Below are 71,805 nucleotides of genomic sequence, written 5' to 3'. Positions count from 1 at the left end.
GCTGGTGGGATCAGCGATTTGGCCAGGTGCCAATTGAGCTAGTGGGCATGGAGGATTGAGTGCGAATTTCTTCATATACTTAGGAGTGACATATCTGTACTCCCTCCATTCTCTTGCCCATCTCATCTCTATCTTCTGAATGCGCACTTTGCGCTCATTCTTGGTTTCCTCAGTAGGTGTGCAGTACCCAGCATATATGTCATCAGGGATCTCAAACGCTGTATTTTCCTCAGGCCTCTTTCCTCCCTTCTGTGGCTTCTTACCGTCAGCCATTTTCTTCAGTTGAGGAATTTGAACAATTGAATTCTCTGAAGAAGTATGCAACTTTTCTTCGAGGAACGCTGCAAATGAGTTAAGTTGATGAGAACCTAGTGATTCAGCAGCTGACATGTGCACCTGTGAACAAAGTATAGTTGCGAGGAATTTGGAGAGGTCATATGCATTCTCAGAAGGCTTTGAAAAAAGAACAAGTTTGAGGAATTTGACCAGATGAGTCTTGAAGAATTTCACTAAGCGTTCTTTGTCTTAGGTTCCAGAGATGTGTAGATTAAAAATCCACACATTTGAGGAATCTTGAAGAAAAAACATGGCTTAGAGAAACAAGTCAAGAACAGATGACTTGTGAGGTGTTTAGTGTGTGAATCTATGAAGAAAAACACCTTTGAAGATTTTGAAGATAATCATTCGAATCAACGAGGGTAGTAAAAGTAACTTTTAATTACCCTAGACGAAGAACACGATGAACTGGAGTGAGGAGATGTGAAGTTTGTCTATGCAGATCTTCCACGCCCTAACTTGGCGGAGGAAGACATCTACGGCGACGGCGGAGTGAAGATTTCCGCGGTTGGTGCGAGTACGTCGGCAACGAGGTCGAGGCAGTGAAGCTCTTCCTCACCGGCGGCGATGAAGTAGCAGCGGCGCTAGGGTTTGAGAAGCTCGAGCTAGAGAGAGAGGTCGAGCGGAGTAAAAGAAGTGAGGAAGGGAAGGAGGGGTATTTATAGCCACGGTGAAAAACTGTTCGCCCGAAGAAATTGGACGAACGTGCCCCTGACCCTTCTCATTCGCATGACATGTGTCACCCACGTAGTGAGAGGTGGAGATCGTGTTAGATCGTGGGTGAGTGGATAAGTGTATCGTGGGAAGCGGAACGGTTTGAGCGGCAAAGCCGAAAATTTCGATAAGATAGGTTTTAAAGTTCCGTTCGCAATTTCTTCAGCTGACAAGGACACAGTGAAGATTTTGAACGAGTTTCAAATAGAACGCACATGAAGAATTTGTGAACAGATTGAGTTGAGTATAGCATAGAGGGGAAGGGTCCGATCACATTCACTTAGCAGAGAACCAACTTGAAGAAATAGCAATAAGTGAATGCTGTAGAGGACATAAACTCATATATATATATATATATAGCCAATGAAGAATAACGATGGAACCAGTGAAGACTATGCAAAGTTGAAGAATATGAATAATTTGAGGAATTTCAACTTTTGGTGGTGGCGTGACCCACCGTATAAGAATGATGATTTCAGACACCGCGTACAATTATCTTAGGGTTCTGAAAATCAAAATCTTCATTAATTTCTTCACACTAAGAGTGTTATTCTTTATTGATTGAAGAAAAACATTTCTTCATGTGTTGCACATCTAAGTCATCAATTTTGCATAAGTGTTAGGATGAGTGTCCTTTTCAAAGAACATTCGAAGATTCTAGGATATTTAGCTCACACCGCAACTTGCTAAATCTCTTCTCATCCAAGGGCTTTGTGAAGATATCGGCTAACTGTCTTCAGTCTTCACATGCTCAATAGAAATGCCGCCCTTCAACACATGATCACGAAGAAAATGATGACGAATCTGAATGTGCTTTGTCTTCGAGTGCTGAACTGGGTTGTGAGCAATCTTGATGGCACTCTCATTGTCACAGAAGAGAGGCACATTCTTCATGTTGACGCCGTAGTCCTTGAGAGTTTGCTTCATCCATAGCAATTGGGCACAGCAAGAACCAGCGGCAATGTACTCAGCTTCAGTAGTAGATAGTGATACGCAGTTCTGTTTCTTCGAGGACCAACAGACCAAAGATCGTCCGAGGAAATGACATGTACCAGATGTTGGCTTGCGGTTCACACGATCACCAGCATAGTCAGAGTCAGAATATCCAATGAGATCAAAAGCCGAGTCCTTGGGGTACCATAATCCAAGTGTTGGTGTGTGAGCTAGATATCGAAGAATATGCTTTACAACCTTATGGTGTGATTCCTTCGGTGTAGCTTGAAATCGGGCACACATGCAAACACTAAGCATTATATCTGGCCTAGATGCACATAAGTACAATAAGGAACCTATCATGGAGCGGTATACCTTATGATCAAAGTCAATACCATCTTCATCAGTGCACAGATGAACATTTGTGGGCATAGGAATTTTGACGCCTTTGCAATCTTGTATGCCGAATTTCCTCAGTACATCCTTGAGGTATTTCTCCTGAGATATGAGTATGCCATTGCGTTGTTGACGAATTTGAAGACCATTTTCTTCAGCATTTTCCTCAGGTGCATCAGCTCGACGTTCTTCACGTTCTGGAATGAATTCTTCAGCAGATTCTTCAGTAGAAATTACATCCTCGGTAGCCTTGAACTTGGTAGTTCCTTAGATGTTGGTTCATCTATCATAGTAGGTAGGTGCTCTCTTTGCGAGCCATTAGTTTCATCGAACCGCACATCTACAGTTTCAACAACCTTGTGAAGAACGTTGTTGAAGACTCTGTAGGTGTGCGAGTCCTTTCCGTAACCAAGCATAAAACTTTCATGTGCTTTCGGTGCAAATTTTGAGTTGTGATGAGGATCTCTAATCCAACATTTAGCACCGAAGACTTTGAAACAACTTACATTGGGTTTCTTATCAGTGAGGAGTTCATAGGCAGTCTTCTTGAAGAATTTGTGAAGATATTGTATCAATTTCATCAGACAATAGAACAGATAAAGCAGTATGAGGACGTGAGAAATGAAAATTCATTTCTTCATGAATAGCTTGCGTCCTTTATTCAGGTCTCCAGCAATTTCATCAGACGTTTAAGTTCGTCTGGAGACCTGATCCTGCATAAGAGATTAGTTCTTTTTCTTCACCACCCACATCTGAAGGGGTGGCAAAGAGTTCATCATTCTACGAGCTCCATACGAGAAGGATGGCATAGAAGCCAGTCCATTTCGTTTCACATAAGAGGGGTTAGAGTAAGCATAAGAGTAAGCAGAGAAATTCTTCGAGAACTTATGGACATAATGATTTGAAGAATAATGCACATATCCATAATCCTTAGATCTTCCCTGCGAAACAGACGGGTTAGCACGATGATGTTCATATGAGGATTTTGATCCTTTTGAGGAATATGATCCATGTGAGGAGTTTGGTCCATATGAGGACTTGGATCCATATGAAGAATTTGATCTGGGGTTCCTATTCTTCATAGGTGGTGTCATGATGACATTCACCTGAAGATTTTCAAGGCATCTTTTGGGAACCCAGATTTTCTTCATAGGAGGACCGTTCCTGCAGTTAGTGCCAACATATCTAGCAAATACTTCACCATTCTGATTTTTGAACAGTTTATAGTTGGAGTCAAATGACTCGTCATCAGAACAAGGAGATTCACATGCAAATCCAGATAAGTTAGATGGATCAACTGGAGGTCCCTTTGCAGCAACCCATGTAGTTTTGGGGTACTGCTCAGGCTTCCAATATGTACCATCTGCATTGAGTTTCCTCTCAAAGGCAATACCCTCTTTCCTAGGGTTCCTGTTGAGGATCTGCTTTTTAAGCATGTCACAAAGAGCCTGATGGCCTTTGAGGCTTTTGTACATGCCTGTCATATACAATTCCTTCAGCCCTGCATCATCAGTAATACTGGCAATGTCCTCAGATGAGGAATTAGTGATAGCAGAGGCAGTTGAAGAATTTGCAGCAATGGAAGTATTTGAACATTCAGGTGAAGAATTAGCAGTTTCACGTTCAATGCACTTCAAACATGGAGGAACAAATTCTTCCTGAGAAGCGCTGATTTGTTGAGAAAGTAATGAATCGCGCTCCTTCTGAAGATCTTCATAACTCACTCTTAGCTTCTCAACGTCTTGCTTTCTTTGAAGAAATTCATAAGAAAGCTTCTCATGATCGGATAAGAGAGTGTTATGATCATCTTGAAGGGTGTCATACTTAGTATGAAGTCTCTGAAGACTTTCAGCCAAAGCTTTTGACTGATCCATTTCTTCACCCAACATATCATTGCTCTTATTTAGCATGTAGTAAACCTTTTCCAAAGCTCTTTGTTGTTTAGTGGCAAGGGAAGCAAGTTTGACATAGCTGGTCCAAATTCATCACCAGATTCATCATCACTAGACTCGGATAGGTAGCATTCAGTTACCTCGGCATCTTTTGCCATAAGGCATGATGCAGAAGAGGATGATTCTGGTTCGAATGTCATCGCTTTGAGAGATTCCTTGAAGTCCTCAAACCAAGGATCACGACAGGTTCGATGACCTTCATAGACCTCAGAGAGACGGTCCCAGACGAGCTTCGCATGATCGAGATGCATGATATTCCTGAACTGATTTTGTGATAGACTGGAGCAGATGACATCCTTCGCCGTGAAGTTGAGAAGAGTGTACTTGCGAATGTCATCAGCTTCTGCCATCTTGCATAGATCGGTCAGACCAATCTCAGTGATGGTCCACAGCTCGCTGTTCATCGCCATGAGGCGTTTCTTCATCATGGCCTTCCACTTGGGATACTCGTGACCGTCAAAGATGGGGCATGTCACTTTCGTCATACCCGCGGTCGACATAACTAAAACTCCAGGTGGTTAAACCAAAATCACACAGAACAAGGGAGTACCTTGCTCTGATACCAATTGAAAGTGCGTTATATCGACTAGAGGGGGGGTGAATAGGCGATTTTTATGAAATTCTTAGCTGAGGAATTTGTCGGTGAGGAAATTCCATAGCGAAGAACTACTAGCAACGGAATAAGTACTCAAAAGTAAACATAACAGAATACAAGCATAGTCATCATGATGAAATGAAGACAGGCACAGAGTACAGGAAGCGTAATCACAGGATAACACAGGATGAAGACAAATAGACTGAAGAAGTTGAACTAAGAAAATTGAGAAAGTCTTCAGTCAAAGTCTTCAAACACAGATATGAATAAACACACAATACCGTTATGAGGAAATGAAAGAGTTAATGTAATAGAACCAGTAAGCTTGGTGAAGACAATGATTTGGTAGACCAGTTCCAACTGTTGTCTTAGTTGTACGTCTGGTTGGAGCGGCTGAGTATTTAAACTCGAGGACACACAGTCCCGGACACCCAGTCCTGAACACGCAGCTCAGGACACCCAGTCCTCACCGTATTCTCCTAGAACTAAGGTCACAGAGACCTCGTCCAATCACTCGTGGTAAGTCTTCAGGTGACTTCCAAACCTTCACAAACTTGGTCACTCGGCGATCCACAATTCCTCTTGGATGCTCTAGACCATGACGCCTAACCGTCTGGAAGAAGCACAGTCTTCAAAGGTAACAAGCGTCGGATCCACGCAGGATCAATCTCTTCAGTGATGCTCAATCACTTGGGGTTTGTAGGTGTTTGGGTTTGGGGTTTTTGGTTTTTCCTCACTTGATGATTTCGCTCAAAGTCCTCAGAGGATGGGTTGCTCTCAAATGACAAGTGTCAGTTTCTCTCGGAGCAGCCAACCAGCTAGTGGTTGTAGGGGGCGGCTATTTATAGCCTAGGGAGCAGCCCGACATGATAAGACATAAATGCCCTTCAATGATATGACCGTTAGGTGGATAGATATTTTGGGACAGCTGGCGCATAGCACAGCAACGGTTGAAATTTTGAGTAGCAAAATCCTCAGGGCTATCATGTTCCTCACTGTGTAGGCAATCCGCACTGGCGAATTCCTAACTCCTCAGTCAGGACAAATTCCTCAGAGACCAGAAGAACTTCGTCTCTTTCACTGAAGAAATTGATTGAACTGTATGAGATTTCCAATGGCTTCACTCGAAGGGATTGGTAGGTGTAGGATTTTGAGTTGAGCATCACATGGAATTTTTTTTCTTAGTATTTCCTCGACCCCTTTTAACAGTACGGTGTTTCCTATAACTCAAGAAAGAAAAAACACAAAACTATGAAAACGAAAGTCTTCAAGCTTCATATTCCTCGCATGAATATCAAATCTTCACGGACACACCAATTTCTTCACTTTCAAAGTCTTCATGAAAGTCTTAAGAAATATCAAAATCTTTAGTCGAAGATATTTATTTTTAGGGGTCGACTTTTCCTGTAAATATCAAACTCCTCATAGACTTAGAGACCTATGTACACTCACAAACGCATTAGTCCCTTAACCTATAAGTCTTCAATACACCAAAATCACTAAGGGGCACTAGATGCACTTACAAAAGCGTTTTTCTTGTACTGGTCCTTCTTGACTCGCCTGGCCTTCTCAAACTTCCATTTTTCTTCGCCAATGAAGGGTGCATATGACTCTGTCCAGGAGTCAAGTTCAGGTCAGGGAGTGGGGTATTTGGATCCTTATGCCAAATATCAATGAAGTCGAGGATCTTCTTTGGATCCAACATAAGAGGCACAAAGCTTCCTTTGGCTCTTGCAACCCTTTCTTGTCTATCTCTGATGATTTCAGCAAGTTCATCATCATCAGATGGAACCTGGAAAGCCACTTGTTTCTTGTGAGGACTTGGCCTCTTTCCACATCCAGCAGTGGACTTAACCTTCAGCAGAGTTGGACCACTTGAGGATTGTGGTTGAGCTGAGGAAGTTGTAGAAGCTCCTGATGCAATTGAAAAACCAGCAGTCCACTGACATGTTTCAAGATGCATAGGTGTTGAGGACTCTGTGGCAGCAACTGAGGATTTTGCGGCAATAGAAGATGTTCCTGCTGCCTTTGAGGAGGTTGCCCGTGGTATTTGCTGTGAGGCTTTCCTGTTGAGGAACTTGGCCGTGAGGGCATTGAGCTTGAAGACTTTTTCTTCACAGCTGACTTCTTCAGAATGGCCTTCTTTGGCTCAGCTCTACTGGCAGAGGCCTCACTGGCAGCAACTTGAGAATCCTCATTGAATTTCCTCACTACTTCAACTGCAGTTTTCTGAAGCTTTACTTGGGGCTTGGCCCATTCTTTTGGAAATTCCTCACCACGCTTGATACTAGTAGGATCAGCTCGTTGGCCAGCAGCTAGTGGTGGTCTTGAGCATCGAGGGCTTACGGCAATTTCTTTATGTACTTGAGAGTAACATAGCGATATTCCCTCCATTCCTTTGCCCATCTTCTCTCAATTCTCTGAATGTGCACTTTTCGCTAGTTCTTGTTTTCTTTCTCATAACATTCTTCATCTCGTGTGCAATATTCATCATAGATATCCTTAGGGATTTCAAATGTTGTGTTTGTCTCTGGCCTCTTTCCTCCTTTCTGAGGTCTTTTCCCATTTGTCATTTTCCTCACTTGAGGATTTTGAACTTTTGATGATTCTGAGGACCTATGCAATTTTTGTTCAAGGAAAGATGCAAATGAGTTAAGTTGATGAAAACCTAGAGATTCATCAGCAAACATTTTGTACCCGTGAATAGAGTATAGGTGCGAAGAATTTGGAGAGGTCATATGCGTTCTCAGAAATTTTTCAAAAAGATTATCAATTTGAGGAATTTGACCATAGATGTCTTGAGGAATTTCACTAAGTGTTCTTGACTCAAGTTCCAGAGTTGTACAGATTAGAAAATCCACACAATTGAGAAATCTTGAGGAAAATCATAGCTTAGAGAAATAAATCAAGGAAATGAAGCATTATGGTGTTTAAGGAGTGGATTGTTGAAGAATAAACACCTTTTGAGGATCTTGTCAAAATCATAAGAATCAAACTAGGGCACTAAAATCATATTTTAATTACCCTTGATGAAGAACACGATGAACTAGGAGTGGAGATGGAGAAGTTCGTCGGTCTAGATCTCCCATGCCCTAACTCAGCGGCGGGAGACAACTACGGCGGCGGCGGAGTGAAGATTTCCATGGGCGGCGTGAGTACGACGGCGACGAGGTTCCTAACGACATGTGTCACCCACATACTGAGAGGTGGAGATCGTGGGGGATCGTGGGTGAGTAAAATAATCCATCGTGGCAAGTGGAACGGTTTGAGCGGCAACTGCCAAAAATTAAGATATGAAAATTTTAATGCTTTGTTCGCAAATTCTTTAGCTGTCAAGGACACAGTGAAGACTTTGAACGGGTTTCAAATAGAACACACATGAAGAATTTGTGAACAGACTGGGTTGAGTTTAGCATAGAGGGGGAAGGGGTCCGATCACATTCACTTAGAGAAAAATCAACTTGAAGAAATAGCAATAAGTGAATGCTATCAAGGACATTGAAAACTCTACGCATTTCTAAACCGTTTATCACACTATTCTGATCATGGGATCAGAATATTATCCTGATCACAACCTGAACTTTCTGAGTTACACAACCTGAACTTCCCTCTGTAGGAACCCGACCTTCCGGCTACCTTTAAAATCGTGTCTCCCCGCGCAAATTTTTCTGGTCAATCATGTTGTATGTGATGTAAGTGTAATATGCAAACGGTTTTTAGCAACTAAATGCCTGTTTTAACTAGGAATCTCGCTCATTAGCGGATTTTCTCTCGGGTCGTGATGAAACATGCCTTTGTTGCAATTTTACTACCCGAGTTGTTCGACCTGAACTTTCCCCAGTGCTAGGTTGAACTTCCGCAAACATTGCCCAAATGGGGCTTGCGATATAACGTCGGAAAGCTATGGACACGAGTATCATGAACCAAGTTAAATATTTGGCAAAATGTAAGCGGTTTAAGAGCAGTTTTCAAAACCATTTTTTCTTCATAAAAAAACATGAATCGTATTTTCGATCGCATTTCTAAACCGTTTATCGGAATGAGGCAAATAATATGGCATTGGAAAGCTGCTACAAAACTGCTCCTTCCACATGTTGAAAGTTTTCTCTAATTCCCTATTTAAAGAGTAATTTAGAAAATCATAAAATTTCACAAACCGAACAGCCGAGTTCGTATTTTTGATGCCACTTGTAAATGGCTAATCCAATTGAGGCAAATGATATGGCGTTGGAAATCTTATGAAAATGCGCTACTTTTCCATGTTGAAAGTTTTTTTCTAATTTTGAATGGTTTAAAAGTAATTTAGAAAACGGTACAAGTCCCACTGAGTTTGTATTTTCTAGCTAATTTTTTAACCGTACGACCGAATGCAGCAAATGATATGGTGTTGGAAAGCTTCAGGGAATGCGGAACTTTGTGGTATATATTGTTTCTCCAATTACTTACGGTTTTAAGTCAATTTTGAAAATGGATAAAAAAGTTTTTTGGCCGCAATTTCTACAAACTTTATCGAAATGGGGCAAATAATATACCGTTGAAAAGCTACGAAAATTGCGAAACTTTTTCATGTATATGGTTTTCTCTGATTCCTAGCTGTTTTCAAGTAATTTTGAAAACATCAAGACCATGCGTTCTGCCTTTATCGCGAAATAGATTCTCCGAAAACTCTCCGCGTGAAGAACTTGAACTTCTCGGCATGTCTACTTGAACTTCACTCTGTTTGTCACGTGCTTTTTTTTGCTCGTAGCTCTCCATCCACTCACCGGAATTGAGCAAGTGATATATTGATGGAAAACTGTTGTAAACACGCAACTTTCGCTTGTTGATCATTCTGTCATACTCACAGCGGTATTTTTCATCTGAAATTCATTCAGTGTAGTAGTTGAACTTCCTGTTGTTTTCACGTTGAACTTCTGTGACGTTTTTTCTTTGTAATTTTCTCATCCATTCGTCAGTGTTACACAAATGATATTCCTCGTTTCCAAGCTCCCTCACAATAGTTTTTTAACTTTCTCCGACTAAAGACTTGAACTTATAACAACAAAATTGGACGTTGCCTTTTAATTCATTTTTCTCATATTAAACACACACCATGTAGTACATGAACTTTTTCCATTTTTATAATTTGAAATTCTTATTTTGTTTTCGAAATCAAATTGCTCCCAAATAATAACTGAACTTCTTTGTGGATTGAGAGAATTACTTTAGAATGCAAAAAACAATTTCTTTTTGTGTTTTTGAACATGGAAATACAAGGTAACCTCTCTCGCAAGAATTTTGAACTCCCCCTGATAGAGCACTTGAACTTATTTCAACAAACCTTTTAAGCTTTTATTTTTCTATACTTTTATTCTCACCTGAAATGCATTCCTTGCAGTACTTGAACTTCTCGTTGTTTTCACAACAAATTACATGCAATTGAAGGTCGGACATCATTTTTTGCCATTTTAAAACATGTAATTGGAGGTGGATGTCCCGCAATATAAATTTGAGCTTCTCCACTTTTTTAGTAAAATGTAGAAACACCATTTTTTATAAACTTTTCGAACTGCAACATTTTTTATTTTTAAACTTCTTGGTTTATTCTATGGTAACGGGGAAATCACAGGTTTGTAATAAAGATTGAACCACCCTATTATTTAAATTTGAACTTCAAGGCATTTTTTTAGAAATGGTTAAACTTACAAAACAAAATTATGTTTTTTTCACTTTCTACGAACTAACTATGTTACATAATTTGAATTTTAGTTTTTTTGTCTTGCGACATTTTTAGGCTTTTTTGCCATTAGTGAAATGGCCTAGGTGGTCCATTTTTGTTCATAGATAAATTTCTTCAGTATGTGGTACATGTGGAGTTCAGAATTTCTGAAACATGAATTTCGCATGCTATTGAAATTCAATTAAATTACACACAACAATACACATACTCTTCGTGTGCTACATGCAGAGCCAATATATCATCAAGTGTAGCACACAAACACATCATCAAGCTTGGTACCAACATACATAAGTACCGTCACACTAACATTATATTGTTTTTGTTCCAATCATTTAGAATGCTGAAGCTTCCAAGAGGATGGAAAATGATATATCTACACGAAGACCATATGTAGTGTATAATATACCGTTGGAAAGCTTATGAATATGATCAGCTTTTTCGTGTAGACGGTTGTGATGAATTCGTTGCCGTTTGAGAGAAATTTTCAAAATGGCGAAAACAATGTCGTTTTTGCCTTTTTTGAACATGTAATTGAACGACAGACATCTTGTACTAGAAATTTTTTATTGTGCGGGAGGAGCACGGGAACTTCTAGGAACAAACCTTTTAGGCTTTTAGTTTTTTATTCGTTTTATTCTCATCTGAAATGCATTTCGTGTAGTAGTTGAACTTCCTATTGTTTTCACTTTGAACTTCTGCCACGTATTTTTCTTCGTAATTTCTCACCCGTTCATCGGAGTTGCGCAAATGATATACCATGCTGATTACCTCTCTCATAAGAAGTTTTGAACTTTCCCGTGGCGAGCACCTGAACTTCTTGCAACTAAAATTTTATACTTTAACTTTTTATTCTTTTTTCTCATTCGAAAACACACACCAGGCAGTAGATGAACTTCTGGCAGTTATTAATTTGAACTTCTCTCTGTTTCGCTTTTAGTAATAAAAAAAACCTGAGTTTTTTATAGACATCGATCTACTCTAACTTTTTTATTTGAACTTCTTTGTGTTTTTTTAGAAATGTGAAAATTGGAGTTTTTTTAGAAACACTGAACTTCTTCGTTATTTAAAATTGAACTTGTTGGTTTTATTCTTTAGTAACTAGAAAAAACTGATTTTACAAATAAATATCAAACTGCTCCACTTTTTTCAATTGAACTTCTTGGTTTTATTCTCTAGTAACGTGAATACTCGGGTTATTTTATATACATTGAACTACTCTTTTTTTTAAATTGAACTTCTTGTATTCCTATGAAAAGAAAAAAATGATTGTTAAGTAAATATCGAACGACTTTTTTTTGAAATTGAATTTCATACTTTTATTTTGCCTAGAAACAAGAAGAATTTGAGTTTTTGTATACATCGAACTACTTCAATTTTTCTTAATTTGCTTGATTATTTTAAATCGAATTGCTTTGTTTTGAAAATTTGAACTTCCTGTTTTTTTAAGAAACTTGATAAATCCATTTTTTTTCTAATGTTCGAACTAATATCGTTTAAAATTTTGAACTTCTTGGCTTTCACTTTTTAGGCATAGGATAATTCTATTTTTTAATATAAACTTTGAATGCTAATTTAATTTGAACTTCTTTGTTTTTGCACTACCAAGCACAAAACAGAAAATAGCGAACACAAATAGCAACATGAAAATAAATGAGAAATATATATATATTTGTAACAAATATTGAACACCTCTGCTATTTTCGTTTCATCATTTTAGTTATCTTTTTCCTATTACAAGAAAATCCTTGTGAGTTTTTTATTTGTAAACCCATTACTTTTTCTTTGAACTCTGAAATTTATTAAATTTGAACTTCGAGAATTAACATTTTTTTTCTAGGTGCCATTTACTTAACATTTATTTACAATTGCTACCACTGTTATACATGCATGTTAAAAAGCCAAGTGAGATAGTACGTAGTACAGTTCAATAGTTCAAGACTGAAATTACGAGTGGACTAAACAATATATAGAACAGAATAAATGCCTCGGGCAACTCTTTTCTACAATGGTAGTGACCTTATAATGCATTAACCATCCATGTAGAACGCATAGATCGATGGAAACTCACTTCAGGTAAAAGAACACAGACGAAGAAACAAAGGATCATTAACTTCTTTAGCCTAGACTCCTTTTTCACTTCTAATATCTCACACTGCTGGCCTGGCGTGAAGTCACACAAACTGGAATTACTAGCTACGTACTAAGTAGATATTCCAGATGCAAGATCCAAGTAGTAATTCATTCGTGAAGTGCTTCTGTGAATGGCAGTTTTCCTTGCTATCATTTCTTCTTTGTAGAAATTTACCACCAGTACTTATCAACTGGACGAAACATAATAATGTATTGTACTACCCACGGGAGAACAGAGCAATGGAAATTTAGATATGTCAGAAGATTTAGTTCAACATCTTTAGTTCAGGAAAAGCATCGTTCTTGGCGCTGTTCTGGGCGTGCAGACCCTGCAGGCTTCAGTCGCTGGGATTGCAAGGAGCACTGACCGCATCGGTGCTATGAGGCCTAAAAAAGCACCAACGGGAAGGTTGCTGACAGAAGCTGATGCGGGGGTTGCAGGGTGGCGACGGTGAGAGACCTCCACGGAGAAGCCCGAGCGGCTGCAGGGAAAGGGAGTCACCGGCGGCTGTGTGGCCGGAGGCCGGAGGCGGTATTGGCTGGCGGCAACGCCGTTGTTGAGGTGCAGGAGAGCACGGCGCCGTGGAGGAGAGGACGGGGCCATGGCACGCCAGGAGGATGCCAACAGGGGCAGGAAGTGGCAGCGGCCGGCGAGTTGGTCTGTGGGTGAGGGGGATTGGGCTGCATCGGGTGGGCAGCGCGGTGACCAGGAGGCACATAATGGGCGGGGCCTGGGAGGCGCGCTCCATCGGCGGTTGAGGCAGCGGGGTGGCTCGGCGGTCCCGGGCAATGGAATCGGGAGGTGGAATACGGGTTGTTGGGCCCGTTCTTGCTTGGGTTTCGGGGAGTTCAGAAGGATCCGGCTTGCCTGCTCCCTTTTGGTGCTCTCATCCGTGCTCCCACCTCATCCAACGATTGTTTTTTTTTCTTTTTTATTTCTAATCTAATTATCTCTTTCCTGATTTTAAGGGGTGGGGCCGGACCTTATTTTGTTCCAATTAAATCAAGCCATGTATGCGGGAGCACGAATGGGCACACGGGAGGGGAGCAGGCAAGTCTCGTCCAGTTCAGAAAGTTCGTGAGGGAGCAGTCTGACCCTTATAGGGTTGGATGTGATCTAAATAGTTATTCTAATACCATGATCATAACAGTGATGTCCTATATATATAATCAATGAAGAACTAGTCGAAAAGTTTGAAAAAATTGCGAACTTGAGGAATTTGAAAATTTTAAGAATTTACAAAATGATGAAAAACTCAAATTTGAAGATTTTTAACTTTGGTTGGTGACGTGACCCACCGTATAAGAATGATGATTTCAGACACCGCATACAATTGTCATAGGGCTCTGAGAATCAAATTCTTCATTAATTTTTTGACATTTAGAGGGTTAGTCTTCATTGATTAAAGAAAAATGTTATTTCATGTGTTGCACATCTAAGCACTGACACAGAGATGTGCTATACAAACGGTTTTTACCCCCTTTCCATGACGGAGTTTTAAACCGTCACCTAGTGAGTGTGTGCAATAGGGGGTCCTTCCCACGCGATCCAGAAACTGTCGGGGATAGGCCCTCTACCCACACCGACGGGGGCAAAATGAGCTCGTGTGCGATTGGGCGAGGCATGGAAGCCCAATAGTTTCCGTTTGTATGTACATCCCACACAGTGAATCCCAAAAAAAACGTTTTCGTTTGTATGTATATCACACATAGTTCTTTGTGTGGAAACATTTGTGCAAGGAGGCCTAACGCAAATAGTTCTCTGTCGGAAGCCATGTCCGATTGTTAGTTGATCCAACACGCATACTTTCTAGAAACCGTGTGGTTTCTTTGACTTCATCGCCCACGGTGTTGTCTAAATAACCTTCTGTAATAGAAAACCCCAATAAGCAGGGTAATTAGCCAATTATTTGAAATCCATCTAGTAATCAAATTGACATTTCTTATAAAACACATCATATATTTCATATCCGTATAACGGCAACCAGGATTTAATCGAGTTACATCAGATAGCTTCAGCACTCAATTACACCAAAGAGGGGGTATAGCTAGCTACGCCATTACACAACAGCATCAAGTTTCACATGCAACATCGAAAACCTTTGAAAAAGTAGCATCATACATGGTAAATAGACAAATGAATCTCATTTGGGAAACTGCAGAAGCGGAAGGTGAATATTGAGCCTTAAGTGATGTTGAATGTCCTTTTACAGAAAATTTTATTAACCAATCCTGAACATGGATTTACCAGAACACCCGTTAATCTGTTTGTGCATGCGATCCAGTAGAAATCTGAAAGAATTTGTCATGGCATGGATAATTTCAGTGGCCTTCCAACGTAAGTGTCATTTAAGACATCACTATACACACAATACAATAGATGAACCAAGAAGAACACAAGTGCTTCCTTAGTAAAAATTTCCAAACAGATTTAACAGTGTACATGAACTGGCGACTAGGAAAGGAGACCACCACCAAGTCAGGCACACGCAGAAGGGATGGAGTCGATGGGCTACGTTGTTGTGACTTTTCATTGCCCTGGATACATATGAGAAGCACGATGAAGGAATGAGGATGAGGGGGCTAGGTAACTTGGCAACAATCCACTGCTTCTAGACAACATGGTGGGTGGCAACCATAAGAACCTGAACGTCGATGTTTGTAGTAAATGCTACTTTAGGCCAACACATCACATGCTCCCCACCTTAGCCAGAGAGCGGGCCATTGTCATCGATTGTGATCTGAGCCTCGACATAGGAGGTTGTTAGGGAAAGGATCTTCGGGAGAGGGCCACTACCACAACTCGAAGCTACCCATATGCCATAGTTTTGCTCTAGGCAGTCTCCTATCGGCCGCCACACACGAGGAATACGAGCCAGGGACGGAGGCAGTGGAGCTCGGGTCATTGTTGTTTCTCCTTTTGTCGGCTTGCACAACAAAGAGGGTTGGGGTGGAGGAGGTGCTCGGCACGAGCACGATGATGGAAGAGGGAAAGGGAATGGACGATCTCTTAGGCTGCACATGAGGGAGGAGGTAGTGCTACCTCGGAGGCACTGAGGAAGTAGTAGATCCTCTTCACGCACCTACCTCCTATGGGAGAGGAAAGAGGCAAGGGCGTCCGGGGGAGGACAAAGGCGACCAGAGATCAAGGAAAGAGGGAGGCAAGGGTGGAGAGGAGAGGATCGCGCATGAGAGGAAGAGGGTGGCAGTGTTGAAAGGATCAAGATGGACCTAGAGGGGTTGCATACGTACAATTACAAATTTTAGTTACTTACTAGCAATTTAGGCAAATGTGGAATACAAATGTGATCCTACAATTGCTAAGGTGAGTCAAGTTTCTAGCAAGGATGATAACAACAATTTGTTGAAACTAAATAACACAATATGATACATCAATTGCAAGAACAATGAAATGAACTAACCACAACTAAGGACTTAGGGTTAGGGATAACTGAAACTCAAGAGACACAGATGTATCATGATGTTCACTTCCTTGGAGGGAAGCTAGTCACTATTGGAGGGATTGGTCTTACCACAAAGGTACACCAACACCACGAAGGCTCACCATATTCTCGTTGAGATATCACAATGAATTTGATTCTCAACCACTAGCGATAGACCTTGAGGCGGCCTACAATCCTTCACTAACTTTTTTGGTGGGTAATCACAACAATTGATTCCTCTTTGAAGAACTCCTACCGCCTAGGAGTCTTCAACCTCCAAGAGTAACAAGATCAAGGGGAAATGCTCAAAACTAGCTCAAATCACGAATTGCTTGGGTTAAAACAGGGAGAAAGAGTGGATCTATCACTTGGAGAAATCTCTCTCAAGAACTCCCACAAATATCTCTGAAATCTTGGATTTGGTGTAGGAGAAAGTGAAAGGGAGCACTTGGGTGTTCTAGGGTTTTTCTTAATGTAGTTGTCAACCCACTACCGGAGTTGTGGAGGGGGTATATATGGCATGCATGGAACTAGAAGTTATTAGGCTAATAACTTATGTTTGGACGGTCTGAGCGAAAAGTGCCCGACAGTCTCGACGAAAAGTGAGCGGACTGTCCGGCCGCTTGAAACTTCAAACCAATAGCTGAGAGAATGAGTGAAGAGTACAAGGGCTAGATAGTCTGACCAGAATTGCCTGTATAGTTCGGCCAGGATTTTGAGCTCTCAGGTGTCACACCCCTCCAGCCTAGACAAATGCCCAGACATTGGTCAGACAGTATGGACACACCCGGACAGTTGCCCCGACAATCTGGCAATTGTCCGGACAATATTTCTGAGCTTTGGTTGCCAAAACCATTCTACCTGGACAGTCTGGGCATAAAGTGCATGAACGACCGCCGCGGGTGCAAAGTGAACCTTTTGGCAGGACAGAAGTTTGGATTTTGAGAGGTTTTTTGGCACTGGATTTTTCTATGGTGGGTTAAGTAAGATCTGACCTCGGCAAGACCTTTTGCACTTCCACGGTGAAACCGTTTTAATATTGCAGGATACCTAAACCTAAAATAGAATAGAAAATACTTCTTTTCTTTAGCTTGGCATATGTCTTGAGTTGTCATTAATTTTAGATGGTCCATGATCCACACAAAAGACATCCATGGGGACAAAACTTGTAGATATTCTTTTTTGCGGGAAACCTGTAGATATTCTTAACAACCATATTAGTCCTCTATAACTATGTTGTCAGCAATATCAAAATATGATTAAGGGCGTGATTGCAATTCCAGGCATGGAATTTTTGACCCAGCTGAAGCAGCATGGGGGAGACGAGGCACGTGATTGGTGATGGTCGAAGGAAGCCAAGGAGAAGAATTTACTCAAAACGGATGGCCAGGAAGCGCCCAATCCGAAGGAGGGTTGTGAGCCTGACTTGACAACCATCTTTAAGGTTAAAATTGGGAAAAGTTGAGACAAGAGCACGATTCACATGTGAGGGACAAAGGCAAATCCAAGATGCCGGTGGAGAATTTGATGACCGAGAATGAGCTCAAGATGCAGAAATCAACGCACATCAGTTCTTAGGGTTAGATCTTGTGTGCCAAATATACTAAAATAGGTTGTAGATAGAAGCAAACTTGTCGATTCTATCGTCGCTATCAAAACGATGATGCCAATGTTCCTGACTGCTAGTCTGCTACCGCTAGAGTTGCATGTTTAGGCTTTCATGTTCTGCTAGCAGCGTTTTTTGAAGATTTTTTTGTTGACGTAGCATTATAAGTGTAAAGGCATGTAAAATATAAGAGTTACTGGTGCTAACCATGGGAGGTTTGAGAGAGATATCAAAGTTATTTGGCATGAATTCTTGGTTGTTTTTACTGTATACTCTTATACGTACTTCACCTTGACAAAGTGAATGGACTATGCTTTTTGGTGATGATATCCAGAAGTTGTAGACTGCAAAAGATTAATAAAGAATACAAAAATCAGTTTGCATGGATAAAAACTGCATGGCATGTCATTCTTTCCATCCGCCATTACCTGCTAAGATTATTAAGAATCAGAACACTGCTTATTGCAAGGTCAATGCTCAAGATACTTCAGAAGATAAACTTACCACCAAGATAAAGAAGCCCAAGGTTGGCCCCAAGTCAAAGGAAGGTGCCAGAAAGACCAAGGAAGGGGCCACTGGTGGGAAGAATGTCAAGTAGCAAGCCCTTTTCTTCTATCTTCTGTTATAGTACCTGATCTTTTGGTCTCATGAGACTACTTGGTTATGTGGTGTATGACTGGGTCCTTTCCCTTATGAATTCTGTGGGAAAAACTTGTTATTCCATATATCAGTGTGTCATTTTCTCTGGGTTGATGTATGTTGTGTTATTCTGCTTGTTCTGGTTGCTCTAATCTGTATGTGTTGTAATGGGCTCTCCAAGTACCAGTCTCTCCCCTCCTCCCTCTAGTTTACTGCAATCCTCATGAAGAGAAGCTGGAATATTCTGAACTGGAACATTAGGGGCATCAATGACCCTAAGAAATGGAATGCTCTATCTAATAAAATTGCTGAATCTGCTTACTCCATCATCTGCCTCCAAGAAACTAAGAGAGAGCATTTTGAATCTGCTTATATTAGGAAATTATGTCCTAATAACATCACAAAATTTGAATTTCTTCCATCCAATGGTGCTTCTGGAGGGTTGATGATTGCCTGGAATGAAAAATTGTTCTCTGGGTTGTTGATACACCAAAATGATTTCTCCTTGACCATCAATTTTACTTGTAAACTCTCTGGGACTACTTGGAAGCTCACCAACATCTATGGACCTTGTCAACAAGATGCAAGAATTTTTTTTCTTGATTGGTTCAAGAATTATCAAGTGGGGGATGATGAAAATTGGCTTGTCCTGGTGACTTTAATTACATAAGATATCCTTACAACAGGAACAGAGATGGTGGTAGTCTAAATGACATGTTCTTGTTTAATGAAGCAATCAATGATCAAGCACTTGTTGAAATTCCTCTGAAAGGCAGAAAGTTCACCTGGAGCAATATGCAAGATGCCCCTCTTCTGGAAAAGTTGGACTGGTGTTTTACTTCTGAAGCTTGGACTCTCATGTTTCCTTCCACTCAAGCCATTCCTCTTACCAAAACCACTTCGGACCACATCCCTATTGTTATCAAAGTGGGCACCTGCATTCCTAGATCCCATATTTTCAGATTTGAAAATTTCTGGCTCAAGCACCCCCAATTCAAGGATGTAGTTAGAAATAACTGGGAGCAAGAAGTACATGAAGCAGATAGTGCTAAATGCATTGCTGCTAAATTCAAGAGGCTTAGGACGGGCTTAAAGATCTGGGCCAAATCTATTTCAAATCTCAAAGATACTATTCAGAACATCAACTTCATGATTCTATTCCATGATGTCATTGAGGAACATAGGGACTTGTCTGTGGAGGAATCTAATGGCAGAAGGATTCTTATTGATCATTTGAGTCTTATTAATGAACAACAGATGATTTATTGGAAACAAAGAGCTACCATCAGAAACATCAAGATAGGGGAAGCAAATACCAAGTACTTTTAGGCCAAAGCCACCATAAAACATAGATTTAACCACATTGCTTGTTGGAAGATGAAGATGATCATGATCATGCTGACCATCATGCTAAAGTTGTTATCCTTTTCAGAGAATTCAAGAAGAGATTGGGAAAAGTTTCCAAAACTGAAAACCCACTTATGCTTCAGTCTCCACTTGTGCAACATGATGATTTGTCTGACCTAGAGCTACCATTTACTAAGCAAGAAATTGATGGGGTTATTAGGAAGATGCCTGCTGATAAAGCACCTGGACCAGATGGATTTAATGCAACATTTCTCAAAACCTATTGGGACATTGTGGCTCCTGAGTTCTACAAACTTATTGAAGATTTTTATTTGGGCATAGTAAATCTGTAGAGTATTAATTATTCTTTCATTACTCTGATCCCCAAGAAATATGATGTTGCACAACCAAATGACTTCAGACCAATCTCCCTACTAAACTGTACTCTGAAGATCTTAACCAAGCTGCTGGCCAATAGATTGCAAAAAAAGGTTCTCAAGCTCACCCCAACCAATATGGATGTTTATCCAACAGATGCATTCAAGGTTGTTTAGCCTGGTCTTATGAATACATTCATCAATGTTACCAGTCAAATCAAGATGTGATTCTCCTGAAATTGGATTTTGAGAAGGCCTTTGATATGCTCAACCATGATACTATTATTGAGATCTTACAAGCCAAAGGTTTTGGATCCAAGTGGATTAATTGGATTAAAATGATTTATGGCACTGGATTTTCTTCCGTGCTGCTCAATGGGGTACCTGGAAAACAGTTCTTATGCAAATGTGGGGTAAGGCAGGGTGACCCTCTATCACCTCTCATCTTTGTGCTTGCAGTAGATCTGCTACAATATATGATGAATGAAGCAATGCATAATTCTCTGATTCAAGCACCATTGGTACATCAATCAAGCCCTGACTTTCCTGTCATCTAATATGCTGATGATACCATCCTCATTGTAAAAGCTAAGGCCTCCCAACTGATGCATATCAAGAACCTACTCCTTCACTTTGCTGCCTTCACTGGTGTGAAAGTTAACTACAGCAAGTCAATCATGATACCCATCAACACTTCTGATGAGCAGATGCAGTATTTGTCTTCAATCTTTGGCTGTCAGATTGGAAAACTACCTCATACTTATTTGGGATTACCTTTCAGCCTGCATAAACCTAGAGCGGAAGACTACTTGCCTCTACTAAAGAGAGTAGAAAATAGATTGCTTGGATGTTCAACTCTGCTTTCCACTGGAGACAAATTAACTCTCATTAAATCAGTGTTCTCCAGCTTGCCAATTTTCTTCATGTGCTCCCTCAAGCTGCCGAAAACAGTGGTCAAACAACTAAACATTTACCTAAAGAATAGTTTTTGGAGGAAATTTGGATCAACTGAGAGAGGTGCAGCACTCATAGCATGGGACACATCATGTCAACCTAAATCCAATGGTGGACTAGGGATATTGGATATTGAGACCCACAACAAGGCTCTTCTTCTGAAATAACTGCATATTATTTAATAAGGTTGATATTCCATGGATCAATATCATTTGGGAATCATACTACTCCAATTCTCTCCCTGGTGAGAGACTGGTGGGATCATTCTGGTGGAAAGCAATACTCAAGTTACTGCCAATCTATAAAAAATTTGCAATCTGCAAGGCACACTCAGGAGACTCTACACATCTGTGGTCTGATAACTAGTGGGATCAACCACTTGAAACCAAATTCCCTGAGCTTCACTCTTTTGCAAGAAATGATATTGAAACCTTGAAGTCTGCTATTCGTGGCCATGACTTACCAGAACTTTTCCACACTCCAACGTCACAACAAGCCTTCCATCAATATAACCAACTTCTTCAGCAGCTGCAACACAAACCAATTTCCAGTAACTCAGATGAATGGTGCATTCTGGGGTCTACTAAAGGCTACTCGTCCATCAAAATGTGTCACCACATGAGAGGACCCAGTCTAGTTCACCCGATCTTCCAACAGATTTGGAAAACATCTTGTAGGTTGAGACATAAGATATTAACTGGTTGCTCCTCCATGACAGGATCAACACAAAAAACCTTCTCAACAGAAAGAGTATGCATCTTGATGATTATAATTGTGCACTCTGCTCAGATAACACTGAGGAAACCCTGTTGTAACGCCCCAAGACCGGAGATTCAGATGCCATCCATGGATTCTGGGTTTCATCATGTGTTTTGTTTTGCTTGTTGCTTTCCCCTTTGCATCATGTGCCTTGCATCATGTCATCATGCAACCCGTTTTAAAACCCACTAAATAATTTGTGTGGATCTTCGATCCATTTAAATCGAGGGAAGAGTGACTTCTCTTTATAACATTATCCTCCTAATATTTATGGAGCTATTATAAATATTCCATTTATTTGGAATTCACCTTAACACACTTGCATATTAAATCCCTTGGCCTTTTTCTTCTTCAAGTGTTGACTCTCTAACCTTGCCTTATATTTCTTTCATCATTTTCCGGAGCTCCACCAAAAATCCGAACATTTTTGGACACCTCTAATTCCTAGTCCTTGTTCAAACCATTTGAATTAAATTCAAATGACTTTGAATTAAATTCTTGCAATCATGCCTCTCCTATTTTTCATGGACCGTGCACATCTATACGAGTCCGTAAAAATTATCCCTCGTGCGTAATTATTTCCCTAACCCCCCTCTTCTTTTCTCTTCTCTCTATGCTTTTTCTGTTAAAGGAAATAGTTTAATAGAGAGAGAGTGAGAGGCAGCCTGCACTAACTGGCCTCTTAGAATCTCCACCAAAAGGCCCAAGGCCCTGGCCTTTTACCTCCCCACTGCGCTGGCCCACCTAGGCCCAGCCACAGCCCACACCCCTCCTAACCCTAGCAAGCCTTTGCTCGATCTCCTTCCTCTCTGCCCGACCCCCATCTCCCTCGAGCGCCGCCACCAGTCTTCCCGAACCCCCCTCGCTCCCTTCCTCCTTTCACCAGCACCTCCTCACCATCTCCTCGATCTCCCCTCGAACCCCTTCTCTCGATCCACCTCCCTCTCCCCTCGTTCATCTCCTTCCTCATTGCGCCGTCAGGAGGAGAGGCGGCGAGGAGCGTCGCCCCGCGCCCGTTTCTCCTCTATCCCACCGGCGAGCCTCTGCTTTGCCTCGCCTCCCGCTTCCCCCATGTTGCTTCCTCGCTCGCCGTGGCCGCCCCAAGCTCCTCGACTCCAGCCACCCTGCCGGAGACCAGCACCGCCGTGGCCTTCCTTCTCGTCAGCAGCTTCTCTCCACGCGCGCCTGCAGCCCTACATCGCTCCTGGAGGCACGCAGCCGCCCCGAGCTGCCTTGCCTCGTTGTCTGCTCGCCATGCCAAACTTTGCCTCGGCCTCAACCGAGAAGGACGAGCAGTGCTGCTGCCTGCCAGATCCGCCCGCACGTACGTCCCTCCGTTGACCGTGACCACCACCACCATGCTTCGGTCACATACCTCCAAGATCACCACCGCTCGTGCACGCCTCTGGATTCGTCCAAGCCCGACGACACTTTTTCACAACTACGCTACGGCGACCAAGACCGGCAAGTTCACACGGGAGCCCGAACGACTACTTCCACGATGATGAGGAGACAAGTACCCTCGACGTGTTTTTCGCCAAGTACCACGACGACAAGTACCCTTTGGAATGCCAAGGTGGACCTCTTACCGTTGACGATGTTCCGATAAGACCATCGAGTGAACAACTACCTCCATGACAATACGAGAACAACAACCGTTGACATGCGTTTTGCCAAGTACCACTACCGTCGCCCCGAAAACGTTGGATTCGTCAAGTACCTCTCCGGAAACGAACGTGTACCACTGACCGTCGCGAGTACTCTACCGTCGTCATTATGACTACTTCCACTACCGCCGTCGCGAGAACACCTAGTTCCCGCTATGAACTTGATCCGTTCCGAAAAGTCCAGCCTCGAAGGTATAACCCCGAGACGACGCCCGTGAACGAATGAATGCATGTTGGATGAGATGCCCCCTTTGTCTGCACCATGTCATATTGTCACTCGTTTCCATGCCACTAAACCGTGGGAACCCGGTATCCGGGAGCGCCCCACCATCTTTTGCACGCATCCGCACATTTCCCCTTTGCATCAGTATCTCAATCAAGTACCGGAACCCGAACGTTTCGTGGCACCGTTACCGTTATCGTTGTCCGTGGCACCCCTTTTCGTTTCCGCCACGATGACAAAATGCTTCATAATGCTCTTTTCAACTTTTAATAAAAATTGCATAAACTTTTTCATGTCATCCGCATCATGATAACAACAATTAAAATGTTTAAATTGTTGTTGCAATAAATTACTAATGCATATGGGGATTTACCGGATTCGTTGTTTGTTATATCCGGCCCCATTTAAACTGTTTAAATGATATAGTTTTGTTATGCTTCACCTCTTGCCATGTTAACCAACATTTAATATTGTTGAGTACCTAACCGAGAGTGAACTAAATAAGTCATGTGGTGTTGTCAATATGCAACACGTTGCATATTGAGCTCCACTTAATTTGTAGTGTTGTTTGTTGCATATTGACCAGGTCATGCATATTTAAACCGAACATGCATCATACTTGGTTGTGCATCATGCCATATTTATGTGGTGGTTGTTTACTATGTTGTTTGTTTGCTTTCTTTCCGGTGTTGCTTCTTCGGGTTAGTTCCGATAACGTTGCGTTTGTGAGGACCCGTTGGCTACATCCGTTTGTCTTCTTCATGGACTCGTTCTTCTTCCTTGCGGGATCTCAGGCAAGATGACCATACCCTCGAAATCACTTCTATCTTTGCTTGCTAGATGCTCGCTCTTTTGCTATGCCTTTACTGCGATACCTACCACTTGCTTTATCATGCCTCCCATATTGCCATGTCAAACCTCTAACCCACCTTGTCCTAGAAAACCGTTGTTTGGCTATGTTACCGCTTTGCTCAGCCCCTCTTATAGTGTTGTTAGTTGCAGGTGAAGATTGGAGCTTGTTCCATGTTTGGAACATGGATATTTGTCGGGATATCACAATATCTCTTATTTAATTAATGCATCTATATACTTAGTCAAGGGTGGAAGGCTCGGCCTTATGCCTGGTGTTTTGTTCCACTCATGCCGCCCTAGTTTCCGTCATATCGGTGTTATGTTCCCGGATTTTGCGTTCCTTACACGGTTGGGTTATAATGGGAACCCCTTGACAGTTCGCCTTGAATAAAACTCCTCCAGCAATGCCCAACATTGGTTTTACCATTATCCACCTAGCCTCTTTTTCCTTGGGTTCCACGGACTCAAGAGTCATCTTTATTAAACCCCCCGGGCCAGTGCTCCTCTGAGTGTTGGTCCAAACTAGAGCCCCTTGCAGTGCCACCTTGGGGAAACTCGAGGGCTGGTTTAGTTGTACGGATTGCTTATCCGTTGTGCCCTGAGAACGAGATATGTGCAGCTCCTATCGGGATTTGTCGGCACATTCGGGTGGTGTTGCTGGACTTGTTTTACCATTGTCGAGGATGTCTTGTAACCGGGATTCCGAGTTTGATCGGATTCTCTTGGGAGAAGGAATATCCTTCGTTGACCGTGAGAGCTTGTGATGGGCTAAGTTGGGACACCTCTGCAGGGATTTGAACTTTCGAAAGTCATGCCCGCGGTTATGGGCAGATGGGAATTTGTCAATGTCCAATTGTAGAAAACCTGAAGTTGATCTTAATTAAAATACATCAACCGCGTGTGTTACCGTGATGGTCTCTTTCCGGCGGTGTCCGGAAAGTGAACACGGTGTTGGAGTTATGCTTGACGTAGGTTGTACTAGGATCACTTCTTGATCATAGTTTCTCGACCGTGCTTTGCCTTCTCTTCTCGCTCTCTTTTGCGTATGTTAGCCACCATATATGCTAGTCGCTTGCTGCAGCTCCACCTCATACCTTTTACCCTTCCTATAAGCTTAAATAGTCTTGATCGCGAGGGTGTGAGATTGCTGAGTCCCCATGACTCACGGTTACTTCCAAAACCATTTTGCAGGTGCCGATGATACCGTGCACGTGATGCAACCGAGCTCAAGGAGGAGCTCGATGAAGATCGTGTTTGTTATGTTGTTCCGTTTCCAGTTGATCAGTAGTGGAGCCCAGTTGGGACGATCAGGGATCTGTGTAGCATTTGGGGTAGTCTTCTTTTATTTTGGTTCCGTAGTCGGACCTTGTTTGTATCTGGATGATGTAATGCTTTATTCATGTATTGTGTGAAGTGGCGATTGTAAGCCAACTATGTATCTCTTTCCCTTATGTATTACATGGTTGTGTGAAGATTACCTCACTTGCGACATTGCTTTCAATGCGGTTATGCCTCTAAGTCGTGCTTCGACACGTGGGAGATATAGCCGCATCGAGGGCGTTACAAGTTGGTAATCAGAACCTTCCCCGACCTTAGGAGCCCCCTACTTGATCGAATCGTTGGCGTTGTTGAGTCTAGAAAAAATGTTTTGAGTCATTTAGGAATTATATATATCGGAGAGTAGGACTTCTTTTTACTCCTCAGTCCCTTCATCGCTCTGGTGAGGCATCCTGACGTAGAGTTTTGACTCTTCTCTTCTCAAATTTCACTAAAAAAATTCAGGATCACGCGGGTATCTTGGAATCGTTCCGATGGTTTTGTGACGAGAACATTGTTCTTGGTGCCTCCTGACATTTAGGGGTTGTGGCAGTGTCCCGGGGAGTTGAGCTCCGAGGTGTTGTCGTCACAATTTTATCATTGCAGTTCTGGAATACCTGAGTTTCGCTGACATCAAAAATCTCTTTTATGCAGTTGTTGGTGAGATAACCTCGACGCCACCCAGTACTGGGGTGGGAGTTCGGGAGTATTGCCATAACTCGTATAACGGATGCTTTTCGAAGGTTGAGGTAAATGATTTCCGAAGGTTTCTTGGTTATGTGTTGAAGGATGGATACAGCTGGATGTAGGATTTGTTAGTTTTGGGTGAGATATTATGCTTCCCCTGTATCCCCAACACCTGATTGCATAACCGGAAAGTTTCGGGAGTTTATAAGTGGGAATTCAAGTAGCTCTTAGGATATCTTTCCGACAGATGTATGATATGAAATTGGGGTTCGACGTTTAGTGGTCCGCCTATCCACGGTTGGTTTTTACAGTGGTCTCGTTGTGTCTTAAAGAGTCTTTGGCTATGCTGACTCGGGGACGCTTCATATGTCATGTGCACTGCCTTGTACATGATGGTGTCGTACGATCGAGCCCGTGTAGGCCCCACCACGAAAACTTCGGACGAAATCTCTATCATATGTTTGTCCCGGCTTATTCTGCAAGCCAATCCTTTGTTTTGTTTTTGAGTTGTGGTATTCGAGTTGCTTCGAAGTCAAATGTTGATTTCATACCTTGCCTAAGCGATGTTCTCATATTTCTATGTGAATACTAATCCTTCTTGATCATCGAGTTTGTCATTTCAACTTCTTTTCAACCGGTGTGCTTCTCTTCAAGTGGATCCGATCTTTTTCAACAAACGCAAGATCAACTCAAGTCTTCTCAACGTTGTTTGTTTCATCCATCCCAAGTTTTCCTTTATTTTTCCCCCCCCCCCCCCCTTTTTTTTCAAGGACTTAGATTTCTTAATCATGTATCCTTTTATTGATGGGAAGTCTCTCCATTCCTTTCCGTAAATGTTCTTATCTGGTGATTCTCATGAAGATGCTCTACAAGTTCATCATTCTTCGTTCCTTTTCTTCTCCGGTGGATTCAATTCAAGCTTTGTCGATCATATTTTTTCCTCATTTCAATGCTTTTCTTATGCCGGTGCACCTCATAATAATTCACTTCTCGCTATTCATTTGTTCGGGAGTGCTGAAGATATCTCAAAGATTCGTGTTTCCACTCTGCTTTCGTTCAAACTCTTTCGAGGATGTTATCTCATTCAAGCCTTTTAATTCAACCGGTGCAATCTCTCTTTTCAAGCAATCGTTCTATGGTGTATCTTTTGAGTGGGCCCTAACCCACAGGTCTTTTCCCAGGATCTTACCTGACTCTTCTAATTTTCTTCCGGAGTTATTTCTCAAATTCTTTTCCAAGTTTGACGTAAGAATGAGTTATCATCAGTCAAATGTATTTCTCCAAGATCTGTCAAATTCTTTTCATCGTTGGCTCAATCTCTTCGCTTTTGATTCTTCCGGAGCGTCTAAATAATTCATGGTGGTGTTTCTCGTCGTCATTCTCAGATTGGAAGACCGAAGAAGATTTTTCTCTCAATCTTGCTCCATTCTCTTCAAGATTCGTGATTCTAGCTTGTTCCAATCCTCTCATAATTATTTTTGATTGTGGGAATTCTTTTCGCCCATCCGGAGCAATTCAAGAGTCTTCTCAGTTTGTTATCTGGAGTCCATCAATTCAGGTTTATTCATTCTCAGCTGTCAGTTATCATTCTCCAATCTTACCGGTGCATCGTTCAAGTGATCTCTAATCAGTTCGTGATCCCTTTGTTCTCATGTATCTAGATTGTCTCAAGTATCTTCCTTCATTTCACAATTCTTACTGGTGATTCACCCCTTTACTTTGTTCGTTTTCAATTCTTACGGTGTTTTGGCCAACATTTCTCTTCCTTCTTTATCTTATCAATTCATTCGTTGTTTCAATTCTACCGGTGGATTGTTGAAGACCTTCCCAAGTTTGACGCTATATCTATCTTAATCCTTTCTACGAGAATAAGTAATATGCCAAATATGTTGCTTCATCAATTTAAATTGGTGAAGAATAAGCATAATGTAATTCTTATTCGTGTTTCATCGAGTGAACTCAATTCCCTATTCCGGAGGCTCATCAAATTCTTGATTCAATTGTTTCATCTTCTCTTTTTCCCGGAGTTCCAACCTTTTTCAATTATTTCACCATGGAGATTCATTTAAATCGGTACAAGGATTCACCTTGTGTTTTCAACTTCTCTTTCCTTCCGTTTGATCATTCTTTTGTTTAACGGAGTTCTTAATGAAGGTGCTACATGATTGTTCATAAAGGATTTAATTCCTTCTCGAAGTGTTCATCAAGATTCTTTTCTGAGGAGTTCAAGCATTCTTCATCTTGCAATCCGGAGTGCAATTCTTTCTGCCGTATCATTGGAGGTGGTATTATGTCATTCTTGATAATTTGAGTTCATGTTTCATGATTCACATGTTGTTAAGAATGAGGTATTTTAAATCCATCAATCTCTTCGTTGGAGTTATCTTGTGTCATGTTTAACCTAAAGCCTTCCCTAAGGATTTTTGCTAATTATGGTGCTTATAAATGACCCAAGTTCTTCTTTTATCCTCCCGGTGAAATAGTTTCTCGTCTCCTTGTTGATATCAATCCAATCTTGTTTCCATTTATGGCAGGTTTTCACCTCAAGTTCCTGAGATGTTTTTTCCATAAGCCCACAACAAGCTTATCCATTCGTTGTTGGTTTTCCAACAACTCCGTTCGACCCTTCTCCTAAAGATGCCTTGTCAATCTCATTTGAGATAGAAGATGTCGTTTTCCCCTCCGTTCTTTTGATTCCATTCTAACATTCGTTCCGGAGGCATGGTATTGTTGCTATATTCAACCATCATCTCGGTCGGTCAAAGATCATGTTCTTTTCATGCTTATCCATTTAACCGAAGTGTTGTGTCCTCTGCTCAAGTTCTTTTCATCTTATCAAGTTGCTTATCACTTGTAAACCGGAGTGCTGCCCGAATTTGTTCTTCTTTGTTGCTCTTTTCTAACGGAGTGTTTTCAACTTCGTTCATCTCCGTGGTATTCTTTCTTTCAATTTGTTCAACTTTTCAAGGTTCTTTGGTTCCACTCATTTGTCAAAGAAGCAACTTAGTTTTACCTCTCGTCTTCCTCTTCCATTTTCCCTCCAATGCCATCCTAGAGCTCGGGACGAGATCCTCTCGTAGTGGGGGAGTGTTGTAATGCCCCAAGACCGGAGATTCAGATGCCATCCATGGATTTCGGGTTTCGTCATGTGTTTTGTTTTGCTTGTTGCTTTCCCCTTTGCATCATGTGCCTTGCATCATGTCATCACGCAACCCGTTTTAAAACCCACTAAATAATTTGTGTGGATCTTCGATCCATTTAAATCGAGGGAAGAGTGACTTCTCTTTATAACATTATCCTCCTAATATTTATGGAGCTATTATAAATATTCCATTTATTTGGAATTCACCTTAACACACTTGCATATTAAATCCCTTGGCCTTTTTCTTCTTCAAGTGTTGACTCTCTAACCTTGCCTTATATTTCTTTCATCATTTTTTGGAGCTCCACCAAAAATCCGAACATTTTTGGACACCTCTAATTCCTAGTCCTTGTTCAAACCATTTGAATTAAATTCAAATGACTTTGAATTAAATTCTTGCAATCATGCCTCTCCTATTTTTCGTGGACCGTGCACATCTATACGAGTCCGTAAAAATTATCCCTCGTGCGTAATTCTTTCCCTAACCCCCCCTTCTTTTCTCTTCTCTCTATGCTTTTTCTATTAAAGGAAATAGTTTAATAGAGAGAGAGTGAGAGGCAGCCTGCACTGACTGGCCTCTTAGAATCTCCACCAAAAGGCCCAAGGCCCTGGCCTTTTACCTCCCCACTGCGCTGGCCCACCTAGGCCCAGCCGCAGCCCACACCCCTCCTAACCCTAGCGAGCCTTTGCTCGATCTCCTCCCTCTCTGCCCGACCCCCATCTCCCTCGAGCACCGCCACCAGTCTTCCCGAACCCCCCTCGCTCCCTTCCTCCTTTCACCAGCGCCTCCTCACCATCTCCTCGATCTCCCCTCGAACCCCTTCTCTCGATCCACCTCCCTCTCCCCTCGTTCGTCTCCTCCCTCCTTGCGCCGTCAGGAGGAGAGGCGGAGAGGAGCGTCGCCCCGCGCCCGTTTCTCCTCTATCCCACCGGCGAGCCTTTACTCTGCCTCGCCTCCTTCTTCCCCCATGTTGCTTCCTCGCTCGCCGTGGCCGCCCCAAGCTCCTCGACTCCAGCCGCCTTGCCGAAGACCAGCACCACCGTGGCATTCCTTCTCGTCCGCAGCTTCTCTTCGCGCGCGCCTGCAGCCCTACATCGCTCCTGGAGGCACGCAGCCGCCCCGAGCTGCCTTGCCTCGCTGTCTGCTCGCCATGCCCTGCTTCGCCTCGGCCTCAACCGAGAAGGACGAGCAGTGCTGCTGCCTGCCAGATCCGACCGCACGTACATCCCTCCGTTGACCGTGTCCACCTCCATGCTTCGGTCACATACTTCCAAGATCACCACCGCTCGTGCACGCCTCTGGATTCGTCCAAGCCCGACGACACTTTTGCACAACTACGCTGCGGAGACCAAGACCGGCAAGTTCACATGGGAGCCCGAACGACTACTTCCACGATGATGCGAGAACAAGTACCCTCGACGTGTTTTTCGCCAAGTACCACGACGACAAGTACCCCTTCGGAATGCCAAGGTGGATCTCTACCATTGACGATGTTCCGATAAGACCATCGAGTGAACGACTACCTCCATGACGATACGAGAACAACAACCGTTGACATGCGTTTTGCCAAGTACCACTACCGTCGCCCCGAAAACGTTGGATTCGTCAAGTACCTCTCCGGAAACGAACGTGTACCACTGCCGTCGCGAGTACCTGTACCGCCGTCATGTATGACTACTTCCACTACCGCCGTCGCGAGAACGCCTACTTCCCGCTATGAACTTGATCCGTTCCGAAAAGTCCAACCTCGAAGGTATAACCCCGAGACGACGCCCGTGAACGAATGAATGCATGTTGGATGAGATGCCCCCTTTGTCTGCACCATGTCCGTATTGTCACTCGTTTCCATGCCACTAACCCGTGGGAACCCGGTATCCGGGAGCGCCCCACCATCTTTTGCACGCATCCGCACATTTCCCCTTTGCATCGGTATCTCAATCAAGTATCGGAACCCAGAACGTTGCCGTGGCACCGTTACCGTTATCGTTGTCGTGGCACGCCTTTTCGTTTCCGCCACGATGACAAAATGCTTCATAATGCTCTTGTCAACTTTTAATAAAAATTGCATAAACTTGTTCATGTCATCCGCATCATGATAACAGCAATTAAAATGTTTAAATTGTTGTTGCAATAAATTACTAATGCATATGGGGATTTACCGGATTCGTTGTTTGTTATATCCGACCCCATTTAAACTGTTTAAATGATATAGTTTTGTTATGCTTCACCTCTTGCCATGTTAACCAACAATTAATATTGTTGAGTACCTAACCGAGAGTGAACTAAATAAGTCATGTGGTGTTCCGTCAATATGCAACTCGTTGCATATTGAGCTCCACTTAATTTGTAGTGTTGTTTGTTGCATATTGCCATGTCATGCATATTTAAACCGGACATGCATCATACTTGGTTGTGCATCATGCCATGTTTATGTGGTGGTTGTTTACTATGTTGTTTGCTTTCTTTTCCGATGTTGCTTCTTCGGGTTAGTTCCGATAACGTTGCGTTTGTGAGGACCCGTTGGCTACATCCGTTTGTCTTCTTCATGGACTCGTTCTTCTTCCTTGCGGGATCTCAGGCAAGATGACCATACCCTCGAAATCACTTCTATCTTTGCTTGCTAGATGCTCGCTCTTTTGCTATGCCTTTACTGCGATACCTACCACTTGCTTTATCATGCCTCCCATATTGCCATGTCAAACCTCTAACCCACCTTGTCCTAGCAAACCGTTGTTTGGCTATGTTACCGCTTTGCTCAGCCCCTCTTATAGCGTTGTTAGTTGCAGGTGAAGATTGGAGCTTGTTCCATGTTTGGAACATGGATATTTGTCGGGATATCACAATATCTCTTATTTAATTAATGCATCTATATACTTGGTAAAGGGTGGAAGGCTCGGCCTTATGCCTGGTGTTTTGTTCCATTCTTGCCGCCCTAGTTTCCGTCATATCGGTGTTATGTTCCCGGATTTTGCGTTCCTTACACGGTTGGGTTATAATGGGAACCCCTTAACAGTTCGCCTTGAATAAAACTCCTCCAGCAATGCCCAACATTGGTTTTACCATTCGCCACCTAGCCTCTTTTTCCCTTGGGTTCCGCGGACTTAAGGGTCATCTTTATTAAACCCCCCGGGCCAGTGCTCCTCTGAGTGTTGGTCCAAACTAGAGCCCCTTGCAGTGCCACCTCGGGGAAACTCGAGGGCTGGTTTTAGTTGTACGGATTGCTTATCCGGTGTGCCCTGAGAACGAGATATGTGCAGCTCCTATCGGGATTTGTCGGCACATTCGGGTGGTGTTGCTGGACTTGTTTTACCATTGTCGAGGATGTCTTGTAACCGGGATTCCGAGTCTGATCGGATTGTCTTGGGAGAAGGAATATCCTTCGTTGACCGTGAGAGTTTGTGATGGGCTAAGTTGGGACACCTCTGCAGGGATTTGAACTTTCGAAAGTCGTGCCCGCGGTTATGGGCAGATGGGAATTTGTTAATGTCCGGTTGTAGAAAACCTGAAGTTGATCTTAATTAAAATACATCAACCGCGTGTGTTACCGTGATGGTCTCTTTTCGGCGGTGTCCGGAAAGTGAACACGGTGTTGGAGTTATGCTTGACGTAGGTTGTTCTAGGATCACTTCTTGATCATAGTTTCTCGACCGTGCTTTGCCTTCTCTTCTCGCTCTCTTTTGCGTATGTTAGCCACCATATATGCTAGTCGCTTGCTGCAGCTCCACCTCATACCTTTTACCCTTCCTATAAGCTTAAATAGTCTTGATCGCGAGGGTGTGAGATTGCTGAGTCCCCGTAACTCATAGTTACTTCCAAAACCAGTTTGCAGGTGCCGATGATACCGTGCAGGTGACGCAACCGAGCTCAAGGAGGAGCTCGATGAAGATCGTGTTTGTTATGTTGTTCCGTTTCCAGTTGATCAGTAGTGGAGCCCAGTTGGGACGATCGGGGATCTGTGTAGCATTTGGGGTAGTCTTCTTTTATTTTGGTTCCGTGGTCGGACCTTGTTTGTATCTGGATGATGTAATGCTTTATTCATGTATTGTGTGAAGTGGCGATTGTAAGCCAACTATGTATCTCTTTCCCTTATGTATTACATGGGTTGTGTGAAGATTACCTCACTTGTGACATTGCTTTCAATGCGGTTATACCTCTAAGTCGTGCTTCGACACGTGGGAGATATAGCCGCATCGAGGGCGTTACACCTGCTCCACCTCTTCTGGAATTGCCCTTTTGCACTTCAATGCTGGGAATCCATCATTCCTTCCAAGCTTAGATGCATCGCCATCTTTGATGATTTCCAACTAGCCATGGCACAACTCCCTCCAGATATTGCACTAGATATTGTCACTATGGGCTGTTGGGGTATTTGGTCGATCAGAAACGATAAGATCTTTCGAGCAGCAGCTCCACATATCCAGGGATGGAAGTTTTACCTCCAAGAAGGACTTTGGGCAGCACCGATCAAAGCGAAGATTCAAAAGCGGATAAGATTAGTTCCTGGGTTACACAGAACATTTAATTAGTTTCCATGTTTCATAAAAGTGGTATTGGGTGATCACTTTGTATGGTCGATTGTATGTGCATAATTTATTAATATAAAAAAGATATCCAGAAGTTAAAATATAGAGCACCAGATTTAACTGAAAGAAGCAGAGGAATACGAGAAGAGTTTGTCAGATGCTACTAGGATGACTAGAATAATCATGGACATAGAAAATGCTCATTCCAATCATTGAGTTTTAAATCATCTACCTAGTGTAATGGGTTATACAAAGGAACATCCGAAATCGTTCCAAGTATGTGTGATTCCTGTTTTGATCCAGGAGAAATCTGATGTACATGATTCATTTTTTCGGATGCTGAATTGATGCATGCGACAACTTGAATTGTACCCTCTTTCTTAGTGTATTTAGTTTACAATTTGCTATTACCATGTTGTATTGTTATAAGACATGCATTTCACCATATCTCCTTGATCCTTACTGGTTACCATTATTACTCCCTGTTTTCATTGGCAGATACTCCTTTCGTCTGAAAATACTTGTCATCAAGATGAATAAAAAAGGGATGTATCTAGATGTATTTTAGTTTTAAATATACTTTTTTTATCTATTTTGATGACAAGTATTTCTGGATGGAGGGAGTACATCTCACTGGTCATTATGTTTTCGAGTATGACACGTTCATTGCAGTAACACGCTTACTAGTTACACGATTTATTGATCTCCAATTAGCAACACACAACTAACACCACATTCAAAACCGAGAGTGGCATGAACCACGCCATGCAGCAACCAACAATCAACAAAGTTACGGATCGACACGTACGTAGCTTCTAGTAGCATATCATCAGTCCATGAGGCTGGCGTCGATGTGGAGGGCGGTGCTGAGGTTGAGCGGGCTGACGTAGTCGAGCGAGCCGGTCATGAACTGACTGACGATGATCCGGTTGGCGCGCTCCGTGGGGTGGTACGAGTCCCAGAACACGTACTGGTCCCTGTTCGCGCACAGGTGGGACACCGCCGTGCAGAGGCCGATGCCGTTGTGCGGCCCCTGCCCGCAGCACGCCTCCTTGGCCGTCCGGAAGCCGTACGCCGCCGGGTCGCTGATGAAGTCGAAGTGGACGCGGAAGGAGTTGGCGGCGATGAAGGTCCCGTCGCCGTAGCGCGCGTTGAGCTCCTCCAGGGCCTGGGACAGCTGCGGGTTGAACAGCTCCGCCGCGCGCATCAGGTCCCTGTCGCACTCCCCGTCGCGGCTCCGGAGCGCGAGCTCCGCCGGCGCGCAGCCCAGCGGGCCCGTCCCCGTCACCAGCACGCGCCGCGCGCCCATGTCGTACAGCCTCTGCATGCATGCATCCAACGTACGCGTCAGCCGGTGCTCGTCTCTGCTTACCTGTGGCTAGTGGTGTTGCCGGAAGGTGCAGAGGTGTGTGTTACCATACCGTGAGGATCTTCTTGTACTCGGAGATGAGGTAGCGGACGTAGTCGGGGAGGGAGAACTGGCGGGAGCGGAGGGAGAAGGGGATGAGGTAGTAGTTGTTGACGAAGTCGTTGCCGCCGAGGGTGATGAGCACCAGCGCCTGGTTCACGATCTGCGTCGCCTGGGACGCGCCCACCAGCGCGCGCAGCTTCCCCTGGTACTCGCCGAAGTACTGCAGCTGCCTGCTCACCCTCACGATGTTCACCTGCACCACCCTCCAAATGCATGCATATAGTACCAACTAGTATTATCAACCGAGCTGGGGATGAGTTCGTGCCGCGCGTACGAATTGGATGCCGGTGTCGTTGAGGATGCCGACGCCCGCCGACGCGAAGTTGGCGCCCACGAGCAGCTTCGCGCCGTGGAGCTCCGGGGACAGGTACGGCAGCGTCGGCTCCGCGCCGAGCTGCTCACCTGAGACGCACGCACGCACGTGATCCAACATGCACACACATTGCGCGAGCATGCACTGGCTAACCAAAATCAATGGCAGATTGCTAGGGGTGGTCGCCACGTACTGATGATGTCCGGGATGTTGAGGCCGTTGGAGAAGCGCCCGGTGGCCTGGTGCGTGGGGTAGTCGATCCCGTACGGCGGCGAGTCGGCGCGCGCCGTCGTCATCAGGTAGTTGTTGTTGCCGTTGTCCACCAGGGAGTCGCCGAACACGAAGAAGGCGCGCGCGCACTCCGACGGCGCCGCCAGGAGGACCACGCCCAGCGCCATGATCGCCACGGCCGAAGAACCGCCGGCCATCGTCATCGTGAACTGATCTGTCGAGGCAGTGCACCGGTCGCTTGATCGATCGTCACGTACGCTAGCTAGTGGGCGATGCACGAGACCGGTTTGGATGGACTCGGGCGGAAGAGGCCTATATATAGAGGAAGAAGAGCTAGCGCCCGTCCATGTGCGGCCCGGCAGAATGCTGCATGGAATTTATCAGGCCACCATGTTAGATACGTGCGCCGCGTATGTGTAATGAGATACTGGCACTTCAACTTCCACATCTTCAAAGCTGCCACTTTCTGCCCATATTTCACTGTCACTCTATCAGCGTCCAAGCTACTGTATCTCGGAATTTGGGTGCTCGCACGTTATTAGAGCCATAGTGTGCTGCAAAAGTCTCCATCAGGACGAAGAATTGTTAAACACCAATAGTTTCTGAGTTCTGGCCATTGTTTTACAGACAGCGGGATTTCAAACCTTACTGTCTAAAAATACGGGAATCCATGATACCAAACGGGGTCTGAACAAGATGTAGAAAGAAGCGTTCTCAAAGACTAGACTACACTCCCTAAAGAAAAGACTGGATTCCACTTTGGATTTATCCTTCCTTTTTTTGAAACAAGGCAACGGATTTGCTATTTTTGTTAACTAAGGAGAAGTTTAATTACATGAGACATAAATAAAGCGGTGATATAAAACAACTCCTCTCGGCAATATAATACTCCGCCGCCCGTTAGCTAGCTTCCTCCTTGATCCTATCGACGGTGACCATGGGGCGGCGGTGTTAGTTGTTCTGTTCGGACGATTTATCACTTTATCGGCTACTCGGTGACCCTACGAGTAGGGATTAATCGGATGAATTCTTGAACATAAGCTAGTCATAATATCGCCTAATACGAGCCACGCCTTGACCTCATTCCACACACTAATCATGTACCGACATCGGAAGCGAAGACGTGTCAATGATTCTTGCACTTTGGTACAAAAGGGCAATAAACCCCAATCCAACTCCTACTGTGGAGCCTATCGGCCGTCCAAACCCTATTGTGGATGATCGGCCAACCGAAGAACTTGCACTTCGTGGGGGGCGGGGGGGCGGGACCTTCCAAATGGTCTTGATCAAGGGTGTAGCGGTGAGCCCCTCAAAGTGGGCCTTGTAAGCCGGGAACCTCGAATACGTCCCGTTTTTCATGAACTTCCAAATAATTGCGTTGCCATGCCATGTCGAAGATCATGCCAACAATCATCTCCTACAAGGTGGTGAACTCACAAAAATGCTCCAAGGAGATGCCAATTTGTGTGACCTAGAAATTATCGTGCAAACCATTTTGTATCATGCAACTATATGAAATTTTTTACAAATTTTCGACATCATTTGCTTTGAGTTATTCCTTCATTTTCTTTCTCCTTTAAGGGTATATTAATGCCCTTGATTCATTCTACCATAGAATAAACACATTTATTTATTTATGCTTTTGTTTTATTATGCCTTTGTTCATTGATGCTTCGTCGGTCTTTTTTGGCCAAGTGCTTTTCTCCTATATAAGTGTGTGCGGCAAAGTATTTGATGTTGAAATCGTGTGACACTTCTTATTTTTGTCTTAGAAACTTAAAATGGATTTTTTTAATTGATCTACTTGAATCAATAAAATAAGGTTTTGTCTTTGTTTTATTATATGTTTGCTTATTTATGCTTAGTCGACTATTTTTCCATTGAATTTTCTCCTATATTTGTGCATGTGAGAGTGTATCTGGTGTTGCAATCTTGTGATACTACTTAAATTCGTGTTAGGACCTTAAAATGGAATGAACCTTTTGGTTGATCTACCCGAATCATAATTATTATTAAAATTGCACTAGTTTATACTAGATCTTGCACAACACCAAATAGTGCAAGCTTTTTTGCATAAGGTGTGTGTGTGTGTGTGTGTGCAAGTTTTCAATGTATTTTCATTCCTGTATATAAGAAAGTAGTTTGACAATAAGTCTTATGATTGTTCATGTTAGGCATAGTTATATAATATTAATAGTAAATAGTATCATGTTTAGTTTCTCTTGTTTCTTTTAGGATTAAACCACTTCTGTAATTCATTTTCCAAAGAAAGAAATTTTGATCTTTTTGTTTCTGTTTTTGTTCATTTCTTTTGTTAGGTAACACCGCCATTATTTCTTCCTTAGGAAGATACTTGTTTTTCTCTCTATAAGATTTTGTTCATTTCCTCTTTTTTTTGAGGTACCATCACTTCATAATTCTTTATTTCTTATATTGTTTTTTTTGCTCTTTTATTTATTTTTCCATTTGTTCTTTGGATAATACCACCCCCGTGATTTTAGGATTCTTTCTTCCTTAGAAAGAAACTTGTTCTTCTTTTTTCTGTTGTATTCGTTCCTTATTTGAGGTGACACAACTTTTAGAATTCTTCCCTTTGTAGATTCAATTTTTCTATTCACAATTTTTATGGCAAATCCAGGACGTTGAGGTCAAAAAATGATGGAAGTGGGGAAGGTGATGGGCCCTGATTATATCCTCATTGAGATGTGGAGATGCCTTTTACACACTGAAATAGTATGGCTAACTGAGATTTTCCACTTCATTTTTTGGTCAAACAAGATGCCCGGAGAATGGAGATAGAGTATATTAGGACTAATCTTCAAGAATAATGGCTACATTCAAAGTTCTACTATTGTGGAAATAAGCTGATGAGCCATACAACGAGGTTGTGGAAGACGTTCGTTGAGCTCCGCTTAAGAAGAATGACAAGTGTTATAAAAAATTAGTTTATTTCATGCATAGGAGGTCGATGTGGAAGCCATTTTCTTCATACAACAACTTATTGAGAGATATAGGAAGAAAATGGATCTCTAGATGGTGTTAGTTGACTTGGAGAAGGCCTACAATAATATTATCTAGAATGTCATGTGGTTGACCTTGGATAAACACAAAGTTCCAAAAAGTACACTACCCTCATCAAGGACGTATACGATAATGTTGTAACAAGTATTTAAAAAATGGTAGTGACACTAAGACTTTCCAATTAAAATAGGACTACGCCGATGGGTCAGATTTGCTCTCTTATCTTTTTTCCTTCTTTTATCTTTTTTCCTTCTTTTATCTTTTTTCCTTTGGTGATGGATGAGCTCATAAGGGATATAGAAGGAGATATCACATGATGTATGCTCTTTGCAGATGATCTGGTGATAGTCAATGATAGTCAAACGGGGGTTAATAGAAACTTAGAAAGTTAGACATGTGGAGACAGACGATGTGGCTTCCCCATGATCGGATCGAGAGCCCACTGTCTTCCATCCAGTTGCAGTGCCAACTGTCCATGGAGGTCGGGGGTGGCTGATGCACGATGTTGTTGGCTACCAAGGCAGGATCTAACCTAGGTTCTGGTGGCACGCGGTTGAGTTAGATGTGGAGAAGTTGTGCTACTGCTTCGTCCTCCATGATGAGGCCTCGCCTCAAGTCGGTGGTCGTCCAGGGCCAAATTTTGGTGTTCGGAGGAAGTGATTTTCTGGCTATTGCGGGTTTTTAAGGTTGGATTGAGGTGCATGGGTGTAGGGGGCGTGGATATCGACAGGGACAGTCATGCCGTGTCGTCGCCTGTCCACTAGTGAGCGGGCTTAGTGTGCCGCATACCTGAATGGATGGTTGGGCGTTGTGTTTGATGCCTTAGCCGCAAGCATTTCGCATGTGCCTACCGAAAGCTGCTCAAGTGTTGGTGCTGCTTCAAGGATTTTAATATGGAGAGCCAATCCTCTCGCCAGCCATGGAAACCCTCCTTGCCAACAACTACCGCACATTTGCGGTTTGATGTTGAGATTGACAGTGGCATGCTGGTCGATCACACCCTGAGATTGCAGTCGTATGTTGAGGCTCTCTTGGCGTCGTTCATTGGTGGTCGCTTGGATCGTCCTATGAATCAACACACCCCCACCTCGCACTCTTGTGGAGCAAGATCTTCTCGTTGTGTGGGTCGGTAGACATAAATGTTTCACATCATGAGGATCCTGTGCTTGATGAAGTCTTGTCACCATCTCTATATGTTGCACCTACAGTGATGTGTCTCCCTAGCTGCGCTACCATGTGTGATGATGTGTTGTTGGACTTTGGATTTCCATCAACGAGGAGTTTTTCTACATCATGTGCTTCGAGGCTCTGATCATGTTGTCCGGACCAAGTGGCTACTCCTCGACCACCGATGTGCATTATGCATGTCCGATGCTCAATTGGAAGAGCTACCTGGGTCTGTGAAGCACATGTTGGCGGCCATTGGCAAGCCTGACGCTGAGGTTGAATCCCAGGTCAAGGAGAGGAGTGATGTTGTTTAGGTGACTCGGGTTGTTGCACCACCAATCTTTGTTCAAGATTTTCTCAGTAAGGTTACTTGTGTCGTTACACGTGCTCTTCTTGGGACACCGACACCCTTGCAGTCGGAGAAATATGCTCTCTCTCTCTCTCTATCTATCTATCTATCCCTCTCTCTCTCTCATCGGGCATCTAGAAAGGAAGAACAATGTGTGCAACATCCCGATGGGCAAGCGTGCAGAGCATAGGTTGTTGGAGGCTTTGATGAGTTTTCAAAAGTGAGCAAAGTAGAGGGTGTTGAGCTCAAGATGAAGGACTACATGGACATTTACAAAAATTCCTCTCATTGCAAGTGATCGAGGCATTAAAAGTTTTGACAGGCATTGGGAAATCAAAGGTGGGCTTCATAGGATATCTTCCACAAGATAATATTAGTTCATGATGCATGAATTCAGAGGTGGTGGCCAGACTCTCTATGGATGAGTCTTGTCGGGAGTATGGTAATCAGTTCGGTTGCTCTTGAGCTTCATTGATTAGTTTTGGGCCTTGACGCTCTTGTGTCCGGCTAAAACAATGTTCCTTGATGCCGTGTGCGTGTATTCTTCTAGTCCCTATCGTCAAACTCTAGTGTCTGTTTGGGGAGGGGGGTGTTTAAACAAAGTGTTTGGTTTTTGCTTGGATTCGGTTATTGTGATTTTCAGCCTAGTTTTTCTTATAAACCGGATTACTGGATTTTGCTTTTCTATCTTAATGAAATTGGGAGAGCTCCCATGCACCATCCAAAAATATGTACGTGTGCGTGCGTGTGTGAGTGTGGGGTGTGGGGGGGGGGGGGGGGGGGGGGGGGGGGGGGGGGGGGGGGGGGGGGGGGGGTGTGTGTGTGTGTGTGTGTGCGCGCGCGCGCGCATGGCAAGGCAGCTGACCCTCTGACTGTCATGGGACACAAGCTCAACTGCTCTTTTCCAGATATGATCGGATGCCGCCAGCGCGAGAGGGACCAATCTCCCAGCCCAACCCTGGCGTGCAGATGACCGTGAGGATGGGCGTCGGGATTAAGTCGGCCTCTCACGGCGGGCAACACCAATCCGAATGTGTCCGCCACCGCTGATGCCGCTAAGGCCACCACGAGGTGGGACTTGCCACCGGATCTGAAGGTTGTTTGGGGAGGGGGGAAGAAACGGGAGAGCGCCCGCCGATGCTGTCCGGCGTTGGACGACCTCCTCCGGGGGTGCCGAGGGTTTTGGCGGTAGTAATCTGCTTTCTTGGTGGCGGCTGGAGGCACCTCTAGAATCGCCCCAGGAGCGACCCGGGAGGCTCGGGGCGAGCAGTTTTTTAGTTCCAGGGCACAAAAATGTAATCTACTGTAATGAGGTATCAATGAAATTCAAGCATAATGAGTATACACCTAGCTTCCATATAACTAAGATACACAAAGCCAACATCAGCGCAGACATACGAAGAATCACACCATATAAAGGGCTAAGTCATACAATATTGAAGCTATGCCTAGGCAGGGGAAATAAAAAGAAAAACCAAAGTGATAGAAACAACAATTGACAAAATGCAGCAATGATCATCTGCATGGAACATATCTTGACCACACAATGATTAAGAGGAAGATTTTTTAAAAGCAATGCCATTAGAAAGGGAATGATACACGCTCACCAACTTCGCTGGATCCAATCACTAACGGCCCTATCTTGGGTTTTCACCCCAAAAATCGATTCCAAACAAACTCTAAGCAAAACCTGAAACAGGATGGCTGCCAGTGCCATGTATGACGAACTAAGATCACACCTAGGGTTTTTACGCAAAACTTGAGTCGGATCCGCAAGAAGCACCACCAGATCAAGGTCGTCTAGTGTTGCCGCATCCACTTTCTACAATCCCGACAGCTGCACACGTATGCGGTCATGACACGAGATTCCACGAAAGTGACCACCATGTCTTGCAATCAAGCCGCGGCTCGAGATGCTAGACACACAACACGTAAGCTCGCGACGTGACGGGACGAAGACATTGTAAGGTCAGGAGCTAAGCTCCATCACTACTGCCATGCGTGCAAGGATATGCACCTGTTTTTACGGCCTCTTTCCCGACTCTTGTAAATGACATGGTGGAACTATAATGTGTTTGGGAGTGATGCTGCACTTAGAAAGGAAAAGTCAGTCCCAAAATTAACCTGCCCGCCAAATGGGCAACTGTGGGTGCGATTGATTTGATTGCGCCTGCGAGGATCCATCTGCCTGCCTAGATCACAGCAGGAAGCAACCCGAAAGCTGTCATCAGCTACCTGAGGAGCTTCACTTAACTGTACCTGACATGTTGGTACCGTCCGGTCGCAAAGTGCAGGCAATCTATCTATACTCATCAACCGTGAATGAGGCAAGGACGGTGCCGGTCAATGGCCTCGAGCTTCCCTTTTTTGCAATACAGGAGTAAATACTGTGGATCCACTCTGCTCTGCTGGTAACCAACGTAAGAGCGTCTCCAATATGATCTATTTAGATCTATTATGTACTCTTACCTTTCATATAAAATGAGAAAATAAGAAGAACCATATTAAAACTGCTTATGTAAAATACAACATCTCAAGATGTAAATATACGTCTTCACCTACAGAAGATGTAACCCGGCCGTTTTTATTTTCCTTTCTTCTGCCGACTGCCGCCCGGGCCATGGTCGACTCCGACGACCCTCTCGCCTTCTCCATCGCAGCCGCCTACCCGTGGGGGCCTTCGCCGGCGCGACCACCAACCCCAATCCCGCCGCCGCCATGCCATCGCCCCTGTTTTGCCTCACCCCGGCCGGTTGCCGTCGCGGCTGCCGTTCCACCGCCCCCACCGCCGCTTCCGTCGCTCCAAATCGCCCAAGTTGGCCGCTTCTCCGCCGCTGTATGATTTGAACTCCCCCAAACGCCCCGCTGTTGCCGGATTCGAGCCGCGCACCTGCCGCTGCCGCTTTTCCGCCACCAGACTCGACCTTCTCGTATCACACAGCCGTCGTCCCGTCGCGACCAATTCGCCGCTCGATTTACAACCACGCCGCCGATCATTCGAGCTCCCGCCTCCGCATTTGACCTACCGGCTCTCGTCGCTCGGCTGTCGGCACACCTCCTGCCGCTGCTCGGTCCGCCGGTGCTCATCCCAGCTCTCGGCGCTCGCCCGCCGGCTCTCATGCCGACTGGTTTTACATCTACATTTCATTATCTATTGGAGTTGCACTTTTACATCATCAATATATATCATCTGTTGAAGTTGCCTCTTTTTTGAAGATGTAAAACGCATTTTTTTAAGATGTAAATTTTTACATTTCATGTTTTTACATCTCCAAAGCATTGTGAGCATAACTTATGCGGCGACTCAAAGCGCCCACTCCTCCTCTCATCCACCCTCCCATCTCATTCTTCACGCCATTCAATGGCAGGCCTGAGGCACACCACACCACACGCAAGCACGCACGCGCCCAGCATCCATCCGGCCGCCTTGTTGCCGTCTGCGCGAACCCGGGACAGCGACGTCTTGCCTAGCTGCCTGCGTCTCTCTCTCTCTCTCTGTATACTTAGTGCAGAGTCAGCAAGGCAGGCAGGCGCGGTACTCCATGGTTATTATTGTACTTGCTAATTCCCGGTGTAATTACACACACCGGTGCGGTGCTGGACCCTCCTTCTCCTCCTCCTCCCGCGCCGCCCTTCATTACGACGCAATTCGCGAGCTAACCAAGGATGCCCTGCCCGGAGTCATCCACGCCCCCGTACCAGAAAAACATCGACCCAGAGGGTATGACTGACAAGTGTAAATTACAGATAGATGCACAATGCAAATAACTCGACTTCTTCTTCTTCTTCTTCTTCTTCTTCTTGTCAACAGCTGAGAATATAACCAATGGGTTATTCTCTCATTCTACAGCTGTATTTGTAAACACATGGCACGCCATGCGGAGTCCTTCATTCTACCTACGTGAACAACTGAACATAATGGGTACTAGTATATGCCTACGCTTCTTCAGCTAGTTCTGGTTCAGATGGTTTCCACAGCGTCCCGGCAGGCTCATCCATCAAGGCGATGCCGCGGGCAGAGAGCTCCGCCCTGATCCGGTCCGACTCCGCAAACTCCTTCCTCTTCCTCGCAGCGCTTCTCTGCTCAATCACCTGCTGCAGCTCCTCTTCACTCATCCCTGCTCGCTTCAGCGCCCTCTCCTTCAGTTGCTTCACCACCTACAAGTTTTGACCATTTTTGTTGATTCTCATAACAAAAATAATTCAACATATATATCTTCGACCCCCCAGAAAAGACTAGTGGCAATAATAAATAAATAATATCAATCAAGACCAATAAATTTACCTCAGCCAAGGGAGATGACGGCATCAAGCCAAGAATAGACAGTTTATTCGTGACTTCGCCGTGCAAGGCAACCAGAGCTTGTACATAATGTTCCTCTTGTTTCTCCTCGGGCTGTTTCTTTTTCTGCTGCTGCTGCTTCTTCTTCTCTGGCTCTTTCTTCTGCTGCTGCTCCAGTTTCTGCTGCAATTTCTGACAACACAAGTACACAACACACTGTCAGATGAGTTTTTTTTTACAGCACTATCAGATGAGTTACTTTCCTTTCATTCCCAGTAGCACAGTTCAATGCTCATCAACTGCAAAACTAAAGATGCAGCGTAAATACCTTCAGATCACTCAAGTTGTTGTTCATTGCTCTCACTGGCTTCATAAGCTCGTCAAGGGCGCCTGTGGTATGAAGATCGTTCGACATGTGTCTCAGGAAACTCTCGTGGTTGTCGTCAACCACCTTGCGATCGCCTGCTGGTACTGGGACGTCCAACTCATCATCATGGTACAAGGATATAACCTCTTGAGAGTCTTGTAGAGTCTGGGTAAATAAATTGTCCAAGGAATTACAACACGACAGTTCAAATCTATATAACTCGGATAAAAATAGGGAGCATCCTGACATTAAGTTTGCAAACATTAAATACCTGATAGATGTAGTACACACGGCCAGATGCAAACTCAAGGCCTACATCAGAGTGGTTAACATCGGACCTGTAGTGTGTTCGCATCAGGAATAGCCTGAGAGCCATTGGATGGTACAGAGCGATAACCTACAGCGACAAGAACAAAATGGTCAGCCTCGGCTACAAACAAATGATATACTCCTCGTCCCAAAATAAGTGTCTTAACCTTAGTACAACTTTGTACTAAAGTTAGTACAAAGTCGAGACACTTATTTTGGGATGGAGGGAGTATATTTTAACTGGAAAGCATACTGCTAACAGAAAAAAAGCCCCTTACATCTCTGATAGTGAAGAAGTTTTTGTCTGCTTTTGCCATCTTCTGGCCATTGTTGTTGACAAAGCCATTATGCATCCAGCATTTGACCTCGCTCTCAGGATTCGCTGCTCTGCTTTGTGCGAGCTCGTTCTCATGATGTGGAAAGATCAAATCTTTTCCTCCGCCATGAATATCAAACGCATGGCCTAAATAATGCCCGCTCATTGCACTGCACTCAATATGCCATCCTGGTCTTCCACGGCCCCAAGGGCTTTCCCAGAATGGCTCACCCTCCTTCGCAAACTGAACAGAAAATGTGAAGGATAATTAAGCACTTGACTAAAGGCAACAATAACAAAAATTAACCACAAAGTAAAAAAAAAGGTAAAATAGTAAGCACCTTCCATAATGCAAAGTCAGCAGGAGTGCGCTTTCTTGTATCGACAGCGACTCGTGAACCCGGAAGATTATGGTCTAAGCTCCTTCCAGACAGACTAAGATATTCAGGGAAATTATCAACTGAGAAGTATACGCCGTCTCCTTCAATAGTATAGGCTTTCCCTTTTTCCTCTAGCTGTCATTTGCATATATAAGTAGAAGATAGTTGTTAATGTCAAGCCAAATGATATGAATTATGGAACCGGTAAAAGTAAACAACTTAGATTTTATGCCCTCTTGCGCAATGGGGAAGTTAAACAAGCAACTACTGAAGGTTTGATTTCATGGAATGGGTGACAAGCACAGATAAGCAAATTGATCAGTTATCCTTCTATATTGGTTTTTATTTTCCCTTATTATAGTTGCACAGTTTTTTCTTTTTGGAGGAAATGTAGTTGAGTACCTTGGTTATCAAATCTATTATCTGCTTAATGTGCTCCGTCACACGTGGCTCGCGAGTAGGAGGCAAGCACTGAAGTTCAACCATGTCACGCAGGAACTCATCGATGAACCAACTACTCAAACTAGTTGCCGTTTCACCAGCTTCATTTGCTCGTCTAATAATCTGCATGCGAAAAACAGCAGTTCAGAATTGACTATCTCGTGCATTGCATGCCCCCAAGATATTGAAAATGACTTTCAGTAGGATGCATTTCAGAACATAGTTCAGACATAGAAAACTATTTTAATGGGAAATTTGCTCCAGAAGTGAGTTTGAAACCCATTAAAACCTAAGTTACCTAAATTTCAAGAAATAATTTGATGGACGATAAACAGAAGATAGAATATGTACTCCATTATAACAAAACAGGGAATTAGGCAAATACAAAGACATCAGTTTCCACTTGAGTGCATAATAGGACAGGTCCTAGAGAACAAGCTAAGTACACTGTATATTATTTTCAGGTATAGCGTACATTCATCCAACATGACCAAAAGTTTCCATTAGACAGTTCTTATTATTTTACTCAACAAATTAAGTCTTTTCTCAAAAATTTATCAATGATTTATTACCTTGTCATCGATATCAGTGAAGTTGCGCACATACTCAACCTCGTACCCCAAGTACTTTAGGTACCTGATTGAAAATAAATTAAGATGATAAGCGCAACGACATAACAAACTCGTATGTACCATTCCCTCAAAGCATAGACCATATGAAGCGTTGTTAAAAGAGCGTATCATTGGAAGTTTAGAGCAAGCATCAAGGTTCAACTATCGAAGATAACACCGCATCTTGTTCAGAAAGAAAGAAAACAGAGCGTAAAAATATAACCCTCAGAAGTCTTGACAATTAACAAAATTAACCAAAACAAAAGGCATGTACGAAAACAAGGACTAATCATATATTGTATAACTAAGTAGTTGATCCCACTGACATATTTATCTCATCATTGCAACTATGCATGGGAAAAGGCCCACCTCAACATGCAACCATGGATGAAAAAAGGCTCAAGTGTTTAATTATATTATGCTACTTGGATTCAACACATGCTTCATAATTATATGTATTTCAGTTTTAGGCTTATGTTATCAATCCAAACATTGAATTTTTTTAGAAAAGGGGGAATACCCCCGGCGTCTGCATCCGGACGATGCATACGGCCAATTTATTAATTATTAACACAAGACCTTACAAAGTCGTACAACAGTAAGACCAAAGCCACCATCTCAGCAACCTCTGTCGATACTCCTATCTAACTGATGAAGGGGTGCTGATGGTCTGGGCCTAATACCAAACAGACCTCGCAGCCAAACCTAACATCTAAGACCTGAGGTCCCAACCAGGACGCCTGCCGGGTATGGGCACCCACCAGTCCGGCGTGCTCCTCAACCAGGACGCCTGCCGGGTATGAGGCCGCCACAGCCACCTGCCACATATCCATCTTCAGAGCTGTACTGTTGCATCGGCCTTGCTTGGTCTCGCTGCCGCCGACGCCACCACGACGCCAGACAGCATCGACCTCCTGCGCGTATCCGTCACCACACATCTGACGCCAAGCCTCCGCTGCTCCATGCCGCCAAGAGTCATCGCCAAGAATATGTAGAAAGAAACACCGTCTACCGAAAGGGAGGCAGCACACCCCCACCCCTCACCTGCAGACCCTCCCATCCGATCCCAATGTCCTTGGCGCCACCTCCAGGAAGGTTATGGTGCACGGGGAGCCGCCGACGCCCGATCCGCATCGGATCTTGGGCTTTCACCCGGACATGGGTCGGAGTGGAGAGATGGTGCCCTCAGCAGCGCCCCCAAGGAGGAAATCGGCGCCAAAAGGAGGCGTCGCCGCTGCCGGCCAGCCAAGGCGGCCAAGGTTTCCTCGGACACCGTCTGCTCCACCAGAACACACCGGAGGTGGATCCGGCAAGATCCAAACCGAATCGGGGACTGAGAAGGGATGCATGGAAGGGAGGGGGCAATACCTCCAGATCTGGCACGCCTGCGGCTCGCCGTCCTCGCGGCCGAACCCTCAGGCACGCCGCACGCCATGCCAGCAGGGGCCGCCGCCCTGGATCTGATGGTCTCCGCGAAGGAGCGCCGAAGACCCCGCCACCACCTTCCCCGGCGCCCGCGCGGGCTTTCCCGGCGGTCGTCTCCGGTGGCGGCGAGGGGGTGGGGGAGGTGGAGGGAGGCGGCGGGGGAAAACCCTAGACTCCCCCGAGTCGCCCTAGGGGCGACGCGAGGGACGGGACGGGACGAGGGCAAAGTCACGTTTTGCTTGACGTCCGTGTAACTAAATCTCATTGAGATATATCACGAATCTAGTATCAAATAACACGTGATACACTACCTTTGTTATTATTGGGTTAAAAATGCAACAGAGCCTGGTTAGAAGTATGGGAAATAAACATTTGATGAATTTGGAATTTGAAAACAGCAAAGAAAAAGGAAAAAAAACTAGACAGAAAACCCGCTTGAAAAACCTGAAGAGAAGAGACGAAACAGAAAAAGAATAATCAACAAATGGAGAGAAAAATACCCGAAAAAAACAAATGGAGAAAAAAAAAGGAAAACGGCCACATGGGCTGGCCCATGTAGTGGTGCCCGCCCTGTGCGACACCTGCCTTCTCAAAAAGAGTTTAGGAAAGCGGGTTTTGACCGTATCCCTTCCGGCGAAATTTCAGCCAATCGATATCGACGGGTCTCCAACCAGCTGTTAACAGATATTCGAAACGCACAGGAGGCGTGGCCGACGTACCTGTAGAGGACGTCAAAGGCGACGTAAGCACGGGCGTGGCCGACGTGGCTGAATTCGTAGGGCGTCACACCGCAGACGTACATGCTCACCTTGCCCTCCACCAGCGGCCGGAACATCTCCGCCTTCGTTGTCCTCGTGTCGAACAGCATCAGCTCCCTCTGCTGCTGCTCCTCCGACCCCGCCATCTCTCAATCTCTCAAGTCGAGGAGCGGAGGGGAGCCAACTATCCCGGGCTTATATCCTCCCACTGTCAAACAATTCCGCACACGGAAACGGAATCTTGGTCGCTACTCAAACCTAAACCGACTCACTCCAACGACCCCGGCCAAAGACTTCATTATTTTACAATGGAACGTGCAGAACAAGGGACGATACTAGTCGTATTATAGACGAGAATAAACAAGTGAAACGCGCAACTCTTCATTAATTGGCCTTTAGCAGGTGTCACTAATCAGTTCCGATAAGTGTTTCAGCTCTCGACGACTACTCTTTATTCGTCCAACACTGGCTCCGTTTGGAACATCGTCCGCACGATCAAAACTGTCAACCCAGCGACAATAAAATTACATCAAAGATGGGACTACACCCAAAAAATCCCCTAATCAATATGTTCCAGTTTGCTTCATATATCGTCCGTGTTCATGGCTTAGTAATCCATTCCACCCATGCCGCCCATGGCAGGAGCCTCTTTCTCCTCTTTAGGAACCTCCACGATGATGGCCTCTGTTGTGGTCATCAGAGATGACACACTGCAAGATAACAAGGCAAAACGTTAGTGCTGGTGCTCATCAAATATTGTTCTTACTAAGATACAATCAACTATCATGAGCATAAGGTTGTAGCCAGTAAGTACCTAGCAGCATCCACCAAGGCAGTTCTGATCACCTTCAGTGGATCAATGATACCGACCTTCACCATGTCCACATATTCACCTAGATGCAGAGATAATTACGGCATCAGTAACAAGACTCGCTTGTTCAAAATAGGACAAGATAAAGCAAATGGTCAAGGACATCATACCTTTAGCTGCGTCATATCCAAGATCAGTGTTCTCTTGCTCCAAAAGCTTGCCAACAACAACTGCCCCTTCTACGCCTGCATTGCAAGCGATGGTGTACACTGGTGTCTGCGAGGTTTTTCAGAAATCAGCACACAGTCAAAAGAAATCAGGACAAAACAGATAATTATTTTCTCCCCAACCTTCAAAGCGTTCTGAATGATCTGCACGCCAATCTTCTGGTCAAAGTTTGCAGTCTGCAATTTATCCAGAGCCTTTGATGCATATAGAAGGGCAACACCACCACCTGCATAACCATTAAATACAAACCATATTCTCAGGACAGTGATGCTTAAGATACAAACTACAGGAGCAATTTACACAAAGAACATCAATTTTTGCTAGTAGTAACAATGAAGACCAAAAACTATTCAAAATAAGCCATATTCAGAATGTGCATGGTGCAGTACCTGGCACGATACCCTCTTCAACAGCAGCTTTAGTGGCATTAAGTGCGTCTGTAACTCTGTCCTTCTTCTCGCTAACTTCAGCTTCACTGGCTCCTCCAATCTGTAGGACAGGTCACAGTACACAGGTCAAAACAATAGAAAAGATATAGTAGCATGAAAGGAATCACCTATTACTACTATATTAACAGTCCATCAGCAATTCAATAGCATCCTCAGGCAGAGCAAGACATAGAATGTACTCCCTCCGTCCCAAAATGAGTGTCGCTGATTTAGTACTAAATTAGTAGTACAAATTTTATACTAAATCAACTGCATTTATTTTGGGACAGGGTACAGATGGAGCAATATCAGTTGCATTTTTATGTCAACTAAGAAACTCTTGCTATAGCCAGTCTCGCTCATTTTCAGTCAATATAGTACTGTGAAATGCTAGTCTGAGATTCTGAGATAAATAGGTAATGCTAACTGATAGGAAATAAAACAAGGAGCTATAGTTCTCTCCAATTTGCACGAGGAGCATGAACCTCACCTTTAGAACCGCAACACCTCCAGAAAGCTTGGCCAACCTCTCTTGCAGCTTTTCCTTGTCATAATCAGAAGTACTTTGCTCAATTGCAGATCTAATCTGTGACACAATATTCATGTAAGTTGCCATGATATATAAATAAGATACAATTCAATTAACAAGTCACGGCACATTAAATTGAAGTTGCATGAACCTGATCTGCTCTCTCCTCAATGTTCTTCTTGTCTCCAGCTCCATCAAGAATAACAGTGTCATCCTTAGAAACAGTCACCTGAAATGGAAGCTCATTAATGAAAAAATAATTTGATGAATATTGTAAGCTTACTATCAGAGGACTAAGGGCCAGTTCTTTTGAGTGGCTTAAAAATTAAGCTGCCTCCTCCCAGATTAAAAAATAAGCCGCACTCTAAGTTTGTTGAGACTTCTAAATTAGTTATCCCATAACTAGTTCAGAAGCCCCAATGATCAAGAGAGGCAGCTTATGGGAAAAGCTGGGGTGGGGGTGGCTCATTTTTTAACCTTGGGGCGAGAATTATTATCTTAAGAGCTTTGCAGCAAAGACAGAACAGAACATTTTGGTTAACAACCTCCAAAGGTATTTAAAAATGCTCATACATTTTGGTTAACAACCTCCAAAGGTATTCAAAAATGCTCATACTTCTAGTGATCATACCTTTTTGCATGTACCTAACATCTCCGGGTCAAAGTTCTCAAGGTTCATCCCAAGCTCTTCAGTTATGACCTGAATAATGAAATGTGCTGATTTCAGAAACATAGATGACTCACAAAAACATGGAGATATTCAATAACTTCCCAACTTACTTCTCCGCCAGTAAGGATAGCAAGGTCCTGTAAATTTGCTTTCCTGTTCTCCCCAAAACCAGGAGCTTTAACAGCACAGACCTGAATTCCACATCGATTAAGGACAACCGGCCATACAGAAGTCAGATGAAAAGGAGATTGAATTTACTGACCTTAATGCCTGCACGGAGCTTGTTGATAATCAGAGTGCCCAATGCCTCACTTTCTAGATCTTCAGCAACAATCAGTAGAGGCTTTTGCTTCTGTTGAGGACAACACATTAGTCACTATAGCAGCGAAGACCACTATGACAACAATATTGGTCAAGGTTTCAAGATTAGAACAAAAAAAGCACCTTCAGAGCCATCTCTAACACTTTAACTACTGCATGCATGTTCGAAACCTTCTTGTCATGGATCAAGATCAAGGGGTCTTCCAATTCCTGTGGAATAAAAACAGGAATAAAAACATTTACAACTGCAACACTACTATGATAAACAACAACCAAATTTCGAGACTAACAAGCAGCTAGCAGCAACGTAAATTAAATAGTACTTACACATTTCTGGGTCTTTTGGTTGGTAATAAAGTAAGGAGAGATGTAACCCCTGTCGAGCTTCATGCCTTCCACAACTTCAAGCTCATTATAAAGGGTGTTACCATCCTGCACATGAACGATTAAGCCAGGATATTACAAGCAAATAAGACTCGGAGCATTGACAGAGAAGCATCCAGAAAGTCCAATGGCCATAGCCCTCATGAACTTTCACTATCCAGAACAGTACAAAATCATGTATTACAAACAGATCTATGCACAACACAGATTGGGACTGAGACTTCCACACAGACAAAATATCCGGTGAATGTGTCACCTTTTCTTCTGATCACCGAGTTAAGATGACACAAACTCAAACTAAAATCACAAAATGCTAGAAAGAAAGTATACTTTAAATTAGCTCCACATTTCCCGCTAAGCACACGCACTGAGGATTGAGGACACATCCACTTTACTGTTTCATTTAGCTGTTTCTTAGTTCTTACAAATACAGGAATTTGTAATAGGCTCAATTTCTAGACTGAAGTTTCTGTTGAGTGCAACTCCTAGAAGTAAAAGACTTATAGATGTAGAGTTATGTCTAACATTATCTTCTGCGCTCAGTCATTGATTACGAGTCGAGGGACTAGTCGAGACTAGTCGCTAGACTAGTCTATGAGTCGCATTCTGTGTGTCGACTAGAAATCTCGTGTAGACTAGTTCGCCGAGTCGAGGAGTCGAAGGACTAGTTGTAGACTAGTCTAGACTAGTCGTGCACCTTGAGTCGTTCGACTCAATTTTTTTATTTTTTAGGGATTGGGAGGGGATAAGTGAGCCAGCCACCCTGCCCCTTTCCCTCCATTGCTTATGCTCTTCATGGATCTGCACTCCTCTGCTCTGGCCCTTTCCCTCCATTGCTTCTGCTCTCCCTAGATCTGCCCTACGGTCTCCCTCTGCTGCCTTCTGGCTACTGGATCCGCTCGTCCCTCAGGTTGCAGTAAGCAAGCAAGCATACTAGCAAAGTAATTTCTCCCTTCTCTTCTTCCCTTCTTTGATTCGATTTTTACCCCCTGCCCTCTTCTTTATTTCGTTTTGTTTGCTTCAGTTTCAAGATCCTTAGGTCTAAAGTGCAATGCCTACTCTTCATGGATCTGCACTCCTCTGCTCTGGCCCTTTCCCTCCATTGCTTCTGCTCTCCCTAGATCTGCCCTACGGTCTCCCTCTGCTGCCTTCTGGCTACTGGATCCGCTCGTCCCTCAGGTTGCAGTAAGCAAGCAAGCATACTAGCAAAGTAATTTCTCCCTTCTCTTCTTCCCTTCTTTGATTCGATTTTTACCCCCTGCCCTCTTCTTTATTTCGTTTTGTTTGCTTCAGTTTCAAGATCCTTAGGTCTAAAGTGCAATGCCTATGCCGGAAATATCTCAAGTACTGTATTCAGCAGCTGCAGCTCAGACCAATGAGCAATATGATCCATCGAAGGATCCTGCAAGAAGCCAACTAGGAGCAAGGATCCAACATGGAAATATGCTTACTTGACTAATCTGCAGGACAAATTGACGCTCCAATGCACTTTCTATAGTATATATTACATATTAATACTAGGTTTTAGTAATTGATTACTGCAAGTTGTGAACTACAGTACCATGTCGACTAGTCCAGCAGTAGTCTAGACTAGTCACGATTAGTCTGTGAGTCTCAACCTTCGAACGACTCATCGACTCATCGACTCGTAAACGTTGGCTCAGTGTCAATATAGATCAAGTTGAACTGTATCTATGAACGGTATCCAGTACAGATTTGCACTCAAATAATTATTAGGGGAGGTTGTTTGCACTAGTATGCCATGGACCAAGAAACTGACTAGCTGTTATGCTAATGGATGGAAAAGAAAATGAAAGAAAAATAATAGGCCAGGCTACACATTATTGGTGAACATAGTTCTGGTAATCTGAACTTAGAAAATCTTACCGCAATGGTGATTACACCTTCTTTCCCAACCTTCTCCATAGCCTTAGCAATCAGCTCACCGATTTCCCTTTCGCCATTTGCTGATATTGTACCCACCTTTGTAAGAGAAGAGAAACAAAATCAGTAATAAATTAGAAACTAAGAACTTTGTAGTTAATCAGTTCGGGTGTTACCTGTGCTATTTCCTCTGAAGTGCTGATCATTCTAGCCATGCCCTTTAGGTTTGTCACAACATCATCAACCGCCATTGAGATTCCACGCCTTAGATCCATTGCATTCATTCCAGCGGCTACAGACTTGCAGCCCTCAGTAAATATAGCTTTTGTCAAAACAGTGGCACATGTGGTACCTGAATTTGGAACATAACAAGCACAACATGGTTAGAAACTATGGTTTAACAATTCAAACAGAAGACAAATGATGAAGGCGATAGGAAGAACCTATTAACAGCGCAATTTAACACAATATTTACAATTGTTGAGAATGTGATAGAACAAAAGCACTGACATCAAATTTGTTCAGTGTTAATGATCAAACTGCAACTACACTTAAGAGTAAAGACATTATTAATGCTCCTGAAAAGAAGTGACGGTACAGCAAAAATAAGATGATACTCCCTCCGTCCGAAAAAGCTTGTCCCTCAAATGGATGTATCTAGCATCAAGTTAGTGCTAGATACATCCATTTGAGGCACAAGCTTGGGACAAGTTTTTTTTCAGACGGAGGGAGTATATCCAACAGACAAGCATGGAAGGAATACTTCACAAAACAGATTCAATATTGGTTGCACATAAGAAACCAGCAGGACATAAATATGACATACCATCTCCAGCAGTATCATTTGTTGCATTAGCAACCTGTTTTACAAGGCTTGCACCAACGTTCTTGACTCTATCTTTAAATTCAATGCTCTTGGCAACAGTCACACCATCCTTTGTGACTTTTGGGGCACCAAAGCTCTGCTCAATGATCACAGTGCGCCCCTGTAGAATTCAACAAGTAAAGAATCTGAGCTATGACAGTTTTTATGGGAATATAAAAGAGAGAGAAAAGATGATCCAACAGTTGTTGCCCCTTGAATGTGTAATAGGCTTATTCACCAAAAAAAAGGGTATAAGGACATAGTTATACCTTAGGACCCATGGTCACTTTCACCGCATCTGCCAACTCCTCGACACCCCTCAACATGGAGGCACGGGCCTCGACACCAAACCTGATGTCTTTGGCGGCATAGTTCCTGCTCCAGGCAAGCCTGCTTCCAACCTACACAGTATCACATACAACGCATCATGTCAAGAAACGCCCAATTGAGATATCATATACTACTACATCCTGCTGCTAAACAAAACGCCTAGCACTGAATTACGCTTATTGTCAGCATAACTGCGCTTTTGCGCTTTGGTCAGAAAAGCTGAAGGCGGTAGCAAAACGCAGAATTAACACCTAGCGCTTTTTTTTAACTTTGGTCTTGCTATCATGCCACTGTGAACAGACTTAAGTTATCAATTGGAGCAAAATTGTACTGTGAACCAACCCGCATTACACCAACTAGAGGCCTTGCGGCTAAACCGACTACACAGACTAAATCACCAGCCAACCGTGAGCGTGAAAGTCCACAACACCAGGAGGAAGCAATAGATCTTTCACTGCCAAACAACATAATACGGCAGATCATTAATCCATTACTTATTATTGAAACAAATCCGCTGGATCCTAAGCAATTCAAGCTTGCCTAGATTCGACTGAACCCCGCACAGACACCACAGGGTCTCGCTCTCGCACGCGCTACCAAACTGACTAAATAACGCGATCGAATCTCCACTTGAACCCGCGCCGAGCGACGCTACTCGACCTAGAACTACCAGCTAGAATACCAGGCAACCGCAAACAGCAATTCGAGCAGGGCAAATCCTCTCACCTGGCGAGCGCTGCTCCCGGCTTGCCTGCACGAACAACCACGTACACGGGTTAGCAGCCGCACAGCAGAAGATCACAAGAGATTCAGATCGCAGCGCTGGGAGGCGCGGAGGGGAGCACTCACCTAGCCTTGGAGGCGAGGCTGGCGGCGGCGCGGTACATGGCGAATGCAGCGAGATGGCGCCGGAGTCGAGGTGCGTAGAGGCTAGGGGGGCGAGGCGCCGAGGTGAGATGATGTGCGAGCTCCGGTTGTTTCTTGGGGAGGAGGAAAGGGAATGGGGAAGGGAGAGGCGGATTTTAGAGGGAGAAGAAGGGAGAGGAAGAGAGGAGACGAGGAGGATCCAGAACCATCCACTAGGGTTTAGGGTTTTACTGGTGGGCTTGCGCGGAGATCGCGGGACGAAAATGGGCTAGGATTGATCTGCCTCTCGCACACGAGCGCCGCTGCTCTACAGGCCCAGCAAGGTAGCTTGGAACAGGTTTAACCCAAAAACTTATTTTTTTTAAACATCTGTAATTTTTAAGGATGGCAATGGGTATGGTATAGTGCCGACATAATAATTTCATACCCACGTGTCTCATGGGATTAAAATTATATCCATATGCTACCCATCGGATAAATATTTATGCCTATGCTTATACACTGCGGGTGTGTTTGAATGGATGACTCGCACCTGGCTCGCATCTTAGATGCAAAATAGCCCATGTTTGGTTTGTTGCATGGCCCTCTCAGCCTGGCCCAGGCGATGCAAAAGTAGGCCTGGCTGAGAGGGACGCAGAATCCGAGCGTTTCTCTCGTGCAGGCTCGTCTTTGCCTCTTCGCCTCGCTCTCGACCCCATCGTCTCCCATCTTCTTCCCACCGCCGTTCCCGCCTTCGCCATAGGATGTCGCCGTCGGCCCTCCTCCCCGCCCTCGTCGACGCTCCTCCCCGCCCTCGCAGGAGGACGACGTAGCCGGCGCTCCTCCACGCCCTCGCCGGAGGACGACAACGTCAGGGCCCACAATCGCCGAACTCCGCCAACGTCATGTTTCTCCCCCATCTCTGCTCTTGAACCGCGACACCGTCGCCAATACAACTGCTGCAATCGATTCTCTGGCGCCGGAATGTTTTCTGGTTGGTCCATCCCCACCACGACCATCTCCTCCCCATAGACCCATCTACGATCTACCAGAGACGTCTCCCTTGGACACTAACATTGCGTGCACTTCATCCGACAGTTTAGGTTTAGATTTTAGTTTAGATTTGTTTTACTTATTTCTCTGTCCATGGAATGGTCCAGATCCAATTGAAATAATTAAAATTGAAGGAGAAGATTTAACAGAATTAGTCACCAGTGCAACCTATCAAACAAAATATGTCGTATACAACATGTTTCGAGCAGCAATCTCATACAGTCCACCAAACACCAATCTTAGCTCATCCTTGCATCACCTCAACCAGGCCACGATCAGCTAGCATCCCCCATGCGGTGCAGGCTAGAGGCACCCAGCCAACCAAACACACCCTATGGGTATTCATGCCTGATGGGTACCCATTGGGCAGATCAACACAACATCGAAGGTTGGTTTACGTAATTTCTATTATCATGTGTGGTGGAGGTGTGATACGTCCATTTTGCATCATGCTTTTATATCGATATTTATTGCATTATGGACTGTTATTACATATTATGTCACAATACTTATGCCTATTCTCTCTTAGTTTACAAGGTTTACACGAAGAGGGACAATGTCGGCAGCTGGAATTTTGGGCTGGAAAAGGAGCAAATATTAGAGACCTATTCTGCACAACTCCAAAAGTCCTGAAACTCCATGAAAGTCAGTTTTAGAATATATAAAAAATATTGGGCGAAGAAAGCACCAGAGGGGGGCCACCCACCGTCCACAAGGGTGGGGGCGCGCCCCCTGCCTCGTGGCCCCCCTGGCAGGCCTCCGGTGCCCATCTTTGGCTATATGAAGTATTTTGCCCTGGAAAAAATCAGAAGCAAACTCTCGGGACGAAACTCCGCCGCCACGAGGCGGAACCTTGGCGGAACCAATCTAGGGCTCCGGCAGAGCTGTTCTACTGAGGAAACATCCCTCCGAGAGGGAGAAATCATCACCATCGTCATCACCATCGATCCTCTCATCGGGAGGGGGTCAATCTCCATCAACATCTTCACCAGCACCATCTCATCTCAAATCCTAGTTCATCTCTTGTATCCGATCTGTGTCTGTAAGCCTCAGATTGGTACATGTGGGTTGCTAGTAGTGTTGATTACTCCTTGTAGTTGATGCTAGTTGGTTTATTTGGTGGAAGATCATATGTTCAGATCCTTTATGCATATTAATACCCCTCTGATTATGAACATGAATATGATTTGTGAGTAGTTACGTTTGTTCCTGAGGACATGGGAGAAGTCTTGCTATAAGTAGTCATGTGAATTTGGTATTCGTTTGATATTTTGATGAGATGTATGTTGCCTTTCCTCTAGTGGTGTTATGTGAACGTCGACTACATGATACTTCACCATTATTTGGGCCTAGGGGAAGGCATTGGGAAGTAATAAGTAGATGATGGGTTGCTAGAGTGACAGAATCTTAAACCCTAATTTATGCGTTGCTTCGTAAGGGGCTGATTTGGATCCACATGTTTCATGCTATGGTTAGGTTTACCTTAATACTTCTTTTATAGTTGCGGATGCTTGCAATAGGGGTTAATCATAAGTGGGATGCTTGTCCAAGGAAGGACAGTACCCAAGCACCGGTCCACCCACATATCAAATTATCAAAGTAACGAACACGAATCATATGAGCGTGATAAAAATTAGCTTGACGATAATTCCCATGTGTCCTCGGGAGCGTTTTCCTTTATATAAGAGTTTGTCCAGACTTGTCCTTTGCTACAAAAAAGATTGGGCCACCTTGTTGCACCTTGTTTACTTTTGTTACTTGCTACTCGTTACAAATTACCTTATCACAAAACTATTTATTACCGATAATTTCAGTGCTTGTAGAGAATACCTTGCTGAAAACTGCTTATCATTTCCTTCTGCTCCTCGTTGGCTTCGACACTCTTACTTATCGAAAGGACTATGATAGATCCCCTATACTTGTGGGTCATCAAGACTCTTTTCTGGCGCCGTTGCCGGGGAGTGAAGCGTCTTTGGTAAGTGGAATTTGGTAAGGAAAAATTTATATAGTGTGCTGAAATTTATTGTCACTTGTTACTATGAAAAGTAATCCTTTGAGGGGCTTATTCGGGGTATCTTCACCCCGATCAGTAGAGCAAAGAGTTACTCCTCAACCTACTGAACCTACTAAAAATGTTTACTTTGAAATTCCTTTGAGTATGATAGAGAAACTGCTAGCTAATCCTTTTACAGGAGATGGAACGTTGCATCCCAATTTGCACCTAATCTATGTGGATAAAGTTTGTGGATTATTTAATCTTGCAGGTATGCCCGAGGATGTTATCAAGAAGAAGGTTTTCCCTTTATCCTTGAAGGGAATGGCATTGACATGGTTTAGGCTATGTGATGATATTGGATCATGGAATTACAAATGATTGAAATTGGAATTTCGTCCGAAGTTTTATCCTATGCATCTGGTTCATCGTGATCGTAATTATATATATAATTTTTGGCCTCGCGAAGGAGAAAGCATCGCTCAAGCTTGGGGGAGGCTTAAGTCAATGTTATATTCATGCCCCAATCATGAGCTCTCAAGAGAAATAATTATTCAAAAAAATTATGCTCGGCTTTCTCTCAGTAATCGCTTCATGCTCGATACTTCTTGTACTGGTTCTTTTATGATGAAGACTATTGAATTCAAATGGGATATATTGGAAAGAATTAAATGCAACTCTGAAGATTGGGAACTCGACAAAGTAAGGAGTCAGGTATAACACCTAAGTTTGATTGTGTTAAGTCTTTTATGGATACTGATGCCTTTCGTGAATTTAGCACTAAATATGGACTTGATTCTGAGATGGTAGCTTCTTTCTGTGAATCATTTGCTACTCATGTTGATCTCCCTAAGGAGAAATGTATTAAATATCATCCTTCCATTGAAGTAAAAGTAGTTGAACCTATTAAAGTTGAAGAAAAGACTATCGCTTATAATGTTGATCCTATTGTTCCTACCGCTTATATTGAGAAACCACATTTCCTTGTTAGAATAAAGGGTCATGCTAAAGGTTCAACTGTGGTTCATAAGAGTAATACTAGAACACCTACACCCTCTGAGCAAATTAAAGTTGAACCTAATATTGCTATGGTTAAAGACCTCTTGGGGATAATATTGATGGGCATGTTATTTACTTCTATGATGAAGCTACTAGAATTGCTAGACCCGATACTAAAACTAAACATAGACCTGTTGTAGGCATGTCTGTTGTTTCTGTTAAAATAGGAGATCATTGTTATCATGGCTTATATGATATGGGTGCTAGTGCAAGTGCAATACCTCATTCCTTATACAAAGAAATTATGCATGATATTACACCTGCTGAGATAGAAGAAATTGATGTTACAATTAAGCTTGCCAATAGAGATACTATTTCACCAATTGGGATTGTTAGAAATGTTGAAGTCTTGTGTGGGAAAGTTAAATACCATACTGATTTCCTTGTTCTTGATTCCCCACAAGATGATTTTTGTCCCATTATTTTTGGTAGACCCTTCTTGAATACTGCTAATGCTAAGATAGATTGCAAAAAGGATATTGTTACTATTGGTTTAGGGGATATGTCTCATGAGTTTAATTTTGCTAAATTTCATAGACAACCTCATGATAAAGAATTGCCTAGTAAAGATGAAATTATTGGTCTTACTTCTTGTAACACCCTCGATGCGACTATATCTCCCACGTGTCGAGGCACGACTTAGAGGCATAATCGCATTGAAGGCATATGTCGCAAGTGAGGTAATCTTCACACAACCCATGTAATACAATAAGGGAAAGAGATACATAGTTGGCTTACAATCGCCACTTCACACAATTACATGAATAAAGCATTACATCATCCAAATACACTCAAGGTCCGACTACGGAACCAAAATAAAAGAAGAACCCCAAATGCGACAAAGGTCCCAATCACCCCCAACTGGGCTCCACTACTGACCAACTAGAACGAAACAACACAAAGGACAAGATCTTCATCGAGCTCCTCCTGAGCTTGGTTGCGTCATCTGCACAGACTCATCGGCACCTGCAAGCTGGTTTTGGAAGTATCTGTGAGCCACGGGGACTCAGCAATCTCGCACCCTCGCGATCAAGACTATTTAATCTCATAGGTAAGGCAAGATATGAGGTGGAGCTGCAGCAAGCGACTAGCATATATGGTGGCTAAACATACGCAAATGAGAGCGAGAAGAGAAGGCAAACCACGGTCCATAAAAGTATGATCAAGAAGAGATCCTAGACTACCTACGTCAAGCATAACTCCAACACCGTGTTCACTTCCCGGACTCCGCCGGAAAGAGACCATCACGGTTACACACGCGGTTGATTCATTTTAATTAAGGTCAAGTTCAGGTTTTCTACAACCGGACGTTAACAAATTCCCATCTGCCCATAACCGCGGGCACGGCTTTCGAAAGTTCAAATCCCTGCAGGGTGTCCCAACTTAGCCCATCACAAGCTCTCACGGTCAACGAAGGAATAGACCTCCACCCGAGACATTCCGATCAGACTCGGTATCCCGGTACAACAAGACATTTCGACAAGGTAAAACTAAACCAGCCACACCGCCCGAATGTGCCGACAAATCCCGATAGGAGCTGCACATATCTCTTTCTCAGGGCACACTCAGATGAGCGCTCCGTACAACTAAAACCAAACCTCGAGTTGCCCCGAGGGGGCGCTGCACAGGACTCTAGTTTGGACCAACACTCAGAGGAGCACTGGCCCGGGGGGGGGGGTAAAATAATGATGACCCTTGGGCGCGCGACCCCCAAGGGAAAAGAAAAGGCTAGGTGGCAAATGGTAAAACCAATGTTGGGCATTGCTGGAAAAGCTTTACTTAAGGCGAACTGTCAAGGGGTTCCCATTATAGCCCAACCGCGTAAGGGACGCAAAATCCGGGAACATAACACCGATATGACGGAAACTAGGGCGGCAAGAGTGGAACAAAACACCAGGCATAAGGCCGAGCCTTCCACCCTTTACCAAGTATATAGATGCATTAATTAAATAAGATATATAGTGATATCCCAACAAGTAAATAAATATTCCAACAAGGAACAACATATCCATGTTCCAACAAGGAACAAACTTCAATCTTCACCTTCAACTAACAACGCTATAAGAGGGGGCTGAGCAAAGCGGTAACATAGCCAATCAACGGTTTGCTAGGACATGGTGGGTTAGAGGTTTGACATGGCAATTTGGGAGGCTGACAAGCAAATGGTAGGCATCGTAGCATTGGCATAGCAAAAGAGCGAGAAAACTAGCATAGCAAAGATAGTAGTGATTTCAAGGGTATGATCATCTTGCCTGAAATCCCGCAAGGAAGAAGAACGAGTCCATGAAGAAGACAAACGGACGTAGACGAACGGATCCTCACAACCTCGACGTTATCGGAACCAACCTGAAGAAGCAAACACCGGAAAAGAAGCACACAACATAGTAAACAACCACCACAACAATATGGCACGATGCACAATCGAGTATGATAATCGAGTATGATGCATGTCCGGTTTAATGAAACATGGCATGGCAAAGTGCAACAAACAACACTACAAATTAAGTGGAGCTCAATATGCAACGAGTTGCATATTGACAAAACACCACGACACGTTATTTAGTTTGATCTCGTTTATGTACTCAACAATATTAAATGTTGGTTAACATATCAAGAGGGTGAAGCAAAGTAAAACTACCTATCTAGTCAAGTTTAAATGAGGCCGGAAGCAACGAACAACAATTCCGGAAACTCCTCATGAGCATAAATTAGGTTTGGTACTGTTCTGCCCTAAACAATATTTTAGAGTTGTTAAACATGCAAGATGATGCCACCATGTTAAACTAGGCAAAATTCTACCCCATTTACATATAAAGTTTGTTAAAAACGGAGCTACGGTTATTTAGTTATGAATTAAAGCATTTTAACATGGCATAGGAGTAATTAATGCAAACAACATTTTTAAATAAACATAGATGAAAGTTGGATATTATTAATCTACACAAAATTCTGAGCAAGTTTCATATATAAAACATTCTAATCCGATGCACGGTTAGTGAGTTATTAAATGCATGAACTAGGGGGACTATACTGCAAAACTGCTGCTCGGATAATAGGAAAAATCCCAGGCGCTGAAAAACACATCACGGGCCGAATCTGAGGTAGGCCCAACAGTGAGGAGAAAAAAATAGAGGAGGGGGCGCTGGGGTCGGCTCACCCTGGGCCTGGCCCGGTAGCAGAGAGGAGGAGGCAGGCCGGCTTGGGGCTGCGGGGCTGGGCCGGATCTGGCACGGCGGCCCAGCGGAGAGGAGGGGCTGGCGCTGGGCCTCGCGCAGGACGCGGCCCACGGGGACTGACGCGGAGCGACCCGGTCGGATCGAGGCAGGGCGACGGTGGCGCCCATGGCGACGATGGCCGGCGGCGAACTTGGAGAGAAGCGGCGTCAGGCGAGATCCGATCGGCCAGCGCCGGATCCGGGCGGCCGCAGGGCGGAGGACTCCGGCAGGTGGGCGGCGAACTTGAAGTCGAGGGAGGACGCGCGGCAGTGAACTGCGAGGGTCACCGGCGAGGGTTGCCGGGTGTCGGGGAGGCGCGGCGGCCGGCGATGGGGACTGCGGTGGCGCAGCTCCTGAGGCGGTGTGGCACGAGCGGGAGACCGCGGGTAGGCGGCGGCGACGAGATGGGCTCGCGCGGGCCCGATCTGGGTCCCGCGGGCCGGCGGCGAAGTGGGGCGGCGGTGCCATGTGGCGCGCGCGGGTTGGACGAGGGCGGTGGCCGGCTGAGGTGTCGGCCTCTGATTGGTCGGGATGACGAGGCAGCGGGCTGGACACGTCCACGGCGGGACGGACAAGTCCGGCGGCGCGGGGAGGAGTGGATCTAGGGTTCATCCGCGAAATGATCCGAAATTTCGGGGAGGGGTGCTTTTATAGGTAGAGGGAGCTAGGAGAGTCCAAATGAGGTGCGGTTTTCGGCCACGCGATCGTGATCGAACGACCGAGATGATGGAGCAGAGTTAGGTGGGTTTTGGGCCAAAATGGAAGGGTGTTGGGCTGCAACACACACGAGGCCTTTTCGGTCCCTCGGTTAACCGTTGGAGTATCAAACGAAGTCCAAATGACGAAACTTGACAGGCGGTCTACCGGTAGTAAACCAAGGCCGCTTGGCAAGTCTCGGTCCAATCCGAAAATGTTTAATCCCCACACACGAAAGAAAGGTAGAAATGACCACCGGAGGAGAACGAAGCGCCGGAATGCAAAACGGACAACGGGGAAAATGCTCGATGCATGAGACGAACACGTATGCAAATGAAATGCACATGATGACATGATATGCAATGCATGACACGCAAGCAATGACAAGGCAACACCAGCGAATAACTGAACGACACCTGGCACATCGGTCTCGGGGCGTTACAACGTTACAACACTCCACCACTACGAGAGGATCTCGTCCCGAGATCTAGAATGGCACCGGAGGGGCAACGGAAAAGAAAGAGAAGAGGTAAAACTAAGTTGCTTCTTTGACAAACGAGTGAGACCAAAGAACCTGGAAAAGGTTAAGCCATTTCGAGAAAAGAATACAACGGAAATGACGAAGCTGAAAACACTCCGTTAGAAAAGAGGAACAAGGGAAAACAACTTCGGGTAGCACTCCGGTTGAGAAGTTATGCAAGACTTGATACGGTGAAAAGAACTTGAGCAGAGGACACGACACTCCGGTTACACAAGATAGAGAAGGAATAAGACTAATATAATTTGGACAGCACTTCGACTGTAAATGGAAGAAATTGAACATGACCTTGACAAACCGAGATGAGGAGTGAAAAGAGCAACATCACTAGACCCCCGGGAGAAAGAATAGAATAAAGATAATTGAAATAAGAGAATTGAGAAGAAAATGTCAATTTCTGCCACAAAAGAGTTTGAAAAGGCATCTTTAGGAGAAGGGTCGAACGAAGTTGTTGGAAAACCAACAATGAAAATACTAAGCTTGATATGGTCTTATGGAATATATCTCAAATATATGAGGTGACAATCTGCCACTCACGGGAAAGAATTGGATTGGAATGAACAAGGAGACGAGAAAGCTATATCACCGGAAGGATAATGAAGAACTTGGGTCAATTATAAGCACCAAAATTAGCAACATTCCTTAGGGAAGGCTATAGGTGAAATATAACCCAAGATAACTCTAAAGAAGAGATTGATGGATTTAAAATATCTCATTCTTGATAACTTGTGACTCACGAAGCAACGAAGGGGAATTATCAAGAAGGACATAATACCACCTCCAAAGATACGGTAGAAAGAAATTGCACTCCGGATAGCAAGATGAAGAATGCTTGAGTTTCTTAGAAAAGAATCTCGATGAACACTTCGAGAAGAAATATAAATCCTCGATGAACCATCATGTAGAACTTCCATGAAGAACTCCGGTAACAAAAAGATGATCAAAACGAAATGAAGGAGAAGTTGAAAACACAAGTTGAACCCTTGCAATGGTTAGATAGATCTTTGGAATGATATTAGAGCTTGGAACTCCGGGAAAGAAAAGATGAGCAACTCGAACTGAGAATGTGATACGATGAACCACTCCAGAAAAGAAATTGAATAAACTTGATGAAACAAGAATAAGAATTATGTTATGTGTATCCTTCACCAATTAAATTGATGACAATCAACGGATTTGACATATTACTTATTCTCGTAGAAAAGATTAAGAGAGATATAACATAAACTTGAGAAGGTCTTCAACGAACCACCGGTAGGATTGGAACAACAAATGAATTGATATGATAAGAAAGAAGAAAAAATCTTGAACGAACCATCGTACGAATTGAAAATGAATTAAGGGAAGACAAAGAAACACCGGGAAGAATAGTGAAATGAACGAAGATACATGAGACAATCTAGATACATGAGAACGAAGAGAGCACGAGCCGATTAAAGATCACTTGAACGAGGCACCGGTAAGATCGGAGAATGATAACTGCAAACTGAGAATGAATAAATCTTCGATGATGGGCTCCGGATAATCAAACTGAGAAGACTCTTGAATTACTCCAGATGGGTGAAAAGAGTTCCCACAATCAGAACAATTATGAGAGGATGGCCTCGAACTAGAACCACGAATCTTGAAGAGAAAAGAGCAAGATTAAGGAGAAACTCTTCTTCGGTCTTCAAATGACAACGAGAAACACCACCGTGAATTGTTGAGGCACTCCGGAATGAATAATGGAAAGGTTTAGCCAACGATGAAAAGAATTTGAAAGGTTTTAGAGGAGGACATTTGACTGATGGCAATTCATTCTTACGTCAAAACTTCAAAAAGAATTTTTGAGGATAGCTCTGGGAGAATTAGAAGAGCCAGGTAAGATCCTGGGAAAAGACTTGTGGGTTAGGGCCCACTCAAAAGAAGCACCGTTGAAATGATTTAAAGAGAGAGATTGCACCGGTTGAATTAAATGGCTAGAATGAGATCACATCCTCAAAAGAGTTTGAACGAAAACAGAGTGGAAACACGAATCTTCGAGATATCTTGAGCATTCCGGAACAATAGAATAGTGAGAAATGAATAAATATGAGGAGCACCGTCAAGAGAAGGTATTTGAAACGAGAAAAAGGGGATATAATCGACAAATCTTGACTTGAATCCACCGGAGAAGAGAAAAGACAAAGAATGATAACTTGAAGCTCCGTTACGATCTTCATGAGAATCACCGGATAAGAATATTGACGGAAAAGAATGGCGAGACTTCACGAGAATAAAAGGATACTTGAAAAAGAAATCTGGGTCCTCGAAGAAACAAAGGGAGGGAGGGTGGGAAAAACAAAGGCAACTGGAGATGGATGAAACGAACGCCGTTGAGAAGACTTGAGTTGATCTTGCAGATATTGAAATGATCAGATCCACTTGAAGAGAAGCACACCGGTTAAAAAGGATTGACAAAACAATCTCGATTATCATGACGGATTAGTATTCACATCGGAGTATGAGAACACCACTTGGGAAAAGTATGGAATCAACATTTGACTTTGAAGCAACTCGAATACCACAACTCAAAACAAAACAAAGAATTGACTTGCGAAATAAGCCGGAACAAACATATGATAGAGATTTTGTCCGAAGTTTTCATGGTGGGGCCTACACGGGCTCGATCGTACAGCACCATCATGTACAAGGCAGTGCACATGACATACGAAGCGTCCCCGAGTCGGCATAGCCAAGGACTCTTTAAGACACAACGAGACCACTGTAAAACCGACCGTGAATAGGCGGACCACTAGACGTCGAACCCCAATTTCATATCATACATCTGTCGGAAAGATATCCTACGAGCTACTTGAATTCCCACCTATGAAACTCCCGAAATTTTCCGGTTATGCAATCAGGTGTTGGGAATACAGGGGAAGCATAATATCTCACCCAAACTAGCAAATCCTACATCCAGCTGTATCCATCCTTCAACACATAACCAAGAAACCTTCGGAAATCATCTACCTCAACCTTCGAAAAGCATCCGTTATACAAGTTATGGCGATACTCCCGAACTCCCGCCTCAGTACTGGGTGGCGTCGAGGTTATCTCACCAATGAACTGCATAAAAGAGATTTTCGATGTCGGCGTACTAAACTCAGGTATTCCCGAATTGCAACGATAAAATTATGACGACAACACCTCAGAGCTCGACTCCCCGGGACACTTCCACAAAACCCCTGACAGGAGGCACCAAGACAATGTTCTCATCATAAAACCATCGGAACGATTCCAAGATACCCGCGTGATCCTAAATTTTTTTAGTGAAATTTGAGAAGAGAAGAGTCAAAACTCTACGTCAGGATGCCTTACCAGAGCGATGAAGGGACTGAGGAGTCAAAAGAATTCCTAAACTCTCCGATATATAATTCCTAAAGACTCAAAACATTTTTCTAGACACAACACGGCTGCTAAAAACGATCAAGCAATGGGGCTCCTAAGGTCGGGGAAGGCTCTGATTACCAACTTGTAACACCCTCGATGCGACTATATCTCCCACATGTCGAGGCACGACTTAGAGGCATAATCGCATTGAAGGCATATGTCGCAAGTGAGGTAATCTTCACACAACCCATGTAATACAATAAGGGAAAGAGATACATAGTTGGCTTACAATCGCCACTTCACACAATTACATGAATAAAGCATTACATCATCCAAATACACTCAAGGTCCGACTACGGAACCAAAATAAAAGAAGAACCCCAAATGCGACAAAGGTCCCAATCACCCCCAACTGGGCTCCACTACTGACCAACTAGAACGAAACAACACAAAGGACAAGATCTTCATCGAGCTCCTCCTGAGCTTGGTTGCGTCATCTGCACAGACTCATCGGCACCTGCAAGCTGGTTTTGGAAGTATCTGTGAGCCACGGGGACTCAGCAATCTCGCACCCTCGCGATCAAGACTATTTAATCTCATAGGTAAGGCAAGATATGAGGTGGAGCTGCAGCAAGCGACTAGCATATATGGTGGCTAAACATACGCAAATGAGAGCGAGAAGAGAAGGCAAACCACGGTCCATAAAAGTATGATCAAGAAGTGATCCTAGACTACCTACGTCAAGCATAACTCCAACACCGTGTTCACTTCCCGGACTCCGCCATCAATACCATTGTTACACCCACAGCCCCTATTGTTACATATACTGGACCAATTACTAGGCTCGCGCACGCCAATTAAATTACCAGATACTTTCGTTTCTTGGTAATGATTATAATGTTCATGAGATTATGATGCTGCCTAAATTGGATACATTTGTTTTCCTTACAAATGAAGGGCCTAGCTTGGAGAAGGATGAACATTGGAGCAAGAACACACATGGAGTTGATGGCATGCGCAAGGGGATCAAGAACGGAGTTACAAGTGATGATTTCAGGACTTTAAAGCTGCCATAAGGAGTGCATGAAGCCTTGGACGAAATATACAAGATGCCACTTCATAATATTCGTCCATAGGCTATTCTAGGTGCTGCGTCACCTTATTAATGGGCCAGGCCCATGTAATTTCGAAATACTTAAGTATAGGTTATTTTTAGAGTCCGTATGTGTGGGGAAACAAGAGTTAGGGTTGGTTTCGGGCCCCACCCTCAAGGGCCACGAAATTCCCCCCTCTTCCTCCATATATACAACCCTTAGGGCGTCGTTTAGACTTTGGGTTTTGTTTAGATTAAAAGTTCGCCATAGCTGCAACTTCGCGTACTTCGTTTGTGTCCAACGACCAGACCAAGACGTCACAGAACCCCGCCTTGATCAACAAAGCTTTCATCTTATATTCGCAATATCCAGATTGCAATCTCAGTTTCTTGCTTGTTCTTCGTTTGCTCGCAGGAAACAGACCCTCGTGGTCAGGTTGATCGTGCTCCGGCGTGGTCAATAACCCTTGGAAGTTGGTTTAGCGATTGCTAAGGCGCGACGTCTCGCACGTTCGTAGTCGGATCGTCAAGGTCGACTCCCACAGAAAACGATAGCCACCATCTCATCGAGAGATCGGGATACCTTAGCCTCTATCAAGTGGTATCAGATTTCCAGGTTGCTCCGTGAGATTTTACAGTTTTTCGTAGATTAGATCGAGTCTGTTCTTCATACCTACAGTCCACGAAAAAGCCACAAAAAAATTTAGGGTTAGTTCATCATATTCGAACCAATCTGAGCCTTTGCATAATCTTTTTAGGGTTTTTGCTTCGTTGAATTTGCGGTTGCATCGTCGTGTCAAGTTGCTGGTCTTAGAGTCTAGTCTTTTAGAGTTTCGAGTTCTGGTCATAAGTTGTCACGCCGCCGCCGCACCATCATCATCGCCCATCTACCACTTTTGCTTATCCGCCACCGCTCTGAATCCATATCCATATACCACCACCAATCCGTATCCATATACCACCACCAATCTGTATCCATATACCACCACCGCTACCATATACCACGACCGCTGCCATATACCACAACCATATATCCACCACCAATCCGAGTTCTTCTCATATTAGGTTTGTTCTTGAGACCAATCTAAATTCCGATTCGTGTTTCCTTGCCTGCGTAGGTCTCGGAAAAAAGAGTCTGGAGACCCCCGGGCAGTTTTTAGGCCAAAATTTTCACGGGAATTTTTTTCCCTATCCTATTTTTAGGCTTTTCTGAGTCTTTTGAGCCACGTGCCATCATAGTGATTTTTTGTCGCACTTTTTCGTCGTCGCTGCCCTGATTTCCGAAAAAAAAGTGAAAAAAATATTTCGTGCCCATCCTATCAGTTTGACGAGGGAAGAGTTTTGAGACACTCGCCATTATAGTGATTTTTCGCAAAAAAAAAGAGGAGCGCAAAAAAAAGGAGCGAAAAAAAAGAGCGAAAAAAAAAGAGTTACAGAGTGTGCTTTTCCCTTATTTACGTGCAACGCCGTGATTTTGTTAGTGTTCTAGGCTCGCGTCTCTAGCACGGTCTAGCCTAGGACCAGCACAGTACCGTCGTTGAGCGTTTATTCAACTTTGCATCTCTGAATTGATTATTGCTGACCCTTTTTGCTACCATACTATAAGCCTTCCCAGCTCCACATACATCTACGTCGTGCGTTTGACTCTCCCTGGCAATCGCTCTATCCAAGCTTTTGAGAGTTTTGACTATAACGGTTGCCGATCACCGCCTGCTGCTGGGTAAGAACTGATAAGAATTTGAGATTTGCTTGACGGAT

The 71,805-nt window shown here is 44.0% G+C and overlaps 3 protein-coding genes across 3 annotated transcripts; all 3 read right to left on the bottom strand.

The window, feature by feature from the left end:
- Positions 1 to 34,979: 34,979 nt before the first annotated feature.
- LOC125532533 (GDSL esterase/lipase LTL1-like) lies at positions 34,980 to 36,636 on the bottom strand. Its single transcript, XM_048696571.1, has 4 exons — positions 36,290 to 36,636; positions 36,058 to 36,185; positions 35,734 to 35,976; positions 34,980 to 35,633 (listed from the first exon to the last, which is right to left on the bottom strand). The coding sequence occupies exons 1-4, from the start codon at positions 36,528 to 36,530 to the stop codon at positions 35,142 to 35,144; spliced, it is 1,104 nt and encodes a 367-aa protein (XP_048552528.1). The 5' UTR covers positions 36,531 to 36,636; the 3' UTR covers positions 34,980 to 35,141.
- A 7,759-nt stretch (positions 36,637 to 44,395) lies between these two features.
- Positions 44,396 to 49,982, bottom strand: LOC125508414 (cysteine--tRNA ligase CPS1, chloroplastic/mitochondrial-like). Its single transcript, XM_048673125.1, has 9 exons — positions 49,715 to 49,982; positions 47,532 to 47,595; positions 46,921 to 47,082; positions 46,480 to 46,653; positions 46,101 to 46,382; positions 45,785 to 45,910; positions 45,475 to 45,678; positions 45,150 to 45,338; positions 44,396 to 45,022 (listed from the first exon to the last, which is right to left on the bottom strand). The coding sequence occupies exons 1-9, from the start codon at positions 49,897 to 49,899 to the stop codon at positions 44,801 to 44,803; spliced, it is 1,608 nt and encodes a 535-aa protein (XP_048529082.1). The 5' UTR covers positions 49,900 to 49,982; the 3' UTR covers positions 44,396 to 44,800.
- A 128-nt stretch (positions 49,983 to 50,110) lies between these two features.
- On the bottom strand, positions 50,111 to 57,263 carry LOC125508408 (chaperonin CPN60-1, mitochondrial). The gene is made up of 18 exons (XM_048673112.1): positions 57,053 to 57,263; positions 56,930 to 56,954; positions 56,143 to 56,274; positions 55,835 to 55,994; positions 55,185 to 55,360; positions 55,012 to 55,107; positions 53,068 to 53,172; positions 52,864 to 52,950; positions 52,682 to 52,771; positions 52,530 to 52,610; positions 52,381 to 52,449; positions 51,901 to 51,978; positions 51,711 to 51,806; positions 51,182 to 51,281; positions 50,915 to 51,018; positions 50,735 to 50,840; positions 50,568 to 50,646; positions 50,111 to 50,463 (listed from the first exon to the last, which is right to left on the bottom strand). Exons 1-18 carry the CDS (start codon positions 57,088 to 57,090, stop codon positions 50,361 to 50,363), a joined length of 1,725 nt encoding a protein of 574 aa, XP_048529069.1. The 5' UTR covers positions 57,091 to 57,263; the 3' UTR covers positions 50,111 to 50,360.
- Between the last annotated feature and the right edge of the window lie 14,542 nt (positions 57,264 to 71,805).

The sequence above is a fragment of the Triticum urartu genome, chromosome 1, assembly GCF_003073215.2.
Source record: "Triticum urartu cultivar G1812 chromosome 1, Tu2.1, whole genome shotgun sequence".
Classification (NCBI taxonomy): Eukaryota; Viridiplantae; Streptophyta; class Magnoliopsida; order Poales; family Poaceae; genus Triticum; species Triticum urartu.
This window is presented reverse-complemented; position numbering and strand designations above follow the sequence as displayed.

What these genes read in the sequence shown, in the direction of transcription:
- LOC125532533 (XM_048696571.1), bottom strand. Translation starts at nt 36,530, where the DNA reads ATGACGATGGCCGGCGGTTCTTCGGCCGTGGCGATCATGGCGCTGGGC. An exon ending in CAACATCCCGGACATCATCA is followed by an intron (nt 36,186 to 36,289) that starts GTACGTGGCGAC and finishes CGTGCGTCTCAG; the next exon opens with GTGAGCAGCTCGGCGCGGAG. An exon ending in AGTACAAGAAGATCCTCACG is followed by an intron (nt 35,634 to 35,733) that starts GTATGGTAACAC and finishes GCATGCATGCAG; the next exon opens with AGGCTGTACGACATGGGCGC.
- LOC125508414 (XM_048673125.1), bottom strand. Translation starts at nt 49,899, where the DNA reads ATGGCGGGGTCGGAGGAGCAGCAGCAGAGGGAGCTGATGCTGTTCGAC. An exon ending in CTGACTTTGCATTATGGAAG is followed by an intron (nt 46,383 to 46,479) that starts GTGCTTACTATT and finishes TTTTCTGTTCAG; the next exon opens with TTTGCGAAGGAGGGTGAGCC. An exon ending in CGTCATCTCCCTTGGCTGAG is followed by an intron (nt 45,023 to 45,149) that starts GTAAATTTATTG and finishes CAAAACTTGTAG; the next exon opens with GTGGTGAAGCAACTGAAGGA.
- LOC125508408 (XM_048673112.1), bottom strand. Translation starts at nt 57,090, where the DNA reads ATGTACCGCGCCGCCGCCAGCCTCGCCTCCAAGGCTAG. An exon ending in AGCCTCGCCTCCAAGGCTAG is followed by an intron (nt 56,955 to 57,052) that starts GTGAGTGCTCCC and finishes TTGTTCGTGCAG; the next exon opens with GCAAGCCGGGAGCAGCGCTC. An exon ending in TGTTAGAGATGGCTCTGAAG is followed by an intron (nt 52,772 to 52,863) that starts GTGCTTTTTTTG and finishes TGTCCTCAACAG; the next exon opens with AAGCAAAAGCCTCTACTGAT.